Raw genomic sequence first — 51249 nt, forward strand, 5'->3', positions numbered from 1 at the left:
CAGACAGAAGTCTGCCGATGGTGACAGGTTGAGGAGACAAGGACCAGTGGCTGATGAAAACAATGTAAAGGAATATAAATCACGGGGGAGGAAGCGTGACCCCCAAACAGACGCCTTAACTCAAGAGTGACGAGAGACCCTCACCCTGCAGAGTGATGTGGCAAAAAAGTAATGACGAAACTCTCCACTCGGTCGAACAGTGTCACAAGCAAGCGGTTAAAATGGATGAACTTTAACAGCTTCTAAAACTGTCTTTTTTCACTTACTGGATCAGACGGCTTTCATATCTAATTTTAGATGAGGGAGAAACATTTTCAACACAATCAAATAAGCAAATCTCGAGTATTAGTTTAGTAAATTCAAAATCATATTCAACAAGATCAAGCTGTCAAATTTTATCTTGCTTGAAATGTGAGAAAGAGTACATTTACATATAGATTTACAAATGAATAAAGCAAAATGTTGTGTCTCCTTTTGGAAAAATAATTACACTGAGCTCCTCGAGATTTCTATGCACCGTTTCGCCACTTTGTGTAATCTCTTTGTGGAAAATTGGTTTGATACACATAAAAAAAAACATTTTTTTGTCATTTGAAGAAATGTTTGTGATTAGTTGAGTGTCTTTGAGTAAGATTTTTTTCCTCCAGTAAGCAGCCTACAATCTCAGAACTTGAAGTCATTTTCAAATGTTTAGTTCGCATGTCAAGCAACTTAAACCTCAGACCGCAGACCTTATAGCAGCCATCGGAAGTAAGCACATTTCCACTTAGGTCAAGTTTAAGTATTAATACCATAAGAGCATCACTTGAGTAAATGTATTTTTGGCCCGGTGCCACAGTGTAGGATGGTGAACGAACCTGATGACACGGAACACTCGGCACACTGCACCCCCCACCCCAGGTTTGACAATCTTCTCCAGTGTCAAACCTCTCCTCTGCCAGCGAGCGAGGACCTGATGACACATCTCTCTGACGTCCGTCCTCCACCGAAACCCGAAACTTTCCATTTGGCTTCAAATTAGGCCAATTAGCTCATTTCCGGGCGATGCGGCCGCGAACGAGGACGGTCGGGTCGACCTTTGACACCCTGAGGAGAGAAGGGAGGAGCTCACCTGGCTTCAGATGAAAAAAAAAACAACAACACAAATGGTTCACATCCTGTTTTGTTTCCACGCTGCTGTTCCTTCTCCTGGTTTTCACTTATTTGAATTAATATTCAGTGGCGCCGTCTTCCTCTGTGATTACATCAAGGACGGGACGGGGCAAAACAGCGCAGACATCGGGGGACTTGGAAAATCTCTGAGACGTATGAAGATGAACAGCCTAATAGTGTTTGTTGAAGGAGAAAAAATAGCATGGGGACGAAAATCAGGAACTGGCGCTCATATCACTGAATCCCTGTGGTTTGTTGGGACTGCTATCGTTGACACTCCTGGCTGGAGGCCAAAGGTCACGTGGTAATAGTGGAAGTGATTCCAGTGTTGCATGCAGCAAACAGCAGCAGGTCAGAGCTGTTTGTGTGTCGACACTGTTGCAGCAATTTAGACTCTCTCGCATAAAAATCAGGATATATTCAGGAGGTGGAAAGGAACTCGGATTACGGTGGAGCTGCCGCGTTAATTCATGGACGAGCTGCAGCCAGCGTGGTTTGATTAGGGCAAAGCTTCCTCCTCAGGTCTGATCCCAGCCACCTGTGTGTGCTCCTCTATCTGGCCCACGCTCATTAACAGTCAGCGGAGAAGAGGAGTCCAAATCAAAGAGTGGACGTGGACACCTGCAGCAGGAGACGAACCGACAGGTTGTTCACTTCGTCTTAACACTCTCATTCATTCTCCCTCCAACAGCACGAGGAACTCGACTGATTTGTACTCATCCGCTCAAAGTCGACTGAAAATGTCAAAGCAGTCGAGTTCAGGAGCCACACTTGCTCCGCATTGACGGTTTCCCATCTTCTTCTGAAGGGCTTCTGACGTTGACAAGTACACGTAAAATACACAAAGAAGTCAAAATCTCTTCTCAGTTTTCATATTCCCTCCCCTAAGCTGTCGTGTCACAGCGACTCCGCCTGTCAACAATCTTCTCGGCTCCGCCGGTCGACGTGACAGCGCGTCTCGTTTCTACCCGCAGTCGGGAAGATATGTTTTTCTCCTCTGTGTGTGCGGTTGTTTGGAAACGTGTCCAGTTTGAGACGAGACTGCAGACACGATGATAGTGGGGGGCGGGGGGGGGGAAGGAAGATGAAATCAGTAAAAATGTGATGTTTAGCTCCGTTTGTAAATTCCTCAACAGTTTGTGCTGATCTGGACTGACACTGTGAAAGAAGGCCGAGTTCTCTCACCAGGACACACTTTGAAACAAAAGTTGAAAATGGGAGAAAAGATTGATGATTCCCGGCCCACCAGAGGTCGGCGGCGTCGAGCCCTCTGCTGTTTTTCTGTTTAGCAGAAAAAGCTGCGATCCATCTTGCTCAGCGCTCGACGGACTCCTGATATTTCTCGTGTGCCACGGTTCATTTGCCAGCGTCTGCTTCTGAAACGCCCTCGACATGCCTCGACTTTTGATTCTGTTTTTCTTTTTTTAACAATACAAATGTGTGAAGAACAAGCGTCAGTCTGGCCGACCACAGATCGCAAATGGACGTCAAAAAAAATCGGCTCCTGTGACAAATCACGTGGCTCGCCGACATGTCGGGTCGCACGCACAAGTCATCGCGCCAAATGGTGTGACGTTTCTTTGTGATTGTGGTGAGAAGAGCAGTCTCACACACACACACACACACACACACACACACACACACACACACACACACACACACACACGTCACTAATGACACATAATGCTCCTCTGGACCGCATGTCTGCTTCTTCACGGTGAGTCCCAGAGCCCCAGACGCAGGTTCCCAGCTTTATCAGACACTCTATCGCTGATGGAACACGGGGCTCGGCCGCTGTGCCTGGAAAAACATCCTCCGAGGTTCCAGTTACTGATGGGGAGGAAAGCCCAGACCTCCTCCCTGACTCCATCGCAGAATGACCAAGAGACTCGAAACTGCCCTGCATATTAATACAGTGATAAAACTCCAGAAAACGACCATTTTCATTCGCTTTTTACATCATTTCTTACATGTGATTGTGAACACCTGAAGTATTTAAACTTTGTTTCTTTGAGTTTTATACAATATGGACCTTTAACAGATTGTTTGCTGACCCAAAGTTGGCTCCGACTCTTCTTGATGCGTTTCTACCAGTTTGTAGAGGAGTCTTCAATGAGCTGTGTCAGTTAAAGTGCGCTTTGGGATGCCTTTGGACCAGAGAGTGCGCTTTTCCAATTTCACAACGTGGAAAACTGGTGGGATGTGCGGAGGAAGCCAAGATTTCCTCCAGAGAGGTCTGGCTGGCTGCGGATTGGAGCGTACGTGCCGCCTCGCCCCTTTCAGCTCCCTGGTGTTCGAACAGCAGTCGCACAAACAGGAAACGTGCATTAAATCTCTGTCTTCTCTCACACAATGTTCTGCCTTAAGTGTGGATCAAAGGAGCAGCTGGGCTCTCTGATGACAAAGAGCAGCGTTGGAGTCAGTTAGCCGATGAGAGAAATGGACAAGGAAAAACATGTGACAAACATGTCAATTATCAACATTGTCGATCAAGTTTGTCACCCTTGTCTGAAAAGGTGCGACGGAAGCTGTTTCCTCGGTGCTGTCGGGGCAAAACACTGACACGACTCTGACATCCGCGTCGGCCATAATGGAGATAATTTGCTGCAGCAATTTCGTGTTTAATTTCCGTCCATTCCGGTCGGCACCAAAGTTGACAAAATGACAAAGAAGGCGGAGCTGTGGGCCGGTCCGCTGCTTTCCTCCAGTTGCGTAACAACACCAAGGACATATAGGAGTTATAAGTGGACTCTGTGAGTCATGGACCGGATGAACCGAGTCCTTCTCTTTAATAAGACAGCGAAGACGCCTTCATTCAAATTAATGACCTCGGCCTCATGAAGTACAGCAATCAAGCAGCAGCCACTGAGGAATTCCCTGGACATATGTATGAAAGGATCTGCAGTTCTCACAGGTAAGAAGAGAAAGTCTGTATGAGGGCAAGGCCTGGTTAGTTTCACAGACATAGAATACAGAAGGAATCACATTTCTTGGCCATTAATCTCAGAGGAATCGCCATGTGGGAAAGATGGAACTTTCCACAGATTTCAAAGATGATTTTCCAGCCTCTTCCTGCTTGGGACGACTCTCGAGGCATCAAACTTTGGCCCATGACGCTGTTTGGACATCCTGAGACAATTTTTCATCTTATGTCTTTCATCCATAGTGTGATCAGGGACCTGATGTTCCTCTTTTTCAGTCCCCAAATGTGGCCTAAAACAACTGGGGGGGGAATTAAATGCAATGAAAAACATGTATTAATAGCCTAGCTTGTGAACGGTTGCAGGGGGCTTTTAACACTGCAAAGGGAAGATTAAATAAAGGCTCCTTCCGTTGTGCTTCCAGGTTTGACTTTAATAGGTTTGGCCACTGGCTTAATTACGGCTGGCAAATTTAACAACATAATTTGACATCATGTCACGGTGGCGTCCTCTGATTGAGTCCTGTTTGTTATTTTTAAATTGACTTGCCTTGGATATTTTCTCCTCTGTTGTGTCTGTACATCAGGTTTATTTATTTTTTTGCTCCAGTGCGCCCAGAGGCATCTTTTATTACCTATTACCAGCCGAACAGTCGCAAGTTGTTTTTCCGCCGCATTGAATAATAAATAAATATGTCAATAAAAAAAAAACGACAGAAATTGCCTTAACTTAATTTCCTTTCTTGGGCTAAATGGAGCTGATTTAAAAGTTCATCTCCAAGCGGCACATGGCAGTTATCGGAAACAACGTCCAACATCAGGGCCCAGACCTTATTTTTCCATAAGGAGTCGGAGCCGTCGGCGACTGATGGGTTCGGGCTTGTTATATCCCATCTATTAAATGACGGAGGAACACTGTTAGACAGAGACATTGTGTTTTTTTGGGGTTTTTTTCTCGCACAGAAGACGCCTCGCAGCCTGGAAGAGGACGGTGGCCATTAGTGGGAATGCGTGTCATCTGCGAGGATCCGGATGTCTAACGGCCAGAGTGCGGCAGGTCGGGTCAAAAGGTCGCCGAGACGCTGCGCCGCAGTCGGATGAGTGCGTGTGTTGGGTGGCGGAACTCTCACTCTGAATCCATGACGGAAGTTAGCGTTGTGTCTCCGCCGAGCGCAAATTCACTCCGACTCCGCCCTCCTCCGCCGCCTCCGGTGCACGACATTAACCTGCGTGTCACATCCTAACTTGTTTTGCTGGAGGCGGATGTGGCCTCGAGCAGCTGGGAAGCAAATGTACATCGGGATCATCCGGTTTATAATCGTCCTTTTCTGGTTCTTTTTGTAAAAAAAAAAAAGTGGTTCCGTGCTTTGAATGGCACCGGCGGGTGAAGCAGGTGAAGCTAATGTGACTAAGAGGAGGGATGAAGGGCTTTTTCATCACGCTCATTTACATAGTCAAGTTTAATCAGGAATTAAGTGAATGGTTTCTGACCGAAGCGCTTTGCTGCCACACTAGAAAAATAAAAACAGGACTCAGTATCACATTATAACGTGAAACTATCACTTCTTTACATGATAGTTTTCACGTTATATCGTGAAATTACCACGTTATTCCGTCATCATTTTCACGTTATAACGTGATACTGAGCCCCGTTTTTTTTTTCTCTAGGGTGTCTGCAATGCACTTCCATAGTTTCTACATTAAAAGTTGCACGTGTGATTTTTTTCTTAAAGCACCTCATTAAGTAACATATGAGCAAACAGGAGTAACGCCGTCCTCAGAAGCATGACTGAGCTCTTCCTGCATTCACTCAAAGACACATTCATTTAGACGATCCATATTAAAAGTGCTCGTCAGCATCGGCCGCTGAGGAGCGCAGCTGTCTGTGGCTTCACCTTCCACCGACCGGCTGCTTTGTTAACAGCTCTGCACGATTCACCTCATGCGTCACGGAGGCAGTTTTACTGTAGAGGTGCAAATGACATTGCGTCGAGCCCAGACAGTGCTTTTTTCTTTTTTTTTCTCTTATTTTCGGCCTTAAAAGGTGAAGGAATGCGCTCGTGCTCTCTGTGTGAGAGCAAAGATGATGACTGTCATTCAGACACAGGAGGGGATGAAATGTCGGAGATCTGGGATTGTTTTTTTTTCTTTTTTTCCTTCTTCTTCTTTTTTTTGCAGCCCACTCGCCACTGAAATTGCTTTCATTACTATTCACAGCCATCTGCATCCCCTGGTCATTATCGTCACCAGCTTCAATTCTCATTGTCATTATATTTGTCATTGATGATATTGGTACATTTGGTTGTGCTGAAATTGAAAAGGCTCCTGCTTGGGAAATCATGGGTGAGAGGGTTCAGCCCACTGGCCGGGGTGGCTAAAAGACTAGCAAGGTATCATCACTCACTCAAACTATGTGTGGAGTGATTTCTAGTCCGAGGCTTGAACTTTTGACTTGTACATGTAACCGCAATGACAAGATTGGGTTCTTCTTCTCCTCCTCTTTTGTCTTCTCTAAAAGCGCTGACAAGAGCGGCTCCAGTTTCTCTCGTTGTGTTTGTGTTAGCTCTCTCTGAAGTGTCTCTGATTGTTGGTCAAGCGTGGTGAGAACCGACCAATCACGGTGAATCATATTTTTTTGCATGTCAGTTTTAGGAGCCTTCGACTGTGACGAGCGTGAGCTTTATACACACACACACAAAACACAGCCAGGTGAGTGTTGCTTGTTGCTGCTGTAAGCTGTTAGCCTCGCCGACTTAGCGACGCCATTCTTTGAATGGTCTAGGTTTTGCAGTTGTTTGTTACTATGGCTTATGTGGCCTTATGACCGAGAAATCCATTATTATTATTATTATTATTATTACTATTATTATTATTATTATTATTATTTATTTATTTATTTTTTTGATATTCTGATTGTGAAAAACATCTTTAAGCAAGAAGCAACGGAAACAAAGGTATGGGTTGAACCTCAGCTTCTCCACTGCCACTGCCAACATGATTGGTCCGGAAATAATACAAGTATTTCTGCTCCATTCTTTATGATAATTGTGTTTTGAATCAAACACTAATTTGCTTTGCCTTCACTCTGATGACCCTTTTTCATAAATCTTTTGTTCAGTCAGTTGTCACCTTTTCGTATTAAACTGTCTGCTGCTCAACAAATTGCACCATTGGCTGTACAATAAACTAAGTTGAATAGAATTGAATTGCGTGACTCACACAGGATGCGGTGAAGTGGCTAACTACGGGGTATATTTTTCCTTTTATTTTCTGTGATGCAAGGTACCCAAGTGGTCAGGTAAACTTGTGTTTGACTCAGAATGCATTTTCATCTTCCTGCGTCACGGCAGCAGTTTCAAATAAAAAAAGCACACTATTTCTATGACTTTTTCTGAATAAATTGAGAGCACTTCTACATCAATTTTACAATAAAAACACAAGCATGTCAAATTCAAATCACATTCAGAGTTACATTTGCTTGCAACCTAGCGAATCCCAGGTGTCAAGTCTCGGCTCACCGCACCAGCAACACATTATCTCCCTCAGAAGAGCCGGAGCTCCTCCACGCTCTGCCTCTGCCTTATCCAGATCCCATAGGATCCTGAAGCACTTGTGGTTGTCAGTTTTCGTGCTCCGTCAGGTCGGTGGTGGAATTATGGGAAACCACAGGATGAGGGCGGAAATGACTGTCACATCAAGGACGGCGCTGAGGAACGCAAAGACTTGAAACCCTTCATGAAAGTTTCACTACAGCAAGATCACAGAACACATGTTTTTATTCCCTATAATGTACACTTTATGTCAATCCAGCTTTATGTTTGTCTACATTTTTTTTTTGGGGGGGGGGATTGGGGGGTTGTTGAAGAAATCAACCTGCACCAGCATGATTTTGCTGAAAAATCTGGACTGCTGCTGATACCGCGACAGTGAGGCTTTTGAAGCAGCTCATTAGGAAACCAACTTGAAATCCACGGCAAAGCAACACTGGAGTTTCCCTGGAAGCAGCAAGGGATGACTGATCTTTAATAGGCAGCAATTAATCTCCAAGAAACACAGCTTGGCATTGCATGGAAGGAAAAAAAAAAATCTCCATGAATCTAATGCTAAATATTTATCGTTAGAAGAAGAAAAGACGCCACGGGGATTCTGTGTCGTGTGTGCGCAATTGGAAAGAAAAAAAAAAAATCCCCCCAAAAAACGAATTTTCCATATGTTTGCGGCACTTAGGAGGGAGGAAATGTTCTAATATTTAATGCCACCTCACACAGAGACTCATGAATGAGGCATTTAAAACGGTGGGAGGTTGTTTAAAGCCATTAATTATCATACAATCAGAATGGAAAGTTTTCCCCAGGATTGGGACGTAATAGCTGAACGCCCTAGAGGGAGATGACGACCATGATAATTCAAGTGAGATGTTCAAACTGACACACAGACACACACACACACACACACACACACACACACACACACACACACACACACACGAGTCCAGCTCTTGCATTAATGCCCATGAACCGCAGCCGTTGCCGGCACTTATCTGCTCGTGAATAAACACTTCCTCGTCTTGCAATTAAGCGTGGATTGCCTGGAGCCTCCTCCCCGCTGTGTCCCATGATTTTACCCTCAACAAACAGCGATGGCTATGACGAACGCCGCGCCATCACGGATGATGCCATTAGCGCTGATGAGCCGCAATGAGACTTAGATCATGCGAACGACCCTTTCGGGATCGTCGAGCACATTTAACAGCAAGACTTTTTTTTTTCCTTTAATGAGGAGTGAGGCTCACTCCAGCAAACATTAAAACCTACTTAAGACCCACTCTGTTTATGGCTTTAATCGACGATGATGTATCTTAACTGCCGGATTTAAAAAATGAGCGCTAATCCTCACAATAAGATTGCATCTTTGCAGCCTTTTCTCTCTGAGTTGCTTGAGGACAGAGGAGGGAACACATCTGTTTTACCGACTAAAGAAAACGGCGGCTGTCGACCGTGCGCTGAAAGAGCTCACTGGAGAGTCGACCAGTGTTTCTGAGGCCTCACACATTGTGTCTTTGTTAAAAAAGGATAAAAAAGAGGTTGGGAAAGTTCTTGGAATCCGCTCTTTGAATTGTGCCTTAGGAAGGGTCTGCAAATGTCGCCCGTCTTGGGTGATGTTTGGCCGAGCTGCAGCCGTGAGAGGACAGGTGCAGAGAGCGAGGAGGCCCAGCTGGCGAGTCGGCCGGGCCAACAACTACGGGAAAGATGAGTGTTTGTATGTGCCTTCTTTGGAAAGATCGTCAGACTCGAGTGCTTCGCTCCTTTGACAAACTGAAAGTCATCAGCGCCGGCGTCAACTGCCGAGACCAAACCAGACAAGAGCGGAGCGACAGAGCCGCGCTGTCTGTCTGGCAGCCTGCAAAGTGAGATTGAATAGAGCAGCTGATCTCCAGCTGATGGTTAAATATTTAGTTATCTGTGATATATAACCTCTGTCCATAACTCGACTGCATCCCAGTCTAAAAGATAGTTATTTTCATTTGCATCAGGTTATTAAAAAAAAAAAAAAGATTAAGTCAGCTGGACTCATGCAGTCCCCCAAGCTGCTGATTGGCTCAGCCTCAGTTTCATGGTGGCACAGCTCCAAAAATCTAATTTCTTCGCCTCATTGCTGAGCAGAATGATAATTATTTTTTTTTTAGCAGACATTCTTGTTGTAGAAGACAAGCTTGCGACTTGTAAACTTCTTTTTAATCGCCTCTCTTAGCAGACACTTGCAGTTTACTCTTGTCCACCTCTTCTGCATTTGCAGCCAAACCGAAAAATTGTTAAATTGATAAATAACAGAAGACTCTCATTCCAGTTGAAGCTCATGCCGCTAGACATAAATATAACAAAAACAGCCCGGGGAATTGGTAGAGGATGCAAAACAACCACGCGAGCACAATTGCTGCACGGTTGTGTCTAACGTGCCAGTGCCTTTGTTTACTCACTTTATGGTGTTAATGTTTAGGAGCAGGCGGTTCGAGCGCTTTCATCACGCTATGGTGATTTCCTGCGCCTTGCGGTCGGACGAGCGGGACGTGGAACTCCACCTCCTCGCGTGTATGTTTTGCTCCCTCTGCAAGGCAAACTCACCCCTCCCGCACCCCCAGCCGCCACCCCCGGGGTGGAGCAGAGTGAACGCATGTGCAGAACCACCACAATGAGGCCCGACAGGGAGAAAAGAGGACGTCCTGGACGCTCCATCGCCTGTAAACAGCGCGGGACAAACACACTTGACCTCGGGGGGTGAGTGGGTTGGGTGGGCGGGTAGGAGGGGAGCCTTAATGCCACTTCCATACAAGGACGGCCCTGCTTCTTGCTAGCAGCATCAGCTACTTTTTCTTCAGTTCCCATGGCAGGAGCCCTCACCCCGGCACTGGCCAATAAACCTTTAATCAAATCCTGCAATTAGCCCTTCGTGCAGCCGATGAAGATTTTTCCCTGCTTACAGGAACCTCTTGCGGGATGAAACCCGCGACGCTGCCGACACCACTGGTTCACCAAATGGCTGCTCAATGACTTGGCGACTCTGACAGAATTTGAGCAATAATTTCAATTGGCCCCGAGTTTGCCTGCCTCGGCTGGCACGAGAAGCTCTCGAGAAGCTCTCGTGCCAGCAGAGCTCTGCATTTTTGTGCAAATGTCCAAGAGGACAAAAAGCATTTGAGCAGACAAGCACCAGTGTGCCAAGCGCACGTTAGCTACGGCTGACTGTACCGACAAATGGGAACAGTCGTCCGTTCTTTTAATCGGGTTATTTTAATTTGTAATCGTTCTGATTTAATTAAATCCAAGGTATTAAATTAGAATTGCTGCAGCTGTGGGTCACTGAGTCCACCGCCAGCGTCCGTCTGATGGGATGTAAGCTCTCTAGGTGTTTGTCTGGATGGAGCATCGCTGAATCTACTGTCCTCTTGATGTTCTTCACAAAACATTTCATTACACTGTTCCATTGGAGCAACATGTAACTCAGCTTTCCTTGAACTGGACTATTGTCGACTTGGGTACAAGGACAAACACTACTGGAAAAAAAGACAAGAGAGCGAGAGAGAGATGATGTATTTCAATAGTCAAGGGCAAACAAACCGATGCTGCGCTCTGTCTTCTGGCAAATAGCCACATCCGTGATGTACGAGCCTCGAACAAATGAAAGTCTGTCAAGAGGGGAGACGTAGTGAGCTGTTGCCTGTTCATTTCCAGGCTTGCTAGCCATTCCCTGCTGAGGATCGATGACCAACCATCACGATCGCTCCTCCTAAAATCCTTGCACACTCTGGGAACTCTGGCAGGAAGAGAAAAATGAAGGAATGGTTGGAATGGATGCGGTAATCAACAAGCAGCTCTTATGTAAGAGGGGGATTTTCTCTTCCTTTCCCCTTCCCAGTCGGGGATTCTGTTGGTTTTCACGTCTCTGGCAGGGATGGAGGTGAGATGCATACTGGGGTGCAACCATGAGGTGGGGTTTGTCAGTATGTGTGCTAAAATGTGCGTTGCCGAGGCGCCTTCAAACCCCCATCCCTTCGCAAGCACGGCTCCATCTGGAGAGGCTCAGCTGGCGACGTGCTGACGGGCTCAGTTTCCTGCTAGTGCACACTGGAGCGTGTGCTATTAGATAACTCAGTAGTGCTGTTTTTATCAACATCAGAGATCTTTACTTTGACGCCATCCAGGATTGGTCTTCCGCCATGGTGAGACATTGCAGATGTGAATCTCAGCCTTAAAGACATTTTGGATTACCGTACTGTAATCTGACTGTATTATTCTGATGATTTATCCGCCGAAACCTTGCGCCCATGGGTTTAATAAATGTATATCTGCTGTCTTCCTATGTCTGTGTGTGATCGAAGATTGGATCAAAATGGTTCTGACGTTTCTCGCCCACCTCGATATCCCTTGGACATCTGAGACCCCCCCGCGCCCCAGCCAGACTGAATTTTTAGGGCCTTTAACCTGCAGTTGTAGCTTCATACTGATGAGGTGAAGTTAAAATGCTGAATTGATTGTCATTGGCTCCATGTACTGCCATGCTTTTGCTGAAACACAGAGTGGTTCCAACAGATTAACCAGCTAAAGTCTCTTGAATAAAGACCTGTGGGTTCTGCATTTCATGGATAATTACCATCATGTTTGACTTTCCGACACAGCAGTCTCTTGTTTACAATTAGCCTTAAAGCCTTCTTAATCTTTGTCCTGCTGCTAACACATCCCATCCTCATTACGATATATGTTTGTTGACCTTGCGTTTGGTTTTTTTTTACCACTGAACTACAGTCTTATGGACTATGATTGGCCGAGCAGGTAGCGTTAATGAAGCTGCAGGTGGGGGAACAGATAAGCCAGCGTGTGTCAGCTGTGCAATCATTGACCTTATTCCTGGTGTGGGAGGAATCCTCTGTGGTCTGAGGATTTACTCTTGCAGGACAAACCTGAGGTGTAATACTGCGGATTACACGGGAGATGCGACAAACATCTCAAAGAAGGAGAAGGGAGGCCTGCTGGATTATTGAAAGGGTAAAAGCACTGTTTGAAGAGCAGGACATCCATAAGACGTCACCTTTTATTGCAATAAGTAGCTGAGACAAGTTTGACCTTTGTTTTTGTTTTCTTTTTTAGCTGCAGAACATTGACGATGCCGCAGCCCCGCCACCTCTGGAACAACGGGAGGCTCTGCAATTGGATTCTATCTGTTCTTTGTGGACCCTTTTAATGGGAACGTTAAGGAGGTGGTGACACCTGGAGCGGGAGCTGACATTACCTCCTTGTGGCGAACTGGCACGTTCGCGTGATAAAACAGTCACCGTCGGGTCAGAGAGTTCCAACAGGGAGGTCAAGCACATGTCAAGCGGTCCGGCGTCTGCTCACGAGGCGCATCGATCCGAATCAGCGCGATGATCCGCTTGAGTCAGGGCCCTAATTCTGACCTCACCGTGTAACGACACTCTCAAGTCCGGCTAATAAAATAAGAGCCTGCGCCGTTCGATTTCGATGAGTTATTATTACTTACCACCAAGTTCTGATGATGTCACGGGTTTTAATGAGGGAGTGTGGGTCCATTAGCCTTGCTGTTAGCATCCGCCTCTGTGTGGGAAGAAGTGACTGCAGGACAGTTGTGAACAAAGGCCAAGAACACCTCCAAAAAGAACCCTGTGCATCATTCCAGGATGAGTGAGGAGCATAATTGAAAGCCTGTTGCGTAACATGCCACTAATTGCATGTCGGACACCTGAAAGAAGGGGGGATTCTGAAAGACAAAGAATGTGTCAGTGCAAATGGAAAAGGGAGGGCGAGGAGGAAAATGTTAAAAGGATTAAGTGGAAGCTCTCTTCCATTTTTGCGTCATTCTTCGCTCAAAAATTGCAGATTGCAGCACTCACAAATGTGTTTTTAGACAATCAGACCACTTTAGGAAAAAAATGCACCAAGTTTCTGAAAACCAGAGAAACTTTTAATTTTTTACTAAAAACTTATCAGCTTCATTATGACTGATTATCAGGTCGGCGCTATTCGTACGTGTTGCACCCTGGCTTGTGGAGAGCCAAGTCCAAAAAATAAATATCTGAATCAGGCTGATGTGAGCTGCTTAAAGCCAGACGTTCCAATGGTTTCAGTGGTCCGGCCTGGGGTGAGGTAGGATAAATCTCTCCAGGAAACTCGACTCTGCTGCCCAACCGATTGTGGTCAGTGTTGTTCCTCAGAGAGATTAGACTGGGATGTTTGTCAGATCCCATAATTGCTCATTTCCCTCCAGAAAGAACCTCCTGTAATTCACAGTAAATCACACAGTAGAAACCACCAGGATTTTTATGTATTTATTTAGCCATTTTCTAAAATGTGATGACTACTTAAGCCACATTTGTTTTGTTTTCTTTCCCTCCCAGTCGATGTTTAGTGCAAAGCTATGGCTTTAAAACATCCGCAGGCATGCTTTGCTGCAGGATTTGCAGTCTTCTGGGCAAAAATCTGTCTGAGTGTCTGAAAAACACTGTCGGCTGGAGGTTGGCAAGATGGATGAGAGAGATTTCCGATGTGAGACTGGAGCAAAATCTGCTGTGAAAGTTCCAGCTGTTTCAGTCATTATTGCCATTAACGCGCGAGAAAACAGTCTCCTTTTGTCCAAAGACACAACATGAATTACTGAGCTGTGCCTGACGTCTCTCTCACTGGTACAGAAAAATATTTTTCAAGGTCTATACATAAATCTGATCGTAAACGATCCTTATAATGACTGAATTTAACTCAAGCTGTTTATATGAACAGTGTTAATCTTCAAGTGAAGCTCCTTCAGGAGCAAACTGCCATCTAGCTTTTTCGTTCCTCCCAGAATATGGACTTCAGCCAACTCGTTCTGCATATGACGGCAATAATCCAGTTGCGCATTAAGTTGATTCAATTTAGCACACTTGACCCGACACGATGCAGGGCTGTTGACAGGCGGCGGCAGTCGTGAAGGAGGGGAGGGAGCACGAGCCGGGCCGGGCTGGGCTGGGCGGGGTCTTCTTCATATTACATGACGTCATGTGATGCCGTAGCTCACCGAGACGGCCGAGTGCACCCGGGGTGTGGGGGGGCGATCGGGATCCGAGGCCAGCAGCAGAGGCCAGCAGCACTAGAGCATAAACCAAACTGATCATCGAGTAGACTGTCGTAATTAGGCTGCGTTAGTCGACTCATGCAGAGAACAACAAGGATCCGTCCCTACAGACATACGTTTAGATCCGATTTCTCTGTGCAGATTCAGAACCTTCATTACCCACCAAGCATGGCATTGGTCCGGCCTCCCATTAGTCCAACAAATTGCCCATTGGTCCGACTTCCCCTAACTCCAACCCAAATCGTGGGTCACACTGATGGGCGGTTCCCCATTACCCAGACAGGGTGCAGGCACTGCTGCCATTTGTGGCCTGAACATGCTGCTGTTGAAGACCACAGACCTCAAAATAATAATAATACCCATCTAAAGGTCTGGAGTGCCAGCTGTTGTGTCATTACAACGTCCTGACGCAGAGATCATTTTTCAGATGTTTTTATTCATCATTTGCGAGCGAACACGGTAATTATCTGTTTGCTTGGATTTGTTGGCTCTTGATTGTATTTGACCTGATTGTTGTTGATGTTGCAGTGGGCGTAAGATAAGAAAACGTCTTCGGGGCCAAGACGGACCCAGTGAATTCATAGCCACCCACAAAATACGACCTTCTACAAACTCCAGGATGTCCAAGGTCGCCTTTTGTGGTGCTATTAATTTCCAGGAGTTGTTGCTTGAAGTGTTGCTTGACAGTCACAGCTCATGGACAAAAGGTCACAGGAGAGCGGAGCGATCAGAAGCACCGACGAGAGAATCAGAGACGGCTGTTCTCATTTCGCAGATTGGAGGAAATGACACTGGGGCCACTTTGAGATAAGCAGCAGCAGCAGCAGCAGCAGCAGCGAATTGATGACTTATTCCTCAACACACACACATGCGGTAATAGGCGTAGTGACTTTGAGAGCACATCAGTCCAGCGCACAAACACGGTTGTCGTGCGGCTGCCGGTGACACGCACGATCCCTGTGATGCCGCGATTTGGCGCCGCCGCCACAGCGCACGTCAGCGTTCGCCCGCCGTGTTTACGGATTTAGCAGCGATGCCGTGCCCTTTCACGTGGACCCGTGGAAGTGAGGCGGCTCGGCGGCGTGATGGGATGCGTAAATGTTTCATGCGCGTTCCCTCCTCCAGCTGTGACATCCTGAGCTGCGGTGACGGCGGCGGCGACTCGCACACAATCTGGTCTCCCACATCAGAGCAGGAGAGGATTTTTTTTTCTTTGGTTTTTTTTTTGTTGTTTGTTTAAAGAGACCTCGAGTGGGGGAGAAAAAAAAACGCCACAAACATGGCACCCACTGACCTTTCCTGCCAGTCTGCGCACTCCCATGTGTAATCGCGAAGTGTGAGAGAAGACGCTGCTTTCATCAGCTTAACGTCTTCTTTGTCGTTCCCCGGCGACGCTGAACTGGTCCGAGCTGACATTCAACTCTTATGGGACCACTTGCAAGAAGCTGAAAGAATTTATTTTCTAATGGACGCTGGAAAGTGTGTGTATTTTATTTAGATGCAGTCAAGGTTTTAGTTATGTAATTCATCCGGTCATAAAGCAGGTTATTTTCTGTCAGAAAACATGTTTAAGGAAACACCTGATCATATTTCAGGCTTTAAATGTCCCTATATTACTGTCAGGCTGCTGTAAACAGAGGGCTAAATGTGCCATTTTCCACGGGAAAAGTGACATGGCATGTTGATATCTGCGTCTAGTCTGGGATGCAATTAAGTCATGTCAATACAAGTATAAATAGTTAAGTGTTAACTATTTTAAATTATTATGGGATGCTAAACAAGAGCACTTGGTAGTTTTGTTAAGTTGATGCAGGCTGACCCATTCATTGGCTCTTGGCCCCAGGATGAACCGCACATCCTGTGCAAGGAGCACCTGAACGCCCCCCCCGCCGACCCCCCGGAGCAGAATCGATACTAACCTTCTTGCGCAGTCTGAGCCGGCCGCGGCCACCAGCAGCTCACACGTCTGCAGCCTGCAATCACGACTGAAGTCGGAAAAGAAAGTCGACACCTCAGCGGCACAGAAGACACGGCATTACCCAGTTTTTTTTTCCCACATACACTGTCGTTTAATGTTCTGGCAAAGTCTGATAGGCGGGCGCGTCGTATGTAAAAACACAGTTTTTGCCATCTGGTTCCTCACAGCAAATACAGTGAACACAAGTGCCTCCAAGAGCAAAGTAGAGCAGAGAACACCATGCTGTTTCGAGCCTCTTCAAGAATACATTCAGGTAAAACCACTTCGGTCCAGAATGGCAAGTGACCCCGCAAGAGATTACGGTCACATCTTTTAAGAAAAAAAAAAGAAAAAAAAAGGGAATACATCAGGTGCCAGTCTGAAATGAAATGATCCAGGCAGCCATCCGTGGCCTCTGGCAGAACACTGTTTTTGCACCACATTCCTTTGTTACCTCCACAAAACAACAAGAACACTTAAAACTCTCGTCTGCGCAACAAAAGTGTATCATTTCCGACGACTGGCTCGCGACTTTGAACGGTCCTCAGCAGACGCTGAGGTGACGTTGCGCTGAGGAAACGACTCTTGAGGAATCACAGTGAGCCTTCACTGTGCAGAGCAGATGGGGAAACTTTATCACAGACTCAACACTATTCTCGCTCAAACTTGCAGTGGCCGAGAGCTGCAAACACAGAAACGCGCTGCTACAGAGAAACAAATAACAGATGGCAGCACACTAATATTGGCTACATAGGTCGGTTATTTTCCAATAATGTCGCTAGAAGAGGAAATCTACTCTCTTTACTCAACTTCTTCCCCTTCTACCAAGAAACACATCCTTCTCTTGGTTTGAACGGCTTGGTGATCCTAGTGGCCTGGTGCACTTCCGAGTTTCTGTGTTTGCAGCGCGTTTGCAGCTCTCGGCCACCGTACAAGCGGGACCGATGTCGACCTCTGACCTTCACACCTGCAGCTGTACATCCGACAGCAGCCAATAAATAAACAGCGAGAGGAAACACCACACTCACTTTCGCCGACGTTCACACGGGCCCACATGAAAATCTATCGCACCATTGCACATTCACGCCCACGTGTCATGAACTATATTTATATATATACTGTATACTTATAGAGAGAAAGAGAGAGAGAGAGAGCAAATCAAATAAATCACCAGTATAAATGCATGTACAAACACAGTATTCACCAATTATAAGTTAAGGTTGTGCAAATAGCCGTACGTGTACAGAGTCAAGTCGAGGTCGTGCCAGACTGACGGACGGAGGTTCCCCCCACCTGACGAGAGATGACGGGGAAACAAACCTTTTGACTGCTGTTCTTCAGAGTTCCTCACTGAGAGAGAAGCTTTGTTCTGCTGTTTGTTCTGGGCATCCTGCACACACACACACACAGGCACAGGACGAGTGTGTGGAGACGCGGTCAGTGATCCTGCGCGAGTGAATCACGCAAATGATGAGTTGGTCTCACTACGTCTGCACAGTGCGCACGCCCGGCGAAGCGGATTTATATTTTTACCGCCGCAGAGGCGCAAAATCAGTGGCGTGTGATTTTTGACTCAGCGTGTGACTCAGACTGCGTGCACGCCGGCCCTTTGCAGCTCATGTCTTGCGCACTTCTTTTTTTGTTTTTGTTAGACTTGACATGAGTGAGCATCTTACTGCCGCTCGTCTCGGGAGCTGAGTTCATACAGCGCTCAGGGGAAACATGTTATTGCAGCAACCTGCTACGCTAACACACCCACAGCTGGCGTGGCCCTCGGCCGGCAGGCCTGCGTAAAGGAGATTTATTTACTGTTAAAACGTCGCCAAAGTCATTTCTACGCTTGTGGCCCGTCTTCTGGATCAGCTGCCTAGAAAGGGCCGCAGCGCTGTGCTGGGGTGACCTCGCCGCGTGAGGTACGCTGGTTCTTTTTTGTACATTTCTGTTTTCAAAGATCAAAGTCCTGAAAGACAACAAAAGGTTCACAGATACGCTAAGACAACAAAAAAAACCATCAGATTCATTGTAGTTTTGTCCTTTTTCTTCACGGATGTCCACTTAGTACCATGAAAAAATGGCCCTGTGTCTTTGTTAGCATTGCCTAGTTTTGCGTTCATGGTTGCTGTCACAAGGCCTTTTTTTTTTTTTTACACCGTCTTCCTAATTTCACGCGGCCGAGCCGCTCTCAGACACTGGTCTTCATTCAGCGCCTTGCGAGCTTTCGACACTGCAGAGTGGGCGTAGCTCCATGGAGAGCCGCTGCTAAACGTCGCTCCCGCTTGAGGCCCAGCTCTTCACATCCACTCAGGGATGCCTATCAGTTTTCCCAGTATGAGAGCTCCGGCCCTCCCATCTTTCTTAACAGAGTTTCTCCTCCTCCCCCCGTCTCCGTCTCACAGGTTGCTCTCAACGTTCTTCCTCTCCGAGTCGTAGCCCCGCATCTTGTCCGCGATGCCCATGTCCTCCACCAGGGTGCAGCTGCTGATGGTGCCGTCGTGCAGCAAAGAGACGGACCTCTCCGAGTCCTTGTCGTGCACGGCGCCGTTGTAGCAGCCGGCCACCAGCATGTGGCGCTCCTCGGGGCTGCAGACGGGGGCGGAGCTCTTGGCGATGTCCGGCAGGTGGGGGAGGCGGGCCACGTGGTTGAGCAGGCTGCCCGTCTTGGTGTTGTGGGTGTTGCTGTAGGTGTGGCGGTACTCCTCCTCGATGTTACGGCCCAGCTTCCAGCGCTTCCACTTCTTCAGGATCTCCGACTGCACCTGAGGAGGGAGAGAAGAGCGTTTAGTGGAGGGAGAATGGACTTGGGAGAGGAGAGGCGAGGCAGAGAGACTCACTTCCTTGTTGACGAAGCAGTAGAGAATGGCCACCAGGAGGCCCTGTGGAGACAACGCAGTCAGAGGGTGACATCAACCCATGCAAATTACTCACACACGCTAATTGCACGGCTCGTCGTCTCTGTCTTGGCGAGCCCTAATGCGCCATCTCCATCTCCCCCCCCCCCCCCCCCGTCCCATTACAGCTTCAAAATTATATCAATTTGCAGATCCTTGTTAGTCCAGAGCAGCCAGGCACCGTTCATTTACCAGCACAGAGCTCGGGAAAAAAACACTCCAGCTTTCCGTGGGTTGGAGCTGGGGTATGGTTATTTTTTCTCTTCATTCCAGGTGCCAAAGGCCTTTCCGAGCGGTGGCGTCCAGCACCGTGGCTCGATCAGTTCTCAACCCAGCTAGTTTTGCATGTATTTAAAGAAAACAGTGAAACAAAACTCTTTTGACCGTCCCAACTGTGTCTCCAAGTTGGGGGGTAAATTGGGGGTAACAATCTGAAAAACAGAGCGAGCGGCAGAAGCAGCAGGTCGTTTTTTCACCTTCCTTTCTGAGCCTGGTGCCAGCACAGACTGTGAGGAATCGCAGAGTGGAAGTGAAGCTTACATAACACCCATAGCTCCAGTGCCCGACTCAAGTCCTTATATCCATACTCACGTCCTCCTATCAAAAGGTCACAGTCATTACGAGGCTGCCTGCCACGGACAGTTAGGCACAACAGTCGTTATGCAGAGTTAACATAACTTCATCTGACACGACGGTGCGTGCGGCACTCGAGAACGTCTGGGGAGATTTCAGAGCGTTGTGAAGCACTTGTGAAGCAAGACTGGGACTCGAGAGGACCGGCCGTGCTGTGGCGTTGTCGTTGACTAGACTGCCGTCTGATTAGCCGATTAGCAAATCAACTCATTTACAGTTAACAGTGATCCTGTTTCTCCCCAAAGAACACACTCTGCGATTAATTATTTGTAATTTAGATTTGAACGTTAGAGCTGAAAGCCCCCTGAGCCACAGTAGCTGCGTTTCCATGACCCCTAGAATTGTGCAAAACCCAAGTATTGCAATAAAAAACTGGTAATGTAAACACCTAAACTTGGAAAAACCTCTCAAATATGGCTAAAAGGTTTTTACGTTCTCGTGAGGTGGTTTTTCAGACGTATCCATATAGAGGTATATCGCGAAAGTGTCATGCAAACACTTTTTTTTCGCATTTACACGTCACCGGACGTGACCGTCACATGACCAGTTAGTACACTTCAAGTGAACATGGCGCGTTATGAATGGACAGAGGAGGAGATGGAATATTTATCACCATTCAATGGAAACACCTGCAAATCGCAATTGTCGAATTAATGTTGTTTTTTTTTCTTTTTTTTCCGAAAAACTCTCATGGAAAAACAGCTGTTGCTTAAACTAACAGCGAAGCATTTCATCTCCACCTGGAAAGAAGAGAGGAAGAGGTCGATGAAGAGCTTGGTGAGACGCAGGCTGCTGGAGGCGTTGGTGGACTCGTCCGTCAGGAAGATGAAAACCACCTGGTGGATCCCCAGCAGGGGGATGAGGGTCAGAGTCGACTTGGCCAGCCTGAGGTGGGGGAGGGGGGGGGCGGGAATAAGAGGGAACAACGATGAGAGACGTGATCATGTAAAGAGGGGACGAGACGCCACGGACACAAAAATCGCTCGACCTCACCTGAATTTGTAATCTGTGTATCTCATCTGGTGAGCCCGCAGCTTTGAAACGAGGATTTTGATGATGTGGATGAAGATCAGGAAGTTGATCTGTGAGAGACGGACCAAATTTGTTTGTTTATTTTTTTAAAGTCCAAAAACAACAAGCTCAAAGAGAAGATGACAAGCTGCCTGAGTTTATAAGCCCAACACTCCAGAAATAGTTGGGCGCTGCATACGTCTATACAGAGGAACCACTGAGGCCGCTGTGACACCGCTTGCATGGAGCTGGTACGAGGGTAAAGACGGAAACGGGCAAAGCAGAAGAACGGACCCTCCCATCGCAGCCTCGCCTCAAACACAGGAATTCCTGCCCACTTAGCCAGACGATTAATACATGGAAAATGCCAGGACGTATAAATAGTCAAAATAACTGGCCTGACGAATTGAATTTATATAAAGGCTTGGGGGCCTGACCTTTGCAGAGCTGCACGTAGGATAAAATGGGACCGGTTGGAGCGTTCAGAGTGAAAAAAAAAAAAAAAAAAAAGGGAAATCTAACCTTAATCCCAAAACCTTTATGGCTTAAGTTGTTTTTCCCCATGTAAGCCTCGAAGCCCCGACACCCTTTTTGCAGCTCGTGAATAATAGACGTAGTGTGTTTAATATTGTATGTGCATGAATGATGGGTTGACGGTAAATCCTGGTTTTTTTTTTCCATTCGGGCATTTTCGGAACCAAGCAGAGATGCCAATTTCGCAACTCCGCAAAAGCAGGGGAAAAAGAATACAACAAACGCACAACACAGAGGAAATTACCACAACTGCCAGCAAGATGGGCGAGCGGATGATCCACCAGAAATTCATGTTTATGTTTTGCTCCCAGCACCTGAAAGAGACAAATGAGACAGAGGAGGAAATGAGCCTCGTTCCGCCGCCTCCTGCTAAGAACTCCAGAAATCTTTCCACGACCTCCCCACCCCCGACTCCCAGCGGCGAGAAGGTGGCGAAAGAGTGGCGGCGGCCAAAACTTCACTTTAAAAACCTCACGTAACGACCACCAACACTTGGATTTTCGGAAGCCCTACCCTCTGAGCGGCCCCTCCCCCGCATAATAAAGTTTGGACGCTGCCATTAAATATTGAAAAAGTTGCTCACACAAAAGCTGCCGCGACTCGGTTTTCTGTGCGCGCAGACTGCTGGGAAAGTTCACCTCGAGACGAGGGCACGAGAAAAAGTTTATATGGTGAAGCAATCGTGTGGTGGGGGGGGATAAAAAACAGGATCGTCTGCAAACTTTTCGCTGCATGAATGGGAGAGGACAGAAAAACATACAGATGCAGTAAAAACTTACTCCTGGTTTTCATAAAGGTACTTTGCTGTCACCCAGGGCACGAGGAATATTAGCGGAGTTCCTGTGAAAACATGAGACAATTAGTTCGTAGTAGTCGCAGCAGTAATATATGTTTTGTAAACGCACCCTGATCCACATCTGTCTATGCAGATTTTATAGCTCTACAAAATTCTGCAGCTGTTTCGATCGCCAAACTGCCAAAACTGTCCATCTCGACACAATATTCAACAATTATTCATTTAACTCAACAGAAAAGGCTTTAAAACATCTTCTGCACTACAAGACAATCATTCAAATCATCCTGGTCCTCTCAGTGCCTCCACTCACCCCAGCCGATGCACAGGTAGATCTTGAAGTTCCTCTCGGTGAACACGGTGATGACCAGCAGGTTGTGCAGGTAGATGCCCTCCACCAGCAGCCAGTAGCTGTTGGCCATGATGCTGTACTGCATCATCACCACGGCGATGCGGCAGCTGATGGTCATCTGGGAGACAAACGGGGACGGGATTTTACACACACACACACACACACACACACACACACACACTCACTAGTTTGTTTTTTCCGCAACACAAGCCAGTGCAAAAAGTCGAGACGGTCGCTGCTAATGGGTGCCGGCAGCACAACAACAGCAGCGACCCCCCCGACTTCCCGGCCTTGACCCCAAACACTGAGACCTGAACCCATTGCATGAATACCTGAGTAGTGCACCGTGTTTCTAACAGCCGGCCCATTAATTCTGACAGTCAACACTTTGTAAATAGATCTGTCCTGGGAATTAACTGAAATGGCGCTGATGCATTATACCCGTATTTAGACATAGCCGACCTTAAGTTGCTATTAGAAACGGAAATGTTTTTCAGTTTTTGCTAAATTCCACCAGCTGACAGTGTTGAATGTGATTAACGAAGCAGCTCAGGCCTCACCTCCCCTCAATCTCACCGCTAAAAGGTCACAAATTAACGTAAAAACATGCAGGATTTCCTTTGCTGAGCCTGCTCTTTGCAAAGGCTGCTCCGGAATGCAGATTCTCTGCATTGGTTATTAGAAACCAAAGCGCACACAGCGGAGAGCAGCGTGCGCGGCCCCTCTAATGACCCCCCCTGACCTCGTTGTTGACCAGCAGCTCCACCGGCGGCATGGAAGCCTGGGGGAATCCCTGCTCCTGATCTCTGCTGCGGTCCACCTGGTTGGTGGCCTCCAACAGAGCGTCCTTAATGAGGATGGACAGCGCTCGCAGGATGAAGGAGGCAAACAGATTCATGTGGATGTTGTTCCTCATGCAGTGCAGTTTCCTTGTGTGCAACAGACGGAGAGAAAATAGTTTTTTTTTCCCGCTCAGAGGCAAAAAAAAAACTGTCACCGCAAATACATGTAGGGGCGTTTGATTCATCTGCTCATTTTGACTCCACAACCAAACATTGCGGCGCCTGCCAGTGTTTTGTGAGAATTACAAAACACCCTTTGATTGTAATTTTTTTTTTTTTTTTTAAACCAAAAAGTACCTGAAGAATATGAGAATGCAGAGAGCCAGCACCAGCGCCACCAGCGACAGCGAGTAGCCCACCGTGTACATCACCTGGATGTGGCCGTAGTACTGCTGCAAAGGGAGGGAACACAAACAAGAAAAAAAACTTCAGCCTCTGGCTTTTTCCTCAACGCATTCGGCAACATCTGTCACGGAGGTAAACAAGAACGCCGGCGCCGTTCCTCACCGGGCTGGAGTCGGTGAAGTTGCACTCGCTGGTGTTCTTCACCGTCACCCAGCGCCCGCTGGCGTCGCAGTCCTGGTACACCACGCCGTGCTGAACTACGAGCACACGCAGCACACTCGTCAGTGATGCCTGTGCTCCTCAAATGCGCCCTGCGTTCAATGATTGAGCGTCTCGGTCCTACCTTTGTGGTACCACGGCAGGTACCACGGACAGGGCACGCTGACGGTGGTGTTGGGAAGTCCGTCCGGCCAGCAGGCGTAGTTGTCAAACGTCCTGTTGCACACGAGGCCTGAGGATGGAAGGGAAATAATGACACTGCTGTATCTTGAGTGTGCAAAGAGTGTGTGTGCCAAAATGGGAGGGTTGTATTCGCAAAGGAGCGGAGCAGAAAATAAATAATCTCTCTGGACCGAGTGACACTTCACACACTGCGAGGGACAACAAAGACGTCACTGCAGAAGAGGAATGATAGATTTACCTCACTGGCCACCAAGAGTGTTTGCTCGCAGGCACCTGCTAGTGAGGTCTTTAGGTTGTGATGGTTTAAATGAGATAAAATGCTGTTTTTGTTGCCTTTTTGCTATTTTACCTGAAAAACTGATAGAAGTGTGTTACAAGAAACTGGCTGTGTTTCCATGACCCCTGGAATTGCGCAAGACCTAAATGTCGCAATAAAAACAACTGGTGATGGAAACGACTACGTTTCGAAAAACCTCTCAAACATGGCTAAAAGGTTTTGACGCTCTCATGAGCTGGTTTTTCAGACGTGTCAATGTAGAGGTACAGTATATCGCAAAAGAGTCACGGAAGCACTTTTTTCACAGTTACACGTCAGTGGACGTGACGTACGGGGTCACGTGACCAGTTCGCTTCAAGTGAAAATGGCGCGTTAAGATTGGACGGAGGAGGAGGGGACGGAATGTTTTTTACAAGTAATCAAAGAGAGAAATCTAACAACCATTCTTGACGGCAAACAACATCGAGATGCAGATTTATACAAGACATTTTGTGCGCGGGATGAGATTTTACAAGAATTGCAGCTTATGCGCTTCACAATTGAAACACTGGAAAACACCTGCAAATCGCACCACACAGTAACAGAAATGTGCACTCTGGGACACAGCTCAGGTCTCGGCTCTGTCTAAATCCTGCAGTGTTGTCATGTCTCTGAAGTGCTGCTGCATTCAGGTGTAACAACCTTTCAGCTGAGCCCGGGGTTAAAAGTGCAGCTGCCCTGGCACCTGTTATATTTTTCAAGAAGAGGATGTTAAGAGTGCATGCTGAGTTTAAATGGGACGGTAACTGTTCTAGCATGTCAACGGGCCTTTGCCCCTTGTGTCTTCTTAACCTGTGTCTTCGCTTTGGAAGCTCACGCGGAGACGGGAGGGGCGCTCGCCTGCGTGCGAGCGAGTGCGACATGTGGACAGCAGCTTTTGTAAATTTCAGAGCTTCAGCTTGTTTCTCCGCGAGCACAAAGACTTTATGCAACTCAAGGGCAGCGCACTTCAAATTTAAACGCTGTGACCACGAAGGGGGAAAAAAACGACACAGAATTACAAGGCAGAAGCAGCAACAGCAACTCTCTCCACGTGAGCGGCTGGGAGGAGGCTGCAGAGCCCAGTGATTACACAAGGACTCGAGCAGGGAGCGGAAATTGCAGATGTTCCAAGGACTGGTGAGCCTGTTACCTGCAGAGTTGAATGAGGCAATTAACAGCGGGCCACGAGGTGGGTGGCTCCACAATGTTGTGCTCCCCCCCTCCTGCTTCAGGTGCGACAAACTTGTTTTTTGCAAAACACTTTAAAATGTTTTTGTAAATGATGTGAAAAAAAATATTTTGACAGAACTTTTGAACACACAGCATCGAAACAGCACTGGTGCATTATAGCCATATTTAGACAAAGCTGAGTTCCAATTAAACCAACAGATTACATCTTGTCAAGCATTAAAGAGCCAGCAAGCAAGACGGAGCCGAGCAGTGGCAGCCGTGTGTGCTAATACAGTTTTCCACTCCTGCTATAAAAGGTGATAATCTCTCATGTTTATGACGTCTCTGCTGAGCTCCCAAGCAGCAATGAGCAAATGAGACCCAGTGTGTTGGGCTCACCGACACTCGGCGGTTCCTGACTGTTGTTGTGATCGCACTCCATCATGTACAGTTTCCAGCTCTCCTTCAGCTTGTCCATAAGAACGGCAGGGGACACCTGAGGGCAAAACAGCAGTTAAAGCTTCAGCAGTAAAGTCTCGGACGACTCCATGTGCCATGGGCGAGTGGGCATAGGAAAAATGTTGGGAGTGTGGACGGAGGAAACAAAAAAAAAAGGCCACGACGACAAAACGTTTGCGCTTTGCGAATTGGGATTCATTTGTTTGAGTCGTGTCCACATATACAGTGGCTGTAAACAGCCTGCGCTTGAGATTGGATATAATCTATCAAGGTGACACCTGTTGTGGCGTCTGCACGGCCGAGCTTGAGAAGCGTCGGCCGCCCCCGCGATGGAAAGGCCAACAACTAATGGAGAGGCTCACATACTTGCACCGATGCCATCCCAACACACACACACACACACACACACACACACACACACACACACACAATCTCATTGTTGCGTAGCTGTCGTTCCGTGTTTGTGCATCGAGTGAGTCACGCTCCTCCAGATCCGCACTTGATTTGCACTTTATCTCTACTTACGCTGCATGAGGCTGCAGCTCAGCAGCATTAAAGCAAGCGTAAGTCCCACAATGCATCATGTCCAGGTTTCCATTTCCACCGGCTCGTTATTACCCGGTGGTGGAGAGGTTGCAGCAGCGGGAGATTTTAGCAAGAGAAACAAATTTTAAAGATGCAATTGTCGCGGCGTTACGTTGAATGCGCGCCATCGCAATATAATTGCATAGCTGTGAGTTTGCAAGCTCTGTTAACAAGTCAGTTAATAATGTGTTATTACATAAAGGGAGCAGAGGAGGAAAACACGTGGATACAGCAGTTTTGTCTTTTGCGTTCCATTTAATACAAACCATAATAATAATAATAATTGAATAAAACTGATGATGTTACAATCAACTCACATTTCCTTTTCTTTATTTGGCCTTTGGAAACTTTATCCTCTCAGTTTGCTGCCTCTAATAATCCCCACATGCTCGGCCACCTCATTATTTGCTGGGACACACGTCTGCAAATCTGCCTTTCACGTGTATGTGTGTGTGTGTGTGTGTGTGTGACGAGCTCGGCTTTGTGTGAAGAAATGGAGCCTTGTGTGTGTGTGTGTGTGTGTGTGTGTGTGTGCCCACCTGGATGCTGGAGCAGAGGAGGAGCAGTGCCAGAGGGAGGAGCAGCCGTGACATCCCTTACTGGTGCTGGATGAGACGATAGTGCCGGACAGAGGGGGAGGCTTTGCACCTCATAAGGGGGCTTATCTGAGCTCGCCACACCGCCTGGATGACACACAAAACACACGAGATCCATCAAACGCCAACGATTACCACACTGACGGTTCCCTCAGCTCAACCCGGCCCCCACGGGAGTCGGAGGGGGGCAGCAGCGGAGTTTCTTTTTTTGTGTGGGTCACTGAGAGAAGCTGAGAGTCCCTGGACTGTGTGTCCTGCTGCACAGCTGGTGGATCTGTGGGACGGCCACTCGCGAGCCTGACCAGTCTCCTTCCCAATGCGGACGTGGTTCCATCCAGGTGGCTTTTGTCCCGACAGCCGCACCAACATTTTGCTGCAACCCACCATCATCATGCAGCCTCCCTAGTGTTTTTTCTGGGTGTCGCCTCGGGCTCTGGGGCATTTTCACTCTGTCTTGTCTCAGCCTCTGGGCGGACTCTGGATTTTTGATCAAGACCAGTCGAGACTCAGCCAACACTGCAAGAAGTCCTGGTCTTGTCTTGGTATTGAACCCCAAATGTCTTGGTCTTGTCTCGACCTCGATACTCTCTAGTCTTGATAATGTCCTAGTCTCGCTTGGTGCGCTCTGGACTACAACACTAAGCCTCCCGCTCAGTATGTTTACATGCACACAAGCGTTTCTGTCTTGTTTTTTCCCCTAAATGAAAAAGATCCCTGCTGTGACTGTGATTGGAAACCATTTTGCTTTTTCTGTGCTCACTTCTCTCACTTTTGCAGTAGACAAAGGTGAGGCATTAGTGTCCTCAGCAAGGAGTAATTTCCCCCCCGCTATGCACAACAAAGTGAGCTTCAGGCTACGCACAGATTTAAAAGAGCTTGCGGCCGGGACTGGCTGGGAGAGAGCGCTCCTGAAGGGAATGAGTGACGGAGGAAACCTTTGGAGCATTCCAGAAAAGGAGAGCGCCAAATGTCCCCAGGATGACAGCGTGCACTCAACGGCTGCGGTAAACAAAACAAACCAAGAAAATCAATCAATTTTATGAGTGCGCCAAAGATTTCTGCCAAAACCGGGTGAGCATCCCCACATAGCTGAATAGAGGAAGCAATAAATCACGGATCACACTTGGAAAACCCAACCTGCATCGGACCAGGAAGCGCCGGCCGTGCTTCGAGTCACCCGAGGTCACTCACCTGCGCGTCGGCGATGCCACAAACTCCTCCGTCTGAAGCCGGAGAACGGAACGAAATCTGAAACGTTTCTGCAAAAAACACCTTGACCATGGAAACATTTTTGGCTAAAACGTTTCAAATTCCATTCCGTTCCAGTCTTGTGGGCGGGCGGGTGGGCGGGCCGGCCTCACATGTTTCTTTTTAGCCACGGGGTGTTGTTTTTTTTCCGTAGATGACACACAGTTCCAAGTGATGGTTTTCATTCTGCGATCTTTCCAGTTTGTTTTTTTTTTTTACCGAACATGTCAACAGGTCGCACAAACAGTCCGGTTTGAACCGGCTGCAGTCCGAGGGACCCGGCCCTCATACTGCACTGCTCAGACTTGAGATTATATCAAAGCCTAAAAGCTATATTTTCTAAATGGCCTGCTCAGGGTAATGGCCACAGGATGCAGTTAGCATTAGCTGTGCAGACTGAGTGATTGCCCGGGCCTGAGGGACAACAGTTACTCTTGTCTGGTCTGACATCGGGTCACGACCGGGCCAGCTGAGATGACTCATGTGCCCTCGACTCCCGTCGGCCGTCTCGCAAATCTGTCTCGTCTGGTGCTGGTGAAGTGAAAGAGCAGCTTCTGACACAAGCCGCTTGAGATGCAAACATTTCAATGTTTGGATCTCAAAGTTAGAAAAGGGCAAAATAGCAGTCGGACTATTTCAGCGCAGGCTTAAACTACAGAGAAGCTGAAAGATCTTACCGCTCAGAGTGATCAGGCGTCATTCTGTGAGCGCATGACGTGAGAGCACGTGTCCAGGTGCAGCAGATTGGCTGACAAGCATGTGGCCGAGCACATGCTCCTGCTGCACCGAGTGTGTGAGTGAGACACTTTCCCAAAGGGTTTCCCTCCTTTTCCTCCCCCTCTCCCTCCCTCCCCCTCAAACACATATGCTCATTTCCTAACGCCTGCACCACTTTCTGCAACTTAGCACCGCGGCGGCAGCAATGATTAACCCGGAGCCGAGCGCTCCGGTAGATGACGAAACAGCGGGAAGTGGGGAAAAAGGGGGTTTGTGTGCGAAAGAAAAAGCAAGCGAGGCAGAAAGACAAATGGCTGTCTCAACCCATCGGTGCCCCGGAGAGCCTTATTTCATGTCCACTTGGATTCCTTTGTACGCACTCGTGAGGTTTCCCTGTCGGAGAGCAGCGTTTTGGCTCGTGTGTTCGCTGTAATATACGTGTGAGAGTTGTGACGAGAGCGCACAATGTAGCATAGCACGTTAGTGAGTAATGACACACATCTCCAGGTCTGACCAACAATTCATCAATCTCAATTCTGCTTGTAAAAATGTGGAATGCTGATTTTTAGTGTTCTACCCCCCACCCCCCACCCCTCCTTCCCCCACTGAGCAGAACGCTAAACCTTCCCTTAAAGGAATAGCTCACTCAAATATGTACGTCCTACCTCGATCTGCGTTTTGTTTGTCAACTGACATTTTACGAAAACGCAAAAGTTCTTTAGTTCAGATGACACCAACAACAATAACAACAAAGGGTCTATACAACAAATATGTGTCTCGTGATCAATTTGGCTTTAGAGATTGTCACGTCGTCCAGATACTTGAATGGCACCGCTCAAGCAGAGTGGAGATTCTTGTGTTTCCCATCGTCGGGGCCCACGGCCGACAGCAAACATTCTCTGGTCTAAATTCTTAACCTCTGATTGATTGCGCGCTTCCGAAAACGGGCAATCAATTATCAATTTCAAACAAACTGCTCTTTTAAAAAAAAAGACGCCCGCTGCTTGCATGAGCTCCGGAGGGTAGAAGAAGTGGGTCAGAACAGGAGCGCTTCCTTCTGGCGGGCCGACCCCGAGGACACACGCCCACAGGCCTCTCACATGCTTTATTTGTGCGCGTACGGCGCTTCTGCTTGGATGCCTTTGATGCGGGAAGATGGGAATCACATCGGCCATTTGGCGGGAGCCGGAGTGGAACTAATGGGCTTGAAGGTGTGAAGCCAATTAGGCTTGTGTATTCTGCTATAATGATACCCTGACTAGAGCTGCACGGCTGCACCGTCAGTGTAGGCCAATCAGGGCTGCCGAGCCAGCTGGTTTCATTCCAGGAACTCAACCACAGCACTATTTTTTTTTGTTGTTTTTTTTTCGCTCTTGTTGCACAGCTGAGATTCACTGTAGCTGCGGTTTCTTTACAGTTTTCTTCGCAAAATAAAAGCGATATTTTGTCAGTGTAGTGGAAGTGAACTGGTCACGTTACTCCGTACGTCACGTCCGCTGATGTGTAAATGTGAAAATAGTGTTTGCATGGCACTTTTTGTCAGGAAAAACCACCTCATGATAGCGTCAAAAACTTTCTGTGATATTTGAGAGGTTTTTCAAAACGTTTCCATGACCAGTTTTTTATTGTGACATTTTATTGCGATTTTTAGGTTTTGCTCAATTCCTCGGGTCGTGGAACCGCAGCTACAGAGAGGCTGAGAGTGACGAAGACGTGAGGAAATACACACGTATATGAAGCAGCAGTCGACCCTCCTTCATCCCGAGATGCATCCAAACCGAAATTTCACCGCCACTCAAAAAGAATGACGTATATCCCCGAACGCCCCAAAAGCATTTGATAAACAGCGAGCGGCGTTGGAGTGGCTCACTACAAAGGCGACTTACAATTTACCCTTGTTGTCTTTCTCTTTTTTTTCAAGAGCGCTTACCTTTCATTTGATTACGCCGCCCCGACAAATACAATTACAAAGGCGCAGTACGCGTGCATGAATGCCTAAAGCGCACGGTTAGAAAAAAACAAACCCCTTGAAAAAAAACAAAAAAAACACAACACAACAAAACACAATGGCTGTGTGGATTAGAAAAATGCCCCCGAGTCACAACCTCAGCGCTCCGGTCATCCTACGCAACTCTGCGTGCCATCCGTGAGGCCCGCGGGCCTTTATTAACGGTGATGTAACCTCGGCTGATCCAACTCGGCAAAAATAATCAGCCCAACTGCGACGTGCTCGCAGATTTCTTCCTCTTTCTGCGCTTTGACTAAATTTGGTAAAGCGCGCCAGGATCACAGCCCAAGGCGTCACGAGGCGAGACAGTGATGAACAAGAGCGCATCACTGTGATAACCGGAAGGGGGTGAGGAGGAGTTCAAAGGGCAACGCTGCCGTCGGGGCGCCGAGAGCGCGATCGCCGTCAGAGTCCTGTCAACGACGGTATTTGCGGCGACGTGGCCGACGAATTTCACAGGAACAATCTCCATCAGCGGCGGGATACGTGTTTTTATTGGCCGGCGAACAAAAGCCAAACACGCTCTGTGATTCTCCATAATATCATTATATTATGGACATAAACTAAACTGCGAGGAACACAGAGGTCCCGTTTACAACTGGGCATAAAACCAAATGAGCAGACATAATAATCTCTTAGTAGCGTTTGTGCGACACATTGAGCAGTTATTGCTATAAAAAAAAAACTAGAGGTCAACATCTGAGATTAATCGTTATTACTTTCTCTTTAATGGTTTGTTGAACACGACTGGACGTATCGTGAGAATATCATGATGGATGACAATGAAACGTTAAACATGACTTCAAATTCATCGTGCTCATAGATTCAGATTGTCGCTGCTGGTGATGAATCTGTTGGTTGCTCTTACAAATTGTGAGCCAAGTGCAACGTAAATAACCACAAAAAGAAGACGGGGGGAAAAAAAAAAACCTGCCTTGGCAGCTCATTGGTTTACGTGTTACGTTTGGAAAAAAAGAAAAAGGAAAAATAAAAAAAGTTCTCGTCTGCCACGTCCAAAAAACTGCCAACTGTGCAATAAATTACAGGATCCACTTGGGGAGGAAGACTCTAGCCTGGCTGGACTTCTGCTGTTTCTTCTCCTCGCTGCAGGAAAAGGGCCATCCATCTTCATGCTGAAATAAAGAGCTGGTACGCAGAGGCAGCGTAACTCAGTCCGCAGGTGAAAATGTGCAGCCCTGTTTGTGTCGGTGAATTAATAACGACTCTGTGTTGCTGCCGTTCGATTCATAAAAGTGGAACCGAGCTTTGAACTACAGCGCAGATGCCTCGAGCTGCTGACGCTCAAACTGACTTCAACCTTAAAAATCAGAGACTTTTTTTTTTTTTTTTGTCAGACTAGAATCCACAGGTTGCTGCTGTGCGCCTGGCCGCACAGCAGCCCTCGGCAGACGGGCTTAAAAACCCATCGCTCCTCTCCTACGTCTGCGTAATCCAGGAGATGCCTGTTAAAACACGCTGTATACACAGCCTCCACGCGCCCACGAGCGACCACATCACAGGAGCCGTGGCCTAATTTGGTCAGTCAGATATGACCTGCCTCCTCGGTTAGTTAGTGCTCCAGAGGAGTCCCAGCGCTGCCTGCTGGGACTTCCTCTCCTCTGTTTGGCGACCGCGTCAAGTGGTACCTTTGTATTACTGTGTGTTTTATTGGTCTCAGTTTGTCAGCAGCTTTTCTTGGCTTTGTCCCCTTACGACAATATGGAAGGTCCAACAGAGCATCAGTTCTACCAGGGATTTTGCACTGAAATGAAGTGCTTTTTGCAGAAGGCTGTAAACAAAGGGCTAACTATGTGGGGGGTTTTCTTGTTTTTTTTCTGGGAGGTGTAATTACTCATTCAGACTGCACCTCTGGATGAGACACACTGAAACAAAAAAGGGCAGCAGACTTTTGTCTATTTTCCGACTCCAAAGCCTGTTATAGAATATGGCATATTAACAGTGAACACATTATGAAGAACTATGCTGCTCACTTATTACAGAGTGAGCGGCAGCACAGCCTCCAGTCAGAGCATGAAAGGTCTTTCTCTTAATAAATAAAAACTGGCGCAGAGCTCCATTGTTCACCGCGACAGGAAATGCAAAAATTGGATGGAGGGGGGAAAAAAAATAAATAAATAAAAAACTCGGAAAGGCAGGCGTGTGGCTGACCCCGTGCGCCGCTCAAAAGTGAAAAAAAAGAAAAGAGAAAACACACACACAATGCGAGAGGCGTGACCCCCACGTGCACCGCTGTCACGGCTGGACGCCTGAACCTCCTCTGTGTGTGTTTTTTATAAACGTTCCCATTTCCACTGGCCACGCTGCACCTGACCAGCGTGGGCGGGTAACAATGACAAATGATTAGACACACCTGTACTATCTCTGTGAGTGTGTGCGGATGTGTGTGTTGGGTTGTTTTTTTTTCTTTCACTTCCTCATGTGATGTTTGCGTGTGTCATGTGTGTGGGAAGAGTTCGCCGAATGCCTTTTTTGTATATTTATTTTTCGCAAAAACTCTTTCATGATGTTGCGCAAGGGACCTTCGCACTGTGAACCGCCAGCTGCAATGCAACAGCAATCACGGCAGAGAGGCTTCGATTATCAGCGGCCACAATCGACCTCCTACGCTGCTGAGGCATCCGGTGAAGACCCGCCAGCGAAGTAAACTGCACCCAGTTAGCTGTCAGCTGCTCAGCTGTGCACTGCTGATTGTGTCAAGGCTGATTTGAAGTGCGGGAAAGGCTCATTTTTTCGCAAGATAAAAGCAATATTTCTAAACTTTCGTAAAGTACAATTGCGATTTGCAGGCGTTTCCATTGGATGGTGTGAAGCGCATGAGCCGTAATTCTCTTAAAATCTGCAAGATATTACGAGAATTACCTTTGTTTTTGTTTGTTTGTTTACGCTTGTTTGCTGTCAAGTATGGTTGTTCTAATTTTCTCTTTGATTACTTGTAAAAAATATTCCGTCTCCTCCTCCGTCCAAACATAACGAGGCATTTTTACTTGAAGTGAAATGGTCACATGACCCCGTACGTCACGTCCGCTGACGTCTAAATGCAAAAAGTGTTTCCATGACATTTTTGGGATATAACTCCATATCAATACGTCTGAAAAACCACCTCATGAGAGCGTCAAAACCTTTTAGCCATATTTGAGAGGTTTTGAGAGGTCGCAATTTAGACGTTTCCATGAGCAGTTTTTTATTGCAACATTTAGCAAAGCAGCAAAGTGAACGTTGTCTCCGCTCTAAAGGCAGCGTGACGAGGCCAATAAAGCGACCCAGCCATTTGGGCAGGAGGTGGAAAGTTCATTTCAACGTAAACAGATTTTTAGATGTGCAGATTCGTGTTTGGATATCTAGATTGGGGCTGAAGCAACGCCGCCTTTCTTTCCGGAAACCGTTGTCACTTCCAACTGCACCGCCGCTCCGTCCTAATAAGGGTTCGCGTTCGGGGACATAAGTCACTGTTTGACAAACAAACACTGTTATCAGAACAGGGCCGCATGATAAACCTTGCTAATTATGTCCAAGAACCGATAAAGAAACGCAAAAAGAGGACAAAGCTTTACTACTCATGCTAACAATCCTGTGTTTTTCCATCGTCTGACCTTTAAATTTCAAATTTTAAACTTGGGTGGTCTGGGCCTGCTTGATTATTAAGACCGTTACTAGATTATCAATGAGCCCTCTGTTTCAAGCAACCTGCAGAAAAAAACTGATACACTGTTCTGCTTCTAACATGTTTGGGAGAAGACAAAAACAAGGGCGATTTTTGGAGAAGTACCATATTCCCAGACATGCAAATTTTAATACACGTTTGCCAACTATTAGAGAGAGTGTGACAGTGGCACTGTCACAATGCCTCCAGTTGATCACGGCTATTACCCGGGAGTCTGGGGTTCGAAGCCCGCCCGGGCCCTCTGCGCCTTGCCACACGAGCAAAGGAAGTAAAGAATGTTCTTCTCTGCTCACCTCTGGGGATCACCAAGCAGATCCGCCACCTTCAAAGAGCAGCGCTCCGAGGAGACATCAGGGCTGGAGAAACCGAGATTGTCATCGGCTCATTCTTGCGCTAATGAGACTGTTGACGGAGGCGCCGCACGTCCTGGAAGACTAATGGGGTGTTTTAACAAACGCACCAAAACAGAAGTGAAGAACGTGGAAAGGCGTCCTCCAACCAAAACAAACAACAGGGATTATTTAACTCACACCAGCTTCCCTCCCGCTGCAGCTCCATCCGGAGACGCTCGACCGCAACAACCACCGAGTGTGGAATGTTTGACCTTTACCTTTTTCTGGAGCAGCAGCAGCAGAGAAAGTCGGGCGAGCGCCCTCCCACTGTCTTCTTTGATGCTTGTGGGGGCGACTGTGTGAGCGGCGGGAATATTAAAAAGGCCTCGTCCACCCGGAATGCCGCACGGCTCCATTATGGATGCAGACCGGCGCTGTTTATGCGCCTTAATCCTTTTGTCATACACAGAGAGGATGGTGCGCGTCATCGCGGACCCCGCGCATGTACACACTCGGAACTTCTTAAACCTTATTTAGCAAGGCAGCGCAGCCTTGAGGCAAAAAGGGACATTTGTCAGGTGACAGGGTCGTCCAGGAGCTGCCTCGCAGAAAGGCAGAGCGGGAGGCGCCGACAGGTGCTGATTTACCCTGACCCAGAGTCTCCCTGCATGCAGGCCTAGCATTAGTGACCATGGGGTCACGCAGAGGTCAAGTCAACAACTACGGTGGCGACCATGACTTCTTTCGCTGCTGTTTGGTTGTTTTTGCTCAACCAGTTTGTTTCTTCTTCTTCTTTTTTCAAATCAGGTGAAAAGGGACGATGACTGCAAGGACTGGCAAGCAGAAAGGGGAAGCGAGTGATTGGAAAAAGAAGAAAAGCCTTTTGTGGTCATCTCTGTTTTTCTGTTAAAAGAAACAACAACAAAAAAGAGCAGCACTGCCAGTTCTGATACATGAAATATGGCGAAGGGTCTATCCAGACTGATCTCTTCAGCAGCTGAGAGGCTTAGATCATCATGACAAATCGGGACTATTTAAAAACTACCTCATCAACATCCCACACCTAATAGGCATGATTTCTCAGACAATTACTGGCAACTGAAGGGAGTTTTTTCTGGAAGATCTTGCTGGCAACATGGACGAAATATCAGAGTTGCTCCATGCAGATGATCCAGGTAGGGCCACGTGGAGTTATTGCAGCTGCACGTCCAGGAAAAGTAGTGATTTGCTGCACTTCTTATGATTACCGGTAGTATGTGTATATGTATATATATATATATATATATATATATATATATATATATATATATATGTATATATATATATATATATATATATATATATATATATATATATGTATATATATACATATATACATATATATATATATACATGTGTATCTATATATATAAGTATCTGGTACAACATGAGTGAAGACGGCGGCTTCTTCTGTTGAACTTGGCTGCTCTCCGCTCATTCGCCACAGCCAAGCCTCTTTTCCTTTTCTTTTCTTTTTTCCACATCTCTTGTACTCCTCATCTGCGTTATCTCACTCCATTTCCTCCTGTTAGCGTCTGTATCGTGCCCTAATCTTAATGACCTCCATTCCACTTGTCAGGCTGAGCAAAGAGTCTTATCTGCGGCTCCATCTTCTCAGTTATTCTTCTCACATTATGGGACGTCTCTCTCTCTCTCTCTTTCTCTCTCTCTCGCTCTTTCTTTCTCCAGCGCTCCGATTTGATACGTTTGATGTCGTCATCATGGAAACTCGGCTCTCGGCATCGCTGCCACCAAAACAGCTCAACTACACCAGAGGTATTTCATTTTTGTTTTTGTTTTTTCATGCATGACTAAGTCCTCCTTTTGTTTTGTTTTTTGTTTTTTTCAACCCAACTCCGACAAAGAAGCAGATGCTGTCCTTGCCGTATTTAATTAAGCGCAGTGGCTCTGCTTGCACGTCTGCTTCCCCAACACATTTGTTCCGCGCCGTAGAGATACCTAAACGGGCCTCGGGTGTCTCTCATTTTCCCATTAAAGGTTTCATCTGACTTCACTCATAAATTAAATTTACCACACAAGCAGCCGGACTGGCGGGAAGCGAGGCCCTGATCTCAAAAAGCCGAGATCAACGCACTCGGTCTGCACTTAGATGAAGTCCAAAGCAAAAACAAAGAGCTCATCCATGAAGGTCGACTGTGCGTCACAAACTGAACATTACTTTATTAGTCAACGGAGACCAACAGCCTTATCGTTTCCCACATGCCCTGAAGATGAATCATGTGCACCAGGGGGGAAAAAAAGCCTACAACGGTCAGTGTTATGGTCATTCAGGAGGACTGACAAGCAGCCAAGCTGCATCAACGACTTAATCATTCATGGAAAAGAAAAAACAACCTACAAAATATTAACTAGTCACGCAACAGAGTGGAAGCAGCACAGTAGCTAAAGATGAAATATGGGTCAAGAACGATGAGGGTACATAAAAGGCCTCCTACAGTTCATCTGAAGGTCTCCCTGCGTCAGTGAAGGAGGTCCGTCTGCGCTGTATATGTTTGAACCAGGACACAAACCAGCGACGTCTCCGCAGGGTAAAAATGTCTGGGAAGTCCTCAAATATCTGAGAGGCTGTGGGAAAAAAATCAACAGATATTCCTTTCCCTGAATTCCCTGAAAGAAATCAATGCCATTTCCTGCAAGTTTAAACGTAAGATAATTATGCTCTAATACCTAAATTGCTACAAGCAAACAGGATCAAGCGTAACTGCCGTGCTGCTGGTGGATCCACCTGCAGCAAGTCGACGGCTGGAAACACTGAGGCGGCTGTGCAATGCAGGTAATGCAAAGAGCAAACAGAGTAAATCAGGCAGTAAAACAGATGAGCACACACACACACACACACACACACGCATGCACACACAAGTTCTTGTATATTTCCTCCCTGCCTCCCTCTCAGTCCTTCACAGGGATCTACACTCACTACACAGACACTCACTCTGATGCATGTGCTTTAAAATCTTTCACTTAAAGACCTTTGTACGGGTGGCTTCAAAATAAATAAATAAATAAATACCCCTATGGACGACCCCTGACAGCAGATCATGGATATTTGATGCGCTCAGCTTGAGGAGAACCCAGCACTACAAAGGAAGAGCAGCGGAGGGAAAGGCGAGGTGGCTCTTAGAAGGGGAGCAGGAAATCAGCCTCAGCTGAGAGATGACACGAATCATAACACTTTAAAGACGGAGAGCCGGCGGGAGTGAAGACGCCTCCACCAGGTGAGGCGTTTGGAGAGAAATGCCGGCGAACGATGTGAACCAGGAAATGAGCTCCCGCTTATGTAAGAGAGCAAATGTCAGAAGTTGAAGTCAGGTTCTTATCAGAGAAAATGTAGGTCAAAGACGGTGACATTTCTTTCCAAATGGAATGAAGGTCTTAATGACTGGAATGTAATTAGGTCAGGGCCACTTGATTCATTCGTAGGTCCAGAGAAGAACTCCAGCTTCCAGCCGCTTAGTTGGACCTTGGACATGGGTCAAACTGTGGGGAAATGCATCAGCGACATATCAGTGCCCTTTGTGACATAATTAAGGGGGCAATTTCCATGTGTGTCTCTAAAAACAACAAGCAGTTGTTGTTGTTAGAGAGTGAATTTGCATGATATGGGACTCGAAACGTGCAGCAAAGTTTGGGAATGTGGGAAACTGGCATGACAGCATTTTTAAAACGTGTGGAAATTTCAACGCCAAAGTCTCTTTTGCAGTAATGAGACGCCGAAGTGTGATGAAGTCACCGCCGCCATCTCCTGCGAGTGTTTTCCTTTCTTTCTTTTTTTTGACTGTCGACTGCGACGCAGGTCAATGTCTCCCTCTGTCAACTCAGACTCCAGTCTGGCCCTCAAACAAACAGCAACAGCCTGACATGAGCGCGCTGCCCAGTGCCGCAGAGCCACGTGTTGATTTCTCTTTTCTTTTTCTTTACCGACTCTCACCATGCGCCGTCGACCGTGAAACTTCAAGTGAAAAGCCTCATTTAGGGACAGACAAAACATCATCACTCATGACGAGCCTGGCCGTTATCCCAGTCTGTAGCACTGACAGCAAGCAAAGTATCACTCAAGAGTGAGTCACGTAAAATGGCGATTTGAATGAAAACTTTCATTACTTCTCTTCCCATTTTCCATATAGCCCAGTCTGCTACTATTCCTGACCCCCCCGCAAAAAAACAAAAAACTCAGGAATTATTTTGTGAAACTGTTTACTGGCCAGAAGTGTGTGATTTTTTTATTTTTTTTATTTTTAATACTTGATAATTTGCTTTGACCCTGTAATGGGCGGTGAAGCAGACTTCACACATCATTAGCCAGGGGCAGGAGGGAAGCTGTGAGGTGGACGACGTGCAGCCTGTGGCAAAAAGCAAGAGTTGAGCTGCCGCCGAGATAAAGCGACGGTTGTTTGTGCTCTGTACTGTGATAATGGGGCGTGTCGGGGGCGCGAGAGGAACCACACTTGACCCTCGACCCCCACGCATTGTCGGGGGAGAGGGGAGGGGTCGAGGTGGAGTATTTTTAGCGTCTCCCCAACGACGCGGCCGTGATAAAGCAGAAAATAACTCCACGCCGTAAACTCCTCGGAGGAGTTCAGATGGAAAAGCAAAACCCTGTTGAGTGCCTTTCATCGCTTTTTTTTCCTTCCAATCCCTTCGCCGCCACTCCGCCGGTATTGATTCCCCGCCGATAAATCTTTTTGTTCCCGTCTCCGCCATGTGTGGTCCCCCGAGCGCTGAGGAGGGATTTTGCTTCCCAATCCGACGGCATCCTCGGCGCAGCCATCCATTAAAGCCGACAAGGACACATCCGAGCGTTCTAAACTCAGAAACATTGGATGCCGGGCTCGGTCACCGGGGGAGACTCTTGGGCGCAGCAGCAGCAGCAGCAGCCTGCAAACACGTGAGCGAGTGGGCCGCTTCATTAGTGAGTAATCGCATAATCCATGCGGCTGTGATTAATGTATGTCACGCAGAGACAAGTGATTCCATCATCACAGACCACTTAGTTGTGACAAGCCGCTGTGTCTTATCTACGCCGAACATTCCCGCCGTGACCCATGTGAAGCGAGAACACGCACGATTCCTCACTCCAGAGTGTGCAAATCCAATGGCGGCTAACCCAGTGATGCCAGGGGGGTCAGAATGAGAATTAAAAGGACCAGCAAGGAGACTAAAGGAGGCGGAGCTGAGCCTTGTTGACTCTGAAGTCGAGTTCCGATGATAAGCTGTGAGCGAGAGTGTTAACAAGGCGGCCTTGGGCACAGTTCAACTCTGCTCAAATAAGGAAGTGGGTCCCACCTTCAAGTTGAAAACCAAAACAAGCACGGAGCCGCTTAGTAAGCTGTTGAAGAGAGAAACCAGCGAAGTGGTCGTTTCTGTCTTGTGTTTTCAAAGTAAAATAATAAAAAGTACAAAAATATAAATGCATGTGATAAAGCACATTTCATACAAGTGTAGAAATCTGTGAATGTATGTATTTATGAATTTTACAATTTGAGGCTTTCCATTCCAAATACGTTTCAAGACAAAAATTAAATTACAGTCTGATTTTTCATTTAACTTCAGCAAGCAAAAAGTAATGTAATTCTAAAGTAAGGCTGCCCACATAAGTGCAATTATTTTCTCCCATCGAAATAAAAAAAGAAATAATTAAAAAAAATAATAAATAAATTAAAAAATATATATATATATACATGTATATATATATATATATATATATATATATACACACACACATATATTTATTTATTTATATGTGAAATTAAATTGCAAGTGCATGACATCATGTTGATTCCAGCAGCGGCTTGGCAAGTTACTGCAGAAGACTCATTTTACATTTTAAACGGATCAGTCAAACTGAAGTGGAATCAGACTGATGGACTGTGATGGATCATTTACTTTGTCTGGGGTCTGTGTAGGTTGGCACTAAAAATACCCCCTTAAATCACAGCAGCCTGAGGGTGGGTCGTGTCTCCGCGGTGTGTTTTTTATGTTATTTTTTTTAAAGGGAGATGAGTTCTAAAATATGGCTTGCTGACATTACAGAAAGAGTCCGAGGCCTGACAGCCTGAATGTCTGTCAACTTGACTTGATCCGTTCAGAGAGACAGCTGACTCCGGCGGCCGGACTTCCCCCTTTTTCCAAAACACGGGATGGATGGACGGGGCGAGGCTGCGACAGCTGCCCGTTACTCAGTTTTTTCGGCGAAACTTTATCAAAAATAGCCGCAACGCGGTACGTGGCTTTTCTCTGAACTGTACGTGTGTGTGTGTGTGTGTGTGTGTGTGTGTATGTGTGTGTGCGTGTTCATTAAATGATAAAGACTCGTACATAAAAGCAGCTTTATCTGCACTTACTTGTTGTTACACTGATTAAAAATAATTGGCCCGTAGAGAGGCGTTCTGTGAGAGAGTTGGTTCATAATGGATAAACAGGAAGTCTCTTATGTGGGCTGAGTGATTTTAAGAAGCCATTATTAATGGCCCTCGCATTTACAGCGGGCCTGTATTGATTAAATTTCACAGATAAATAAATCTCCCTCTTAATCGCTGGGAAAAATTACAGCTGCTGCCTGCACAGCTTTGACACACGCGGCGGTGGAGCCGAGGCACAAACGCTATTCATCATGGGACTTTCTCCAATAGGATAAAGAGTTTTGGTTTCCGGCTGATACTCAGAGGGGATGTGGTGGTCAGTGAGCAACAGGGCGCTATAATCGGAAACACAAATTTTGCGTGAAAAGATGACCGGTTTGAGAGGAAACTGCACTTCGGTTTGAATGGGGTGTGTGTGCCATTGATGCGACGTTTTCTGACTGCACTCACACGCGTCTGTCTACGCAGCCAAATGCAAATCGCCGCTCCCTTCTGACAAGCGTTTTAGGCTCGGTGTTGATTCCTTTTTGATCGCGGCTGCTAACACGACTCTCGCGCGGGTCTCGTAAGACTCGTCATACTGACAAGAACATTTTTCTCTGCTGAACGTAGGGGAGGTTGCATCAAACATAGTCGGGAATTCTAAGGTCGACTCCCGGTGGCCTTTCAGGCTGCAGTAAAGGCTGCAGTGAACCACTCCAGGGTCTGGAAGAAATCCACTCTGTGTCAAAGGCCCAGCCGCAGAGCAGAACAGCAGAGCCGAAGACGGCGGCGGCGGCGGCGACGACGACGACAGGCAGCCGCGCGGCGCGAAAACAACAAACTAAATAAAGAAAGTAATCGTTGACATGTTTATCCCCGTCTGTGATTTATCTCAATAAAAACATCCTGCCGCATGTCCTGCACCTTTGCAAGCAGTCGCCATAGCGAGTGTGTCCGTAAATGGATTTCCCTCGCCGCTAAAAGAGGCTTTTTCTCCCCGAGGGGATCTCATTAAAGGAAGTGAGTGCCGCTCTGTTACCGCCGCACTGTTAGGTGTACTTGGGGAAAGATTTAATAAACTCTAAACTTATCCGTTTACGCCGGCACGTGCCCCCGAAAGTTGGGGAGGCGAAATCGGCCATCAGGCTGCAGCTGCGGGTGACGCAGGAGTCGATGTCGATTCAATAAGCAGTAGATGTTTCCTGCCGTTAACAGGAAGGGATTGGTTCTAATGCTTCCTGTTCAATTGTGCACATAAACAGTGTGCGCCTGCACGTTCATGCCAACTCTGTTGCAGAGTGCGTAAGTGTGTGCGTGTGTGGCACAGAAAGAAAGGAATCGTTTTTTTGTTTTGTTTTTTTTAACCTCATTGCATCATTATTCTATTTATATCATTGTTTCTGGGATACTGAGTTAAAGTAAAGCGAAGTAAAACTGTATTTCCTGACATTTAAAGTGATGTCAAATTTGAGTTCCTCACATCATTTATGAGGGAATTATGTTAACATTTCTTTTGTTTTAAAACACCCCAGAGAATGGGAATAAGTCTGTCCTTTGTTTTTCGTACGTTTCCTCCAAGTGAGGACTGAAACACTCGACCCATTTTGATGTCACAGCGGGCAAAGGAAATCACTCTAAATTTCATTGCAACAGCACCAACCTTCTAAGACCCCCTTGCAGCCACCCTTTGTTTTTTCCCCCCTTATAAAAAAAGTAGAAGACACCAAGACCAAAGCATCAGTTCTCCGGAGGAAGCTAAAACCCTGCATTTTAATGGAGGCTGTAAACAGAGGGGTAAGTCCACTGTGCAATTCTGCTCCAATTCTGTTATGAAAAGTAAAAACATTAAAACACAAAACTGCACTTCAACACAAGATCATTTTTCTCTCTCTTCCTTTTTGTTCCTGTGAACGTTGACACGTTCTGTATGCACCAATCAAGCGGCCTTGAATGGGATCGCACCCGGGCCTAAGTGGAGCCCGGCGGCGGAATCTAGGTGGACCTTTTACAATCCAGAGCGACAGCTCTTTGTAGTGGCGGCTATTCTTAGCCTCCTCACGTCCATGCCGGAGGCCCGTCTGAACCTGCAGAGCCTGGCGGGACGTCCGCAGTCACTTGATGGGTGCTGACACCCTCACTCCACTTTGCACCTGTTCTCTGTACCACCGCAGGACACCATCCAGCGCTCGCTTATCGCTCCTTTTTGTTGCTGCATGTATGGCTCCGTCACCCCCCCGAGTCACCCTGCATTAAGGACCGGTTTGCACACACAGAGCAGACGTGAGAGAAAACACAAGCCCCGGTCTTAGCCTCTCATCGTCCCGCTGAGAGAAAAAAAAAAAAAAAAAACAGAAAGAAAACCGATAATTGCCGCCCCGTCACGTCTCGGCCCTCTCTTTGCAACCTCAATTTGCATCGTGTCAATTATGCGCTGCACTTCACAACACTACAAATGCATTTCAGTTTTTAAATGGCCCACACTTGACATGCCCCCACACCGGAAATCACAAAGGTCAAAGTGATTTTTCTCAAGTCCGACATGTGTTCATGAACATGACGGGTCAATGAGAGGTTCACATGGCGCTTGTGTCCACAGATTACGTCAATCTACCTATCCGTCTGACTGTCTATCTATCTATCTATCTATCTATCCATCCATCTATCTATCTATCTATCTATATGTCTACATATCTATCTATCTATCTATCTATCTATCTATCTGTCTACATATCTATCTATGTATGTGGTTTCAAAGGCAGGGAAGATGAGCAGGATTTGCATGTGTTACTATAACAGGAGGTGTGTGTGGCTGATCCTGCCTCGTCAATGAGGAGCAGGGTCGGGCTGCAGTGATATTACTTTCTATAGTGGATTCCACATTTCGCTAAGGCTGCACAGAGAAAAAAAAATTTGTATTTTTCCTGAAGCCCACTGAGCTGAAAATCACATCCATCCCCTGTGAGCAGGAACCGGGCTAATGGGTGCACAGCCTCGCCTTAAATACGCTGCCTCTTTGCTTCGATCCTTGGAAGCCGCCCAGTCAAGGATGACTATTGTATCAAACAACAACAAACAACAACAAGTGTGATCACACTGGTGCGTATTCATAGCCATCAGCCTCTGTTGCTCTCCTACAGATGGACTTTGCAGCTCCGTGAACAATGGTTGCGATGCACCTCATGCAACTTTTAACTCGGCATCTGTAAGACTCGTCATGAATGTCATTTCAGAGGAAAATATGAAACAGTAGGGCGTTGTGATAACCTATAAATACATGCAGCGAGTCGGTATTCATAAAAAATATATATATACTGTATTACCCGAAAAACCCTCCTCAGTACACTTGAATGTTCAGCCGTTCATGGGCTGCCATCAAGTTGTAATGACCACCTGCCCAGTGCCTCGCAATCAGCCACATCGCAATCTGGAGTGCATTGTGAAATCCTCAACCGCGAGCTCTCTCGCACCTTCATGAACGTGCCCGTGTAGTAGAGACGCTGTTTTGCTCGGTCGGGGGGAAAGAAATTGCGTGGGCCGCACGTCAATGGCATTAGACTGGAGTAATGTGGACGTGATTGCGTGGTTTCTCACTCAGGCTCCAGCATAGGGACATGTGCCTACCAAGGGAGCCGGGAATGAAACCCATCACCGAGGGAGGCGGTGGCTCAACAGTCTCATATCGTGTGTGTGTGTGTGTGTGTGTGTGTGTGTGTGTGCTGACACACGGGAGGGAGAACTGGAGAAAAGATCAGGGTGTGGGTGTCTGTGCTGCTTTGCCCTCCGACACTCCCACCCCAACTCTCCCGGGACCAGATCGCAGTTGGATTTACTGAGCTGAATGGTGACAATAACAAACAACACGCCACCCTTGTGTGAGTGTTAAACATATGTATGTCAAATTACTACGACTAATGTGGCAGCCTAACGCCAGACTGTCACTCTGGCATAAGGGACGGAATTGGATGAGCCCGCCGAACCCCTCATTCCACCGGTCGGCCTGCGAGGGCAACCCGAGTGTTTGTGTGTTTTCTATGCGTTGAGGAGGGCGCGCTGTCGGCTCACGCTATAGCAAATTGCCACTAAAGATGCATGCAAACAGCGAGGAGTGCATCTGTGTGCGCACGCAGCCGCTGTTTCTGCTTTTGTGGAGCATTATAAGTGATGCGTTCTGTGCGTCGAAAAAAGCCGACGTCGCCGTAGTGAATCAGCGGTGCCAAAGATCAAATTCAGACAGCAAACACCAGAATGCAATATTTACAATTTCTTCTCAAGCGTGACACGGTTGAAATAGGTCTAATTAGGATGGTAATGACCGCCGGACAATTAAATCCCGCCCTCACAAATTGATCGGCAATAAAGTTTACGTGGGTAAGCATTAGCGCGCTAATTCCACTTTGTTCCTGATTGAATATTTTAATACTAATGAAAACACTGCGCTATCTTTTAACAATTAGAGCGAGGTCCTGGCTACTAGTGCGTTGAGTGGCAAGCAACATTGCAAACGGATGATTTACAGTCTTTTACATAATCTCACTCAAATTATACAGTTTTACCGTCTATATTATAGTTTTTATGATATTGACGAGTGGTCTTCCCCAGTAGATCAAAGTGAAAGATCAGTTGGTTCTGTTTTTTTGCATGTTTGTTTCATTTTATTTTAGTTTGCTCTGGTTTAAATCCATTCCTTTGGTGATTTCTAAACATGAACTATTCTTATCACGGTCCTGGTTTGTTTAACTGAGCTTCAAAGAGTCTACAGTAAATAATGAATGAAACAGGCTTGTAATGAAACCCTGTGGAATGCACTGCAGGGGGAAAAGCAATTGCGCTACATCATAAAATTGTCTTTCGATCGAATTTGATGTTGCTGTTATGACGTAAATGATTTGTGTAACACTTTATTGCAACCGTTTTATTGCAGCCAAATAAAGTGGGTTGCAGCAGAGAAGTCAGGACAAGGCGTGAACTTTGTCTCCTGACCACGCGATGCTTATAGTTTATTTACGCAGTCTTAAAGCTGCTCCTTTACTCAAAAAAGACTAGTTAAAAAAAAAACAACTCTACAGACGTCCTTAAACATAGGGGCGTGGGTGACGTTTACCTTGACATCAAATTAACTAAACACACCGCGCCTGTCAGCCCGGGCAGCGGACCAAGTGCAGATTCCAGATAGAGGATGATTTAGATAACATGGCATTTGAACAGGAGCGATAACAGGAGCGTGCGCTGCCTGGAATTGCGCGAATTGTTTTTGAAATGAAGGCGGACTAACACGCCCATGACTTTTATATATATATATATATATATATATATATATATATATATATATATATATATATATATATATATATGTATATGTATATACCCGTCAAATAAATTATTCTTAACCGTGTGTCTCTTCAGCTTAGAAATCTCACTAGAGGAAATAATAATAATAAAAAAAATAAAAATAAAAAAAAAGACCCATTCCAGACAAAATCTGAAAACACTTGTAGAACCAATAACACCTTCACCACCACCACCACAAACCCTTATAGATTAATTTCCCTCCATGCGTGAGGAGTGATGACATGTCACGTCAAACGGAGCACATGTGGACCGGTCACGACACGGTGTGGGAAGAGGTATTTACCGTTAGCAGCAGCTGCTCGGCTCCACCTGAACTTGGCTGCAGCTCCTCATCCTCTGACCGAGCGGCTGTAATCCAACTTTCAAAATAAAATAATAAAAAAAAAAAGAAAAAAAGAATGAACGTCTGCGCTCTCCGCCGGCTTCGAGGAAAGAATAAGAAGCTCGTTGCCCCGTGACTGCCAAGGCTTTCTGCTTAATAATTTTCTTGGCTTCTTGTTTTTGTTTTTTCTGTTTATTTTAAAGAGTAAAGTGCGGCGGTTTTGACGAGTTGGCGCTGGCGGCTCTGAGTGAGCGCGAGCTGCAGCTCCGATAAATTGCGCTCCTCACGCTCCTGTGACGTAACACGGAGGGGGTGGAGTGGAGTGGAGGTGCTGTGCGGCCATATGGGTCCGGTCGTGTGTGTGTGTGTGTGTGTGTGTGACAAACAGACTGATTTTCTCAAGCGAGAAGAAAGAAATATATATAATTGTTCTCACATTTGCTTGCAATATTTTGCCTCTGGGCAGCTGATGATTTGATAAATATTTTTCTTTTATTATTCACATTGCATTGGATCATGTTGCACAGCAAGCCTCCATTCAGTCATGCTAAAACCAGGAAGTGAAACACAGGCAGTGACAGTGTGAGCTTTGGTCCTTGATGCTTTATTCAGATTAATTGATTAGATGGTATTTATAGAATAGTTGCGTGTCACCTGACTGGCTTTTGTTTTGTTGCGGTGGACACACTCCAACCCAACGTGGCAACGTTGCACGGGGCCACCGAATGGTACGTCATCGATGCATGCAGTTGTGTCACGTGTTGATGTTTGAAGCCGCTGTTGGTACTTTTTTGATGGAATAAAATAAATCGACGTCAGCAGCACAGCCTCCCCCATTCAATTTTGTGTTCAGCTCTGCCTTTGCCAAGGCGGTGTCTGTGTTCCAAACGACCTCATTTCACGAGCAAACGCTGCCACTGGGGTGTGTTTCCAAAAACATCTGAAAAACTGCCCAGTCTTGTTTGGTGTGAGGACCAGGAACCAGCTGTGCTGCACATAGTTGTAATCATGCACAGGCAGCAGCTGGTCCACCAACTCGGTCCATCAAGTTGACCTCTGACTCCTGTGCATGCAGCATGGGGCTGTGTTGTGCAGCGAAAGATGCCCACCAAAAGGAAGAAAAAATTATCTAAATATGATCAGTATGCCGACCGTTACCAATCAGTTGCCTCCCCTTTCCAAATGCCTTCAGTGGGCTCTCCAAAATCTCCAAAATCCAAAAGAATGGCTCTCTGTGAGACAAGATACAGAAGTCCGGGGGCCCCAACGGGGGAGAAAGGCGAAAGACGAGCTCTTGCCCCGGCGTGATGAATCTGGTGTGATTGCAGCTAAATGAGCCAGGTTCTAAATGTTGCCATTTTTCAGGATTTGTTTTGGACCGAATGTGGGTTTTTGGTTTTTAACGGGCCAATTCATCATGGACAAAACGCAGACTGCGCTCAGGATATCCACTGTTCCTACTGCTCTCATTACACAACCCATGTCTGTTTTAAATGTCAGCCACAACTGTGCTATCAGTGCTGTGTGCACTGTGTCTCTTCTTGGAAAACAAACACACACACACACACACACACACACACATACACACACACACACACACACACACAGACAAAGATCTTAACGTGAACTTTGCCCATAAACAGGGATGAAGCCTGGTTATGGACTTTCTGCATGTGTCAATAAGCCTGCAGTAGAAGCGCTGCGTCCCTGCACTTGAAGTCTAAACATGTCAAAACACTGCTGTCAGACTAATTGGCCGTCTACGACACGCATTGCATAGATTAATGTTGATTGCGCAACGGAGACTTGCATACAACAAGTCACGGCCGAGGGCGTCTGGTAGAGGTGGCTGGCAGCTTCTGTGGCATCTGATGGGAAGCACGTGATGTGGGATTGAGAGCGCCAACGCTAAAACAGTCTGCAGTTCTGTGAAGCTGCAGCGCACGCAAGAGGACTACGACAGACAGAGTTTGAAATGAACTCAGCTCAGAGACGATCAAGAACTTGCTACTTCATAAACACCCTCAACAGTATATTTTGAATGACTCTAACAAAGTAGTGGCACTGAAAAATCTGCATGTGCCCGTGTGTGATGGAATAAGTAGTGAGTCAATCCCCTGCACACCCAACAGAGGGCGCCAGGTACGTTGAAACGCCACTAGGCCAAATCAGCTCTGCTGCTGTTTATGTTTTTCTCCCAGTGGATTTCCACTTCACTGTGTCTCCGCTCCCGTTGCTACCTGCTCGCTACGCGTTGCAGCACATGCACATCTGTCACTTACCGTCATGTTGGGGTCCATATTTTGAAGACAGATTAGTCCCCCTCCACCCAACGCCCCCTGCAAAAGGAAATGTAAACAGCTGCATGTGTAGCTGACATAATTGTGATTCTTTTTCCGCTATGCGACCGTGATTAAGTTCCAATAACAAACTGTGCAGCAAAGCTTGTTTTTGATGCAACAGCTGCTTAAGTACCACGTCAATACTAGTGTGTAAGTCTTCTAGTACAGACGTGCGGACAAAAAAAAAATCTGCTTTGCCTACCATTCACAAAATACAGAAGGAACAGAGTGTGCTGCGGTGATTAGTTGTTCTAAAAAAGCAAGAGGTTGCGGCTGAATAAAACAGGTGAAGCAGAGGCCGGTGAATTGTCTATTTGGGTCGGGGGTGGATTTGGTGTCCCTCCCACAAGCCTCTGCTGAAAGACAAGCTTGTTTTCAACGTCTGGCTACGCTCTGCTGCGATTTTTTTTTTTTTATTATTATTTTATTATTCTGTCTTTTGTCAGACGATGAGATCACTGCGCTATGGTGTATAAATAATTATCTCGTGTTTTCGGGCCTGATTTGAGGCTCTTGAGATAATGGCTTGTTTGTTCTCCAAGCACAAAGCCATCAGCACTGAAATGTCTGCATTTACATTCCGGCTCATTTCGAGGCCATTACTGTAGGCTCTATACATTCATCACTAACAGGTCACACGAGGCCACCAAGAATTCCACTGCATGGTTCACTTCCCTCTTGGCGTCCCCATTATCTTCCATTCAAGTAGTTGGGTGACTTCCTGGATGAAACAATTATGCTGAACAATAATCACGAACTAGATGTGCAAAGGGTTTTTGCATAATAAACTGCGGAAAGGCTGCGCTACTGGCAACTGGCAACTAGTCTTTCCTGCATTGAAAACTACTCTCCTCTCGCCCCAAAGAGCAGCACAATTTGTGTGTGTGTGTGTGTGTGTGAGAGTGTGTGTCTCAGTGTGTAATTATTCTGAGAACGGCAGCAGGTGTTTACTCCTGTGGCGGTACAATAGCAGGGTGAGACCATGTCCCTGAGTGTAAAAATAGCCATTTGGTGGATGCTGTTATCTTCTTATTCACACATAGTGACTAACAAGAGCGTGCACTTGTTCATGTCAATTTGGTTCATATCGCAAAAACGTTTTGCTCCTCAACTTGAAAAATGCAAACCAACTAACCACCTTAAAAAAAAAGACCTACAAATGAATCTCTATGCAACTACAGTCATACATACATCATGTCAAATTTATGACAGTGGGTCATGATTCAACTGTACTTTATAGATTTTCTGGCACTGCCACTGAATTGCCACTTCATCACACACGGCCAAATAT

General features: G+C 46.7%; 1 protein-coding gene across 1 annotated transcript; it reads right to left on the reverse strand.

The window, feature by feature from the left end:
- Window positions 1–16735: 16735 nt before the first annotated feature.
- Window positions 16736–47874, reverse strand: gcgra (glucagon receptor a). Its single transcript, XM_076033114.1, has 14 exons — window positions 47578–47874; window positions 27501–27644; window positions 26317–26413; window positions 24391–24498; window positions 24210–24304; window positions 24000–24094; window positions 23603–23789; window positions 22822–22978; window positions 22495–22555; window positions 21960–22029; window positions 21164–21252; window positions 20911–21055; window positions 19481–19522; window positions 16736–19405 (listed from the first exon to the last, which is right to left on the reverse strand). Exons 2-14 carry the CDS (start codon window positions 27552–27554, stop codon window positions 19040–19042), a joined length of 1566 nt encoding a protein of 521 aa, XP_075889229.1. The 5' UTR covers window positions 27555–27644; window positions 47578–47874; the 3' UTR covers window positions 16736–19039.
- Window positions 47875–51249: the final 3375 nt, after the last annotated feature.

This window comes from Nelusetta ayraudi, unplaced genomic scaffold, assembly GCF_046127955.1.
Source record: "Nelusetta ayraudi isolate G7.1 ecotype Tasmania unplaced genomic scaffold, CSIRO-AGI_Nayr_v1 ptg000040l, whole genome shotgun sequence".
Lineage (NCBI taxonomy): Eukaryota > Metazoa > Chordata > Actinopteri > Tetraodontiformes > Monacanthidae > Nelusetta > Nelusetta ayraudi.

What these genes read in the sequence shown, in the direction of transcription:
- gcgra (XM_076033114.1), bottom strand. Translation starts at nt 27,554, where the DNA reads ATGTCACGGCTGCTCCTCCCTCTGGCACTGCTCCTCCTCTGCTCCAGC. An exon ending in TACACAGATTACAAATTCAG is followed by an intron (nt 21,056 to 21,163) that starts GTGAGGTCGAGC and finishes CCCCCACCTCAG; the next exon opens with GCTGGCCAAGTCGACTCTGA. An exon ending in ACTGCTTCGTCAACAAGGAA is followed by an intron (nt 19,406 to 19,480) that starts GTGAGTCTCTCT and finishes CTCCCTCCTCAG; the next exon opens with GTGCAGTCGGAGATCCTGAA.